The sequence below is a fragment of the Gymnoscopelus microlampas genome (genome assembly GCF_963454915.1).
Source record: "Gymnoscopelus microlampas genome assembly, chromosome: 2".
Lineage (NCBI taxonomy): Eukaryota > Metazoa > Chordata > Actinopteri > Myctophiformes > Myctophidae > Gymnoscopelus > Gymnoscopelus microlampas.
In genome coordinates this window covers 22,824,584-22,890,789 of record NC_139939.1, presented here as the reverse complement: position 1 = coordinate 22,890,789, position 66,206 = coordinate 22,824,584, and the positions used below count along the sequence as shown (strand labels likewise).

Here is a 66,206-nt window from a genome sequence, read left to right as displayed (position 1 = left end):
GATTATCAATACAGTATTATGGTGCTAGTAAAGAGTGTGTGGGAGAGTGTGCTGGGAGAGTGTGTTGTTACTGTTGTTTTATGGTTGTTTGAATTATATTTTATATTTGGGAATCAGCGGGACCGCTGTGAAATCGTGACACCTGTCAATCTCAAAGACACCTGATTTAATCTTTTGAGGAAACTGAAGGCAAAAATAAGAAATAATTAATTAAAACATTTTGTTTGGCCTACAGCCATAAAACTTGCTTACACATGTGCCTTGCCTCATGAGGAACACAACACATCTGTCACTTTGCCCTTAGATTTTCCGCCATTTCGAGTAGAAAAACACTTAAATCCGTACTTCTCCTGGGATTTTTTAGCAATCTGTGTGAAACGTTCTACACCAAATCTATGGACCATTATCTAAAATCCCAGTTGAATAAAAGTTTGCATGTGAACACAATTAAGCCTCCATGAGCCAATAAATATTGTAGAGGGCATGGCTTCATAAAAAAACTGCTGTGCATGGGCTCCTTGCTCTCACTGGCAATTCAGGGGTAGCAGTAGCTTAGTGAGTAGAGTGTCTACCTGTCAGAAGGTCCCTGGTTTAAACCCTGACTTATCCAGGCTTGATTTAAATTGCTGCACAGAAATCATGACGTTGTTAATTAATGCACGTCCGCTTTTTAAAGACAACATGAAATGGCGTTTGACAGTATTTATTTTCAATTTCTGACGTATGTCTACTGAAACAGGGGCATAGAGCATGACAGAAGGTACAACTTTTAGCTTTTCAGCAAATTTAAACAGGGCTGTTGTAGCTGAATGAGTAGAGCGGATGCCTGGGGTACAGAAGTACACAGGTTCGATTCCAGGCCCTAGCTTTTGGATTTTGCATTGATTGGCCCCTGTATTGCTGCTTGCAGCTATACTTTTATTGTATTTTATTTCATTTGCAGGTGTTTTTATTATATATTTTCTAGATGGACACACATTGCTGAACCAACTGTAACTCCTTTAAACTATTTAGAATTGTAAAAGATTTTGTACCAATTGTACCGATTGTATCAAATGAGGTAAGCTTTTCTGCCAAGGAAATACAGCCTGACCCCATATTGTACTCATATTTGTATTATTCATCGTGTGTAATAACGATTTTTGTACTAACCTTTGGTCGGTGGCTGGTTGAATTCCAATTAAACATTTGAGAAGAGATCAAGAGAAGCAAAGAAAAGCGAAGAGAAGGGAAGAGAAGAGAGACCTTTATTGTTCTCCATTGGGACATTTAGGTGTTGTAGCAGCAACAGCAGTTCAGTCAGATATTCTCAGGAATAGATTGAACCAATATTTTATTATAGAATGTGAATACAAGTGTGGATATAAGATTTTATCTTGCCGTTCAGGCTCTGCTACATTTTTCTCCCTGCTCAGCACAATTAGACAACCATCATTAAGTATTAAGAACAGGGAGTTATATACAACAACACCCCCATGGGGAACAGAACTAATAGCAGAGCAAGGGTTAGTAGGGTGAGGGTTCAAACAATTCCCTACAACACTGCAACAAAAAAAAGGGGGGGGGACTGCAGTTGCCTCCAACTCAGTCTGGTTAAAGGTAGCTTTCCACCATACAGACTACTGGTTTAAACTACTCAAAAATGACCCTAACACAATGGAAGGGTTAAAACAAAAACAAAAAAAATCTATCGATTAGTCACCCCTTGGAGACATGAATTCATGGATATTTTTTGTTTTTGTCACATTCCTAAACCAATAATTTGATGACCAGTGGACCGGTAAGCAGCGGTTCCGGTAGGAGACACAAAGAAGACTGTTTGTGTCTCCTACCAGAACTGCTGCCGGTCATCAAATTATTGGCTTAGGAATGTGACAAAAACAAAAAAATATCCATGAATTCAAGTCTCCATGCATGGGTGACTAATCGATAGGAAAAAAATGTTATGGCCAGGCTTTATCCACAAGTTTACTAGGGAGCTTACTGTGGAAAAGAAACCTGGAAGGCTGGGATCAATACCATTTTTGGTTTTCTGATTCGATCTGGAGCGGAATTAACTTTACGTCATCAGGCGGTCGGAACCCACAATGGGCACCCCCAGCGCTGTGCACCTCCAAAATGATTCCCCTGATTTAAAATTGGTTTAGTTTGGTATAATCGTTTTGTTTCTTTTGGTATAATAATCGTTTGGTATGTCCATATTTTATTCTAACTCGTAGCACGACTAGCAAGACTAAACTAATTGATTCACATTAAGTGGGGAACAAAAACTATGCGACACCAACCAGAACCCACCACCGGAACAAATCATTCTTTCTAAACCGGATCACACGGCTCAGTTTAGAATGAATACTACCAGGCTTTCCTCCAAGGTGGAAAGCCTGGTGACGCGAGGTTAGGGGAAAAGGGTGTGTGTGTGTGTGTGTGTGTGTGTGTGTGTGTGTGTGTGTGTGTGTGTGTGTGTGTGTGTGTGTGTGTGTGTGTGTGTGTGTGTGTGTGAATTATGGGCATCACTGATCCATGTCAGTCAACAATAATGTGGGAACACAACCTGACAGAAACCAAAAAGGGGCCACTCACACATGGGCGTGCAACAACGGATTTCAACCCGTTGTCGCATGCCCATGTGTGAGCGGCCAATCGCACGCAAATTCATTCTCATGCGCCTTAGGGGGCCACTCACACTCACACTCGACAATGTGGCAAAATCGCGGGGGGAGGCGGAGGGTCGCAACCATTTCAATTAATTTCCTATGGGAGTCATGTGATTATCAAGTGTCTGACGTGATTGTAAACCTACAGTATATGGCTAGATTCTGTCACAAAGTGAAAAGGAAAAACACAGGGAGAGACCCAATCGCAGGAATGCAGACACAGGAGCAGATAAGGTACTTTACGGTACTTTACTTGGAGTTAACCAGGAACAAAGAACACCTCAAACACAAGGGAAATAAAGCAAGCAGGCACAACACGGTGAGGAGATACAGACTCAAAATGCATCCGCGTCGTGGCACAAAACTATAACATCGCAAGGAACAGCAAAACACAAGCACTTATAAAGCAGAGTCATTAAGCCGAACCAGTGTGCAGCTGGGCACTCAGCTGGAAAAAGTTTCAAAATCAGAGAAGACCAGTGTGACCAGTGAAGACCCACCTCATGCTCTTTTTGACAGAAGAGCATGAGGTGGGAATTTGCTGTTGACTCATAGACCCTGCTGGTGTGTGCCAGGGCAATGAACAATCCAATGGAAAACACGTCGGTTCGTTTGGGCTTGCCACAGTGTGGTTTTGCCCACAAAACGAACACCTCCTCAAATTCAGTCCTCGCAAGGTAGAGCGTGCACAGGTCAAACGCTCTGTGCATGTGCCAACTGCCCGCACTGAGGCGGTATATAGGCCTGTCTCGACACCGCAGGTTCATATTCATGGGGTTATTATAAATATTGTTTTTTAGCTTTTTTCTTTTCTTTGTTCTGTTTTGCCCACGCCCTGGGTGACATGCCTGGCTGTGACGCCGTGTGACGGGTTCACATATTTTTTTTAATTTGGGGGGGGGGGGGGGGGTCTTTGGGGCAGCAGCTACGGTAGCACAATCATTGTGAACATAATAATGGCTGTCTCTTATCCTCTTGGGCAGGCTGCAGGGAAGCCTAGGGCCCCCTGTAGTCGCTGGTCACACCTGGAGTTGAGGCCTGTGGAGCGGGGCGCTGCACTGGCCTCTTCTGGCCTCATCTGGAGCCGCTGCTGTTTGGGCAAAGGATCAGTGAGGCTGTGGAGGGCTCCCTCTTGGGGATGCACATTGCTAATGCCTCTGCCTTCTTCCTCTATTCGCTGCAACTTTATGCACCATGTCAGAGACCAGTAGGGCTCACTCACTGCCACATCAAGGATCATCCTCCTCTCAGCTTCAGAGAGCATAGATAAGTTCAGTCATCTTGCTCTCTCCTGTATGGACGTCTACAAAGGTTGCATGGAACAGGAGGATACAACCTGACATTCATGTTTTTATTTTGTATGATGTTTTTACGGTGTGGCAGCAAAGGGGCTAGCCCTGTGTGTGTGTGTGTGTGTGTGTGTGTGTGTGTGTGTGTGTGTGTGTGTGTGTGTGTGTGTGCATGCATGCACGTTATTTCCAAAGCACGATTGGCAGAGTTGTTGGCCGGGTCTTGTCTGGGGCACTACAGTACATCTACCTCCTCGTTTTTTTGGAGTGCGTTCTCACATAGTCACTTCGCGCCTCACGCCGCCCATGACGCACACAACGACCTTCATGTAACTCTCGCGAGAACCTCCTCCATGTACTGCCGACTACGCCAGATGTAGTGAAGCGCACAGAGCGGGAATCCAACCCCAGTCTCTCACTCGGTAATCCGACGCAAAACCCACCGTACCAACAGAGCTATTGGCAGATTGGCAGAGTTGTTGTGGCCGGTTCTTGTCTGTCTGGGGCACTACACATGTACTGCATAGTCTTACCCAAACATTTCGTATCACCTACTATGGCAGTCATTTTGAGTGGAATAAACCACTCAAAATTCAATGGAAATGGGTATAAGCAATTTTATATGTTGCCTATTGGGGAGGAAATCATAAGGTCTTGAGGCAATCAGATAATTATACTTCGGGAAAATTGTAAGGAGTGTTTAGAGAAGTTGTCAAAAAGCACATTTACGTGGAATGGTTATTGTGAAAAATCTACCTTTGAACATCTACAGCCTGTTTTCTTGAAATGCATTAAACATATAGACCAATTAATTGTTTACTAACATTGAGACTGGATGCGCAGGTGATTGTTTCACGCAATCAATTTCCAACCTGTTGTTTCGGGGTGCGCTATAGTTTCAGCACACCCCAACCCCCTCTTGTGTGTTGGCTAGTGTGGCACGTCCTGGCGAGACCTGATAGAATGGGTTTCATTTAGCGCATACTGGTTGCACGCATACTGGTTCTTATCAGTGTGACGTCGTCTGTTAAAGGACAACTTTGTTTTTTTACAACCAAGGTTTATATTTTAGCTTGTAATTAAAGTAAATAAATGATGAGTGTAATTTTTTTTTCATTTACTGCTTTCTATAGTTTTAGCATTTTTTGCGATATTTTTTACAGTGGGCGGGGGCATTCTGTCCGGTGGCTAAATATGCCTTTTTTACACAATAAAAAAGGTCCGGCTGTCTGAGTTGGCCAGATGTGAGTTATTGGGGGCTAGAAGAGCTACTGTAAATAATAATAAAGAAAACGCCGGGTTAATGTGTTAAAAAAATACATATTTAGCCACCGGACAGAATGCCCCCGCCCACTGTGAAAACACTGTAAAAAAGATTGTGAAAATTGCTAAAACTATAGAAAGCAGTAAATGTATTTTTTTTAACACTCATCTTTTATTTACTTTAATTACAATCTAAAACATAAACATTGGTTGTAAAAAAACAAAGTTGTCCTTTAAGGGGTCTATAGAGCTGGGAGACAGTATAGTCACAATGCAGAGGAGGGGTTCGGGTCAGAATGTCTAAGAAATGTGGTGACAACATGCAACATGAGACCAAAAGTACTCTTCAAGAAAAGCATGGAAAACTTCCTTTATTAAATAAAGAATAAATTACAATAAATAATACATATATAAACAATAAAACACTGAATTCACATCCCAATGTATCACAACAACTTTGAGAAAGCTGGGTATTAAATAAAAAGAAAATTCACATTGTGAAATACTACTGATAGTGTCTGAAAGAGATGAGCAATACCTATGTGAACAGTGGGTTTATGAGTTTGGTAGCAGGAGTTAATTTATTCATATGCTGTTCACATATCACACATTCAGAAATAGTTGAATGAGTTGATTAAATAGCGTATTTATACCTGAATTGATTGGCTGTCTGGAGCAAACAGGTATCATGTGGCTAGTAGCATGCACACTAAGAAACATTGATTAGAAACAATGAGTTTCTGTAATCTTGTTTTAATTGCTCATTGAAAAAAATAAATGACTGCACTAAAACCACACTACAACTACACTTATTTACCCCCAAAATGTTAATGTTAAAACATGTTTTGGGGGGTCACGGACACCCATGAAAGATTTATAACAAACAGTTGATAAATATTGAGGGGAAAAAATATTTTAAATCATTGTGCATGATTTCTTCAAGAAACCTTGGTAAACATGTCATGAGCAAGTGAAAACTGGTTCATTTTGGAATGACTGCTCTGTTATTTTTGATCTGCATGAAGTCCTTCGACTTATTGTAAACCTTCTTGTATCGATACACTCTAGTATATGGCACAGTGCTGCCCCCAAGTGGTGGTGAGACGAAAGTTGGTCTCAATTTTATATTGGCACAAAATACTGGTCCCCAAACAGTTCAGAGTCACACCTGTCAAATGTTCACAGATTATCTGGATGGCACAGGACATGAAAAACAATATGTGTTTTCAGTTAAACTCAGCAAATTTTCATACTAATAAGTAATAGTGGTGTGCATTCTGACTAAACCACAACCATTCATGATTCATATGGGTTTGAGGTCAGAAAACAACCTTTCGATGACTGGCAGGTGCATTGAATGACATGAAAATGTATCCGATCAGTGATTCCCAACCTGTGGGCTGGGGCCCTCTGGTGGGCTGTGAGGGTATTGCAAGTGGGCTCTCAAATAATTGGCAAAACACTAAGATTTAAATGATAATATAACGTTCATATTTTTAAATAATTATGTAAAAAATGACATGCTATTTGTTTGGATCAGATGGGCGGCAGCAACCACTTTCTAGATTTTTAAGTGGGCCATGATCCAAAGGCTGGGAACCACTGTATTAGATAATCGTAGTCTAAAGAATAATTACACGTGGTTCAAGTTGGTGGGGGGATTACACTTAACCTCTTTGTTATTCCCTTAGTAGCAGCTAATGCTTTTAATTTGTCAAATTAACTTTGTATATGAGCAAATAACAGGTTATAGTTTGCTGTCATGCACAGCTGGCCATAAAGTTAAAAATACACTGTTACAGCCTATCCGTTTTAGAGACGTTCTATTGAGGTCAGTTAATGTGTAGTCAGCCAAAGGGGATTAGCATAACAATATACTTTGATTCCACAAGATTCCTTTTCCATGCCTCACGGTCTGATGAACTATGTATTATACTGCTGCAAGCACTTGCGTTCATTGAGGAAATATATTTATGGCATTTAGGACAAACATAGAAGAATCTCCATGGAATCTCTGTAGCATGTGTACGCAGTAAAATCCTCAGGGTTAATTCAATTTAAGGGTCCATTTGGTTAAATTTGGTCTCTCTCAGTGTTACATATGGATAAATTAACGCTGAGGATTTTACTTAACACATCCTGTAAACAACGGACAGAGCTACTTTTCATGTTAAATTAAATAGAGAGAAATATTAATAGGGGAATTTGTTTTATATGAGATATAAAACAAGACATAAAGCATGCCTCAGTGCTTTTTTTTTGACGGGTAGCTGCGTTTGAGGGGATAATGCAGTAACCTACACAGTGGTTCTCAAAGTGGGTCCCAGGGACCCTCAGGGTTCCTGGAACACTTCAGCAATTTCAGTTGTCCGAATGAATCCCTGTTTTCCTGAGTTGAGACACCAGGTGTGTTACAAATACTAATATGGATTTAATGATCTTATGAAATATTTTTCATGAAGAAAAAAAACTAACTAACTAATTTCTTAAGGCCTCTACACACCAAGACTCCCGACTAACTCTGCTACTATGTCAGGTGCTCAAATCGGGTGATGTCAGGTATTTACAGTAACCACTTAAATCCTATACTTAAGTTGACCGGGTCCCTCAGGGTTCTATACTTGGTCCGCTCCTTTTTTTTCCCACTTTTCTTTCCTACACCAAATGTCTGTCCCTTCCTGGCAATCCCTGCCACAGATTCAACATACTTGGTTGGGTGATCGGACCCTGCTAATGCCTGACTACAATGAACAGTGCAAGACACACTGCAGAAACTGATTATTGGCCATAGGCGCTCCACGATGGCCCGATGACACCTTGGTGTGTAGAGGACTTTAAGCATGATGTGGCATGCTCCAGATGGGATTGCCCTCTCATCTCAATACTCTTGTGCAGAACTTTAAAAACTGCTGGAATGCTGGAATTGACAATTTAGGCATTTAGCAGACACTCTTATCCAGAGTGACTTACAAGTGCAAAATCTGAGTAAAGGGTTTAAGATGCAAATGTGGAGATGGACTTGAGGATGGCAGTTGGGAAACGAGATGGTAACGGTTAGGACTTAAATTAGATTGTAATGATATACACAGCTACAACTATTATCCAAGCATGCAGTGATGCCATGTCATCAAAATACAGAATCATCTATTAGCCTCATTGCACTGTTTTGGTTCTTGATCTCTCTTTCCCCCCCCCCCCCCATGACTAATTACAGGTTGCTTTCTATGGTATCATTGGAGGATATGGGGTGCAGACCTCCATTCGCGTTGAGTCTCTTGGCACGATACGTTTCATAATGAATGTTGTGGGTGACCTCCTTCAAGTCCTGGAGGTGAGACCTGAAAGAGGGATGGAGAGAATGTCAATCAGTTATTGTGATAATACAGCTTTAATGTTACCATATTGTGGGATACAATTAAAGGGGGTGTAAGAGATATCTTTTTTATTTTCAGAACAGGGGTCTCCCCAGTGGTGTGTTCTACCGTCAGATGCTGTGTACGGCGTATACCTTGAGATTTTTTTTCGTCGCTACCGTATACCTTCAAAAACTGTTTCATCCATTGAAAACGCGAGAGCGTATACCCACGACCACGCACATCGTATCGTAGCGTATACCTTCCGAAAAAAACTAGAACACAACACTGGGTCTCCCCATTGCTCCAGCTCTTTAGTAAACAGAAAATACATTTTCAGGTAAGGGAACCAATTTTATCCAACCAGACTAGAGAACTCCACAGTCATCATTTATCAGCTTCAATTTTATAGTGTTCCAGTTCCAATTTTGCCTGCTCTTTTTTTTTCTCATCACTTCCAATTTCACCCATCTATCCTGTATCCTATATGAGTTCTCTCTCTTGATTGGATGAAATGTGTAACCCAACCTGAAAATGCTGTTGAGGAAAAATATCACTTACATGTATATCACCTAAACTATTGTTTTACCTGATCAGGAAATCTCTCAGTTGAGAAAATTCACAATGGTTGGGGTTCTCAACTGCAAAGATAAAACATAAACAAATCAGGACAAGAAACTGGCCAAGACACTAGATAGGGGACCTACGGTATCTTGCACGCTGCCTTACCCCGTATAAAAGTTTTTGGCATTTTTTCTATTTTGAAAAAATTATAATAATTAGAATATAGCTGATCTACATCGACACGTTGTGAGCAAGATAGGGCCCAAAAGGCATACATATTTTACACCCTTTAACAAACAATCCAAAAATGTCTGCGGTGAAGGGAGAGGACCGTCACTACTAACAGAAGCCAGGAACCTACCTTCTACAACTCCCCATGGTGTCTTCCTGCCCAGAACTCGTTTGCTGTTCACTTGATACTCTTTGTCACTGCCCACCACAGCAAAGGGCATCGCCTCCTAGGAACATTTAAGCAAGGTTTGATATACCGTGGAAAACAGTACAATATTTATGGGGTGCAACGTACATGAGGAACACATTGTACTGCAAAGCATACACATATTGCATTACAGTAAACAACTGTACACCCCTGGACCATTTTATTCGCTCAGGGAAAAACATTACAGAACATTTAAAATGTCAAAAATCTGAGGCGGTGCATCATTTGTTTCAATCAAACCCAGTTTCATTCCTGCATTTTCTTGGATGTGTAAAAAACTGATTGACCAATGAAAGATTGCATCGGATGTGCAAAGATCATGTGTGCATAGGGCAGAATTCTTTAACCTCTTAAGCCCTATTTTATACTTTATCTTACAACGGTGTCTTGCATAAATAGTGAAAATAGCCAATCTACTGTACAACCTCACAACACAACGCATAGTCAGCTTGTAGATCGGCTATTTTTGTGCTTTTTTTTATTATTGTATAAATTGTTTGCCTGATGACATGCCTAAAATTTGGACGCCAGACTGAAAGTGGTTAATATATGAGTAATGAGTGTGTTCATGTTAGGTGAATAGCATTACGAATATCATACTGTATAATTCAAGACTGTATATAATGTAAGGCAATGCATGGAGAAAATACAATCCCTTACCCTGATCTTGTCATTTTCACTCTTATCTTCCATGTCTTCGTCAAACTCTTTCTGTGGATAATATTCAATACCACCCATTTCCAGCTCCTTCCTTACCTATAAGGCAACACAAAGAAAGTGAGAATACAAAAAATATATCATATAATGTTTTTTTAGGAGAGCATTTTTACTACTTTGCAACTTTGACGATTATCTTGGAGTCTTGTCCTTGAAGTTATCTCTATAATTAGTGCATATAATCTAGAGGTGTTTGCAGTTACTTGTAGGGTTGTCCCCTCATAGTTTGGCCATAGTTGACCAAGACTTTGTTTGTTGATTAGTTGTTTTCATATTGTTGTTTTTCCCATGCACATCAATTGTAAACTCTAGATATAACCCTATAATTCTACCAATCTATAACTTCAATAAATAATTGTCAGTAGCTATTGAAATCAACATTAGAATGTTAATTTCTCAACCTCACCGACCTGAAAATATTGGTTTCTGCACGATTGTATGCAGCAAACATAATATCACAGATTTGCTGATTACATCAACAAATGGATTAGTCGACAAATTCTAGACTATTAATCGACTAATAATTCCTTTAGTTGTGGACAGCCCGAGTGACTTTGATGAATTTAAACAGAAACTCTCTAACCCTCTGTTTGAAATCCTGCCTCTCCTCAATGGTCATTGTGTCAGCCTTGGCAATGACGGGGATGATGTTGACTGAGTGACTCAAGCGTTTCATGAACTCAATGTCTAGCTGCCGAAGACTGGAAGAGCATGAGCGGGAAACAGAGAGAGAGGAAAAAGAAAGAGCATAAAACAGTGAAAGTACAATCAAGATAATGTCCCACTTTAAGTCTTTGGGGATGGTGACATGCCAGCAGACAAAATATTCTTCTGATACAATGGTCCTTACAAAAATATATTGGGTACCTAAGCTGGAAAGCACAAAAGTCTGTATCCGTTAATCTGTTCAAATGCAATTTCACAGTTGTCTTGAGCCAGAATGGAGCTGTTCAAAGCAGTCTTTATTCTGTCTTGAAACACACATTGGCACACCATGGCTCAGTGATGCTGACAATCTGTTTCAAATTCCAATCGGTTTTCTGGATGTGAATTAATGAGACTGTGTGTGCGGGTACGTGTGTGCATCAATGTTTTTGTAAATGGCAGATTATGCTGGATTCGTTTGAATGCCATTTACAATGGATTGCTAAAAACAAGCGCTCCTCTGATCAGGCACTTAAGAATCCTCAGTGTGATTGATTACTTTACTAATCTCCTATGACAAGACAGTTTAACTCACGAGTGTCCAGTCGGTGAGATGAAATAGAGACAGCAGTGCACTCTGGTATCAGGGATGCGCTTCTTTCTTGTTATGTTGACCTCCTCCTTAAGGAACTTCTCGTACTGCTCATTGATGTATTTGGCAATGGGCTCCCAGCTGTGGGAGTATTTCAAAAATAGGATTGAAATAAAATTACAAAATAAATACATACATAAATAAATAAATAAATAAATGAATAAATAAAGTAAACTAAAATAAAACCGGTATAGGTTAGACTAGAGCAGGGTTTGATTTGCAAAGGGGATGGGGTAAATCCATGCATCTGCTTTTGATATCCCCCCTATAGTTATCTTAAATGCATTTGCTCTTGGGAAATGTAGACTGTCTAATATGTTTCGAATTCATGTTTAATAATATCACGATTTAACAAATGTCAACAAGTATTATAACTACATTAACCCCGGTGTCCCTATTTTGGCAAATTTTCTAAATGAAAAACGTTAATTTTTTTCCTTCTTTTTTTTTTTTTTACAAAATGAATCCTGGTTGTTTAAAACTAATAAGTAGGATTGATTTGTAATAATTTTAAGTTATATTTTTCAAGTTTTGCTAGACAAGGGAGGTATAGCTCTTGACAAGATAAGATTGATGACATTTATATGGATATCACTACACATGCAATGTATCACATAGCCCACCAGTTGTCATTGTTGATCAGGTCCCCAAAGCCTGGAGTATCAATTACTGTCAGCTTCATCTTCACACCACCCTCTTCAATGTCTGAAACAAAGCCAGAGTAATTGATCAAATCACAACACAAAATGTTGCTTTTGGTTGCCGTGTGTAGCAATACCATATATCTATATATTAGATCTGTTCAACTGATGTACATGCAACCAGTGGCCACTGCCACAAAATTCATGTTTACTGCTTTTAGTTTACTGAGGAATCTCTACTTACCAGAAGGGCCGTGTTAACTTCAGAATGGGCCCTATATGCAACCCCCACTACACAATTAAGATATGCGTCAACCGTCAAGTTATTTTCTTTATCTCAGTATAAAATTTAGAGACAGCAGGTGTCAGAGGCTACTCTTTCTTTACCATCTAAAACCAAACAAACTCAGCTGATTGACATCAGAGGCCTCGCTGCCTCGCCCACACCCCCATCCATAGCCTTCTCAAGGCACAGCAAGTTGAGCATAAACAAACAGAGATTGAACCACTGAGCAGTAAGCATTACTACTAGGGGTGTCACGATTCACTTACCTCACGATTCGATTCAAAATCGATTCCTAGGGTGCCGATTCGATTAAAATTGCGATTCTGCGATTAATTGATATTCGATTCGATTCTGCGATTTATTGCGATTTTCTAGGGTGCCGATTCGATTAAAATTGCGATTCTGCGATTAATTGATATTCGATTCTGCGATTTTCTACCCCAAATCGCTTTGCTTTAATTATACTAGAACATTTTAATATAATATAAACCATGAAAAGTTGAATCATACACTTCAATGCAGCCTGATCATGTCAGGCAGTCTTTATGACATTGATTTCAGACAAATTGCCAGTGAAAAAGGTACTAACTTTTTTTTCCCCCAAAAAAATCGATTTTAATATTTTGAATCGATTTTTAAAATCGTGGCATTAAGAATCGCGATTTATTCATGAATCGATTTTTTTTGACAGGCCTAATTACTACGATACAGCCCGAAAATATTTTTTTAATTTAATAAAAGTTTGATTTCCCAGTAGGTTTGTATTGTCCTTACCCAAAAAGAGAAAGGAAAAGTAAAAAAAAAAAAAAAAAAGCGGTTGCATTGCCCACGCCTGTCGAATTCCACAGACCTTCCATTTGATTAGTTAGTCAGTCTACTTTTCACAGTCAGTTTGCACTCTTTAGACATTCTCCACAGACGTTTTGGTTACAACGGGTACTCTGACAACGGGTCTAACAGGTATTCCATAACAGGGTGGGGCATGCATTCCCTATTTTCATTGTTCCCAACTTGATCGTTCCCGAGTGGGCCGGTACCCAATGGGGGATAACAAGTCTAATGTAACAGAAAGAGCGGAATATTACTCACTACCATGTAAAGCTGCACAATCAAAAGTAATCGTGAAACAATTAATTCAAACATCTTATTTGGGCAGGTGTTGCACCTCCACCTTGTCCTCTCATCGCATTACACATAGGTTAATGACCAGAACACTGTACAACGCACATCTCCATGTCCAAAAGGCTCACAGAGGCACAATAAATTCCCAGAGGTCATTACAGTACATACAGTACCATTTGTCCTCTGCATTTAACCATCCTAATTATTTGGAGCAGTGGGCAGTGCCTGGGGAGCAGTTCGGGAGTTTCGTACAATATCTTGTTGAAAAACACTTCAACATGATGCCAGGGGGAGCAGGGGTCTAACCAGGAACGTTTCAAATGGGGCCGCACTACCGCCTGAGCCACTGCCACCCTTATAGTAGGAGAACAAATATACTACACAGTACACACAACAGCCAGAATATGACTGGCTTTTGACAAGCAACATTATAAAGTACATTGACATTGTGTGCATGAAATGTAACTGCCTTTGGAAATATCTGGAATTTGTCCTCTGCATTTACCCACAGGAGCAGTGGGTGCTATTAATACAGGGCCGTCTTGCTCAGGAAGACTTTAACACATAGACTGGGCGGGTGGAGGGTCGAACTTGCGACCTTCTGATCCCCAGACAGCCTCTACCCACTCAGCTACGGCCGCCCCAAACAATCACTGCTCTCAACTGAAGGATTTGCTGTGTCATGTAAATGAACACAGAACCACTGGAAACTAAGACTGTACTCAATACATGGGTTTTACACTACTTATATAGCCCACATATTATACTGTATATAGCATGAATAAAATGAATATATCCAGTTTAAATTAAAGCAATGCAGAAAGGTCAAAATGAGATGTCATGTCAGTATTGATTTATGAATTCTGCTCTCGACTGGAATCCTAGGGAGATTTTAAAGACAAGAGTCGTGGCCTTTAAAACATAATTATCACTCTGGGGAAGGTTAATATGCTAAGACAGTTATTCTTTCCAATGTCGTTACAACATCCCTTGTGTGTGGGTGAGTGAAAAAGAGAGAGCTTTTGAAAGAGAATCTCTCGTATTCATTTATCCATTTGTAACTCAGAGAGTGTACAAATGGAATCAAATGGATCCATGAGTTAAATGGAGTCTGCTGGACACTCAGGATTTTCCTGTGTATACTCACAGTGGGCCACTGATTTGATCTCCACAGTCTTAGGGATCTTCTCGTCGCGAGCCCACCCACCACTCCTCCTGCTGATCTGGGACTTGAACAGTGTGTTCACCAAAGTCGACTTCCCCAGTCCACTATTACCTGCGAGGGAGAGAGTGTTAGAAAGGGAATGATGGTGCATAGAGGAGAGAAGAGCGAGAGAGAGCGAGAGAGAGAGAGAGAGAGAGAGAGAGAGAGAGAGAGAGAGAGAGAGAGAGAGAGAGAGAGAGAGAGAGAGAGAGAACAATATTGTTCCTTGTTAACATAATTCACACATCAAGTAGATCACTTGGGACTTACCCACTACCATGATATTGAAGTCAAATCCAGTCTTCACGGTCTTCTTTCTCATCTGCTCGATGATGGTGTCTATACCAATATATCCCAGCAGTGTGGATCCACCACTACTAGTGTTGTGAGAGCCCCCCTGGCTGAGCACTGCATTATGAACCCCACTTTGGACTGTGGCATGAGTCCCACCATGGCCACCATGACCCCCGATCAGAACTGGAATGGCACTGGGAGGAGGGGCGGGGGCAGGGGCCGCACCACCGATCCCTGGCCCCTGGGGTGGAAAGGGGCTTGATGGAGAAGGAGCCCCCACATGGGGGGGCTTGGCAGGGACGGCTGGTTTGGGTTTTACCTCAGGGGGAACAATATCTGACATGTCTATATAGGGGAGGAAGGGAAAATAATTACTTGACAGAACTCTCAAAACAAATCTGCATTGCTTGGTTGCTGAAGACTAACTACAGTGTGACAATGTATCATCATATCTAACAAGATCAACTTTTTCCCTCGACACCAGATGATCTCTTTGCTGAAATGAGCAGATCTACAAGCTTGCCTATTTTCGCTGAACTAATGCCTATTATAGCAGAATAGGGATACTAGGGTTTATGTGGGTCTTTTTCCAGTGTGAGGCATTTTATGTTCTGCTATTGTTCTACATTCAAGAATTAGGATACAGCTAAAGGTTTAGAAGATGGTAACATAGCATCCATAAGGCTGCATCATGATAGGCATGCTGTAGACCCTTTAGGTTAATGTATACACAATTACACATGGGTCAAATCATCATTACAGATCACGGATCTTACAGGGCACTGTGGCAGTCAATGCATCAGCTTGATTCACAATGACAGTAATTGTGGCCATACAGCCTTGCTCTATCTGTTCTAACAGCATGTGCACGCACGCACGCACGCACGCACGCACACACACACTCACTACTCTTTCTCTCTCTCTCTCTCTCTCTCTCTCTCTCTCTCACACACACACACACACACACACACACACACACACACACACACACACACACACACACACACACACACACACACACACACACACACACACACACACACAGACAGACAGACAGACAGACAGACAGACAGACAGACAGACAGACAGACAGACAGACAGACAGACAGACAGACAGACAGACACACACACACACACACACACACACACACACACACACACACACACACACACACACACACACACACACACACACACACACACACACACACACACTCTCACAAATATGCTTTCACCCAAAGAGCATAAATCGCCATATTAAGTAAACCTCTATTGTAATAGCCTAAACATCCAAATTCTCAAACATGGAGTTTCTCTGGCCGAATCCCAGCAGACCACTCATCGCCCTTGATTGGATAATAGCTGGCGATCCTGTGGCCATTGGCACTGATGAGAAGCTTGTTTCCCAAAGGGTGTCAAGTTAAAATAAGCCTCATATACTCCTGTCTAGGTCGCCATAATGACTACAGCATGTGAGACAGAAAGAAAACCGTATATCTTCAACATCCATGCGTCATCTTGAAATACACCAGGACTAGTTAATTAGACCTCAGAACGGCAGAACCTATTAAGCAACCCCCATTGTCTCTCTCCATCCATCCATGCCGTTATAAACTAGCCATCGTTAGCTAGCGGTAGCGGGCTAGCGCGCTACGCGGCCGCCCGTACAGACAGACTGCAGGGAGGATGTGAAACAGCACTAGTCGACTTACCAATGAATTGAACTATCAATCGTTCGGAGCAGAAACGCGTTGTTTCAGGGCTGATCAATCTATAATGCACCTTTCAGATGATAGCGACGGATGTCCAGCACGGTGAGGTAATAAGATGTAGACACGGGTCATGTGATGTCTCTCTGGTACCTCTTCTTCACTCTCTCCCTCTCTGCTCGAGATGAACCCCCCCTTTCCGTTACCAAGGCAACAAGAGGAGAGGGAGCGGGGGGATGCAGCGCGCATGCTCAATTAAGACTTGCTCAAAGGGACATGGTGGCATCTTATTTTATACTATATGGGTGGCATCTTGGCTTCTATATTAGCGCATGACTATTTTAGGAAACGTTTGCGATTTAAATCATGGTTTGCCAGCAAATTTACTAAACTAAACGTATAGCTAACTCACAAAAATATCTGTCCAGTGTCAGTAGTCTATATAAATGCACCATTTACCATATGTCTTTAATTTAATCTACAATTTATTCTACAACTATCATGATGATTTAAGAACTAATGATTTAATATGTACAGTGACTATGGGTTCAGTTGATAGTATAAGCAGAAATAAGTCTTAATTTATATAGCCCAGTTAAAAAGGTGAAGCAACTGAATAACACTGGTTGGTGATACAGCACTCACATGTTATCTCCTTGTAGTTTCTCTTGTATTCTTCTCTCGTTTTCTTCGGTACATGTTTTCTTTGTATTTGTTTTTCTCTGCAGAGCGCCGTTGTTTCGTTGTTTACCCGTACAAGTCACTTTTACAGACAGACTGTACCAACGCATGTTGTTTTATCTCTTTTCAGCATGTCTGTTACTCTGCTGATATGGAGCTAGTACATCTCAAATCCCTCCTCTGTGACGAGGCCCCCTCTCTGAGTACCTCTCTTTCACTCATATTACTTTCCCTGCGGAGTAAACGAGTCAAAAAGAAGAAGAAATGACCCCCAACATGTAGGCAGCCTATGTTTTCAAGTGTTAGTGATCACTGTGAAATAGCGTAGCAGATCTACAAGCTCACAATGTGTCCCATCACGGCATGTTATGAGCTTGTAGAGTGTCTATCTTTGCTGCATGACACCATCATACAACAAAGTAAAATAGAGCTTAAGTGGTTAATTTTTGCAGCTATTCTTGTACTCACCCATTGACACATATACTGATCCAGGGTGATACATGGTGACATAATATGGATCCTCTGGGTCCTCTGCGATATATACCCTGCCTGGCAAAGGGTGATGTGGTGTCTGTGATGGAAAGGTAACTGTTGTCACCTCATTTGGTTTCTGGCAGTCCATGCCCTTTGGTTGGAACGGCAATTCAAAGACCCCCTTTGAACCAGTGCCAGCTCCTGTTGTGTTGAACGAGTTGTGCCCCACCATGGATGGTGGCCAGCTTACAGTGCATTTTTCTAAGGAATATTCTCGTGGCTTTGTGGATCCCTTGTGGTCAGGTGGTGCAGACATAGCTGTTTGATTCAGTTCCAGGTCACTGGGATTCACACCTTTGAGGTTTATGTTTTGCACAGATTGCTCGTAATCAAACAGGTGTTTCTTTGGTACACTGCAAAGTTTCGAAACTTGTCCATGTACTGATGTGTCAGGAGCAGAAGTCTGTGACTTAAAAGTTTGTGAAGCCTCCTGTATTTGATGTACCACAAGGCCTGTTTTACATTTATTCAATCTGGGTAACCCATACCGAGGAGCTTCAGGTTTCTGATCACTGTTTTTTGACTGGCTGCCGTTATCCAATGAAATGCAGTCTGAATGGCTGACTCCGATCTGTGGGTCCATCTGTGAATTTTGACACTGAGCTTTAGACCAGAATCTAGGTTTCTGGATGGCCGTAGTGTTTCTTGATGTGCAAGTCTGTTGAAAGTGTTGGTAAGAGGATTCTGCTGACACAGTATTTGCGAACTCTTCCAGCTGGCATGTCTTCTGGTGATCACTCTTTGAGAATGTTGATGCCCTACTTTCAGTGTATAAGTCATAATGCCTTCTCCTGGCTTCTTTAGAGGGTGGAAGATTTGTACTTCTGTTCGGCAGAACAGTGTCAGTACAAGACTGGTGGTAGGTTACACTTGCGGGCTGGGGCTGAGTGTAGTATTTAGGAAGATAGTCTGCAGTCGTTTTTGAGGATCTACGGTTTGACTGAGCAGCCAGTTCATCACTCGCTGACTGGGATTCTCTCTCAGCATTTGTGACTGTAATCCCAACAGACACACAATTACTTTGTCTACCTGTCACTCCATCGGACAGACTTCCACTTCCTTGTCGCTCTTTGATATTTGACTTAGCTTTAGACATTGTGCCAAGTTCTCCTTTTCCAAGAGGAGGCATTGGTAAAGGTTTTGTTTTCCTTAAACTAAGCTTGTCTTGTAACAGGCTGGAAGTCTGATACATCTCTCTATTCAGTATATCCTTTGAAGATCTTCTCAATTCAGAACGAGTAAAGTCCAATAAAACATTTTGATCAAGAACGTCACACTTTGATTCCTTGGAGAACCTTGGTATACCAGACTCGGGCTGAGTCTTTGAATTAGAGATGGGAATTGATTTAGCCCTTCTTTCTTGGGCTACTGGAGAGCTCTGTTTGGCTTCCTGGCTGTCAAAAGGCATCATCTGGGACATAGCTGTTGGAGATGGACTTAATCTTGGTGTGAGGCGAGTTGGCGATATACTTGTCTTATGCTGTAACAATGAGGATGAGACATTTGACTGTGAGACAGGGAGATTTAGATAATTGCTTGGCTTTAGTTTCTGAGTGGGGAGAGTGGGAGAAGAATTTGGCTTTGGGGCAATAGGAATAAAGGACTTGTTGGGCTTTGTGGAGAGAGCTGGAGAGACGGGGTATGTTTTAGGTTTGGTCCGGGGGAGAGTTGCTGCTCTCTCTCCATCGTTTATCTGTGAAAGCTGGTAACGTTCACTTATAGATGCCTGGCTTGGTGTCTTGATTGAAACACATGCAGTAGGTTTAGAAGGACAAATTGGAGCAAAAGATCTGGAGCTAAAGGGGAAATTAAGAAAACTTAGCAATATATTCTATTAGCCTATGCAATTAATAATTATTGTTTTTCAGGAACACACTACTGCTCTCTCTCTCTCTCTCTCTCTCTCTCTCTCTCTCTCTCTCTCATATACGCACACACTCAACACAAAAAGAGACATTGTTGAACTTACCTCTCAGCAGCTAACTGCTTTGAATAGTTTTTCTCAAAAACAAGTCCTTGACAATCAAAGGATGGTATTTGAATGACTTTCTTTTTGATGACAGGAGAAGAGAGGGAGTTGGGAAGTGGCAAAGGGACGGTTAAATGTTTCTTGGGTTGTGGTGAGGATACAGATACTTGAGGGCTCAGAGGTGTAAGATGGTCAGAAACACTCATTGTGTTTTAGTAAGGAAGAAAGACAGCGGAAGACAATGGCTGGTGATTACATTGAGGGAGAGAAAACATGAAGAGAAATCAAATTGTTAGTTGCCAATGTCAAAATATCACCTATATAACCTTTCTTTTTTCTTCACATGTCCACAACCTGGCACATTACTTTAATGCATAATTCATTCTAATGGATTACAGATTTGTTTTTAAAAGATTAACTTAAATGCAAGATCATTTCGAAATACTAAAAAAGTCAATCTACAAAGCTTGATGCGTTGTGAGCTTGTGGATCTGCTATTTTCTCTATTTTAGAAAACGTTTAAAAATGTTTGAAAACTTTTTGAATTTATTACATGCCCAAAATAGGGACGGCAGGTTGAAAGTGGTAAAACAAAATAAACAAAAACAAAAAAACCTTTCCAAATTATGAAAACGAGTACTGACCTGAGATTCCCTGCTTTCTCTAGACTGGACCACTGGTAAACTGAGCAAGAGAAGGACAAAGAGCAAGGCACAGGGACGGGAACAGTTGGAGCTAGTGGGTACAGAAGCTACATTCTCTTCATTCCTGTGTACTATGGTAGCACTGTTTCACTCACCCACTCGCATCTTTTGTTATCTTATCTTCATGGGAATCTCTGTCTGTAAACATTAATCACATGAACCCTAGTGTCCCTATTCTGGCCATGGCATAATAAGCAAACATATTTTGTGAAAATTGCAGATGCACAAGCTCAAAACGTGTCGTGAGCTTGTGAATCTGCTATTTTTGGTGAGGAGATTTGTACAGACCCCTGGGGGAACCCCGGTTAAGATACTATAGGGTTTAAGTATAGCTAAATGTTATGCAGATCATTTCTAATGCTTCTATGTGAAATATTTGGTTGTATTTAATATTGGATGGTGAATTATTAAGCTTCAGTTATGACTGTTGGCCTGAAATAAGGTGCAGAAAGCAATTCATAAAACAGCAAACTTAATTTTTTTATATACAGTATTTGTATGAATATGAAAATGGATTGGTCATTAAGAGTATGATGCATATGCAATTTTTTCACAACTATCCAGTAAAAACAGTAACAAGAACAAAAAAATGAAAAAAACAAAAATCTTGATCCATCTAGAGTAAGCCTTGGCACCTTGAAGAAATGAATTAATTGGCACAAATCTTAACTCAGCAGTCACAGTATCTAAAAATCCAACAATCCACATACTTGACAGCAGATGCTCTCTTGCCGTTGCCAGTATGAGGTTGCCCCGCCCCGCCCCCCACCCCCACGAATATGCTACCATTGCAGTTGTAATTTCATTGTACTCACTCACACACTATACACGTAAACACCACAGTGAAGTGATTGTCAAGTTACAAAACATCTGTAAAAATTGGCACATGTGCAAGATGGCATGAAATTTACATCAAATGTTTGTGCATATAACAAAATTACTACATATTTCTAATGCATGACATCTCCTCCGTGCACCTTACATGTTCTTTTGCGTACTGTACATTTCTCTCCATCTAGCCGGTGATTTCATTCAAATTCCTTAAAACAATGGTTCTCAACATCGCGCTCAGGGACCATCAGGGGGTTGAAATGGACCCTTACAGGTCTGTAACTCTGTGAATGTATTGTACCCTTAGGGTCCATTTGTACATTCTCAGAGTTAAATTAACAATGTTCTGTATGTGGTCATGTAGGCTATGTTATGTTATATTTTAAAATGGAACAAAAGCATATAAAAATGTATAAGAAAAATAAATAAGCAAAAAAAACAATGAGTCCCAAACATTGTTCCATTTGTATGTATAACAGACCTGTAAGGATCCATTTGTACCACTGGTGGGCCCCAAACTAGAAGTTGAGAAATGGTGTCTCCCCCGTCACTTCATTAACCTCTATCATAAACACCAATGAGGCAAGTCAAAGAAAAGTTATGATGGAAGGGCAGAACTCCAGTCAGTCAAAATCAGTCACATCAAAACAGTCTTTCTTTCTCCTCTCTCTCTCAAGGTGCTGGCTTCTGTCCCACAGGTGTCCTGGCAACAGAGCCAACCAGATGGCCTTTTATGCACTCCTCATCCTAGTGGTCATATGAGGGCATTGCTATCGTCATCTGTGCAGTTCACACTGGCCACCAGTGGATGGTGCCGAACCGCCTTGTTGCTCCATTTCGGGGTGTCCTGGTGCCCAGGCTCTAGGAAGTAGAGGCAAGCTCCAAATCCTGTCAGCACCAAAACGGACACCAGCAAATAGAGGGGGACGAACCAATCCAAGAACAACCAAGACATGCTGTCGTCAAAAAAAGGAAAGCAGCTAGTTAGAACAGGGGCGGGGGGAGAGAGAAAAAGAAGAAAGGGATAAAGGATGAGTATGTTGGAGGGTGGCTGAGATTTTGAATGGAGTTAACTTATTATTTGTTCAAGGCCATTTAAAAGTCTTCTTCACACTCACTACGAAGTCAGATGAGACTTATACTGCTGTATCACAATGTCACATTATCTCAACAATATATATTCATATGGCATTGATCTTATTGAACCTTTACTCAAAACAATGTGAAGAGGATTATTTTTCTCTTTTTTTACCCCCTTTTCTCCCCAATTTAGTCGTGCCAATTGATTCCATATGAAGAGGATTTTAGATTAAGATTAATCACACATTAAACAAGCAGCAAGAAGAGAATATAACTTAGCCTACTTTCTATATTTGTCAGACTGAAATGGACCATTGGTAATTTTACAATATGCATATTAGCAGATTAGTCATGCTACAAATAGCAACAAATAGCAAATAATGTGTGTGTGTGTGTGTGTGTGTGTGTGTGTGTGTGTGTGTACACACACACACACACACACACACACACACACACACACACACACACACACACACACACACACGTAGGCTATATACGTACAACAATTTATATACATATGTAATACATACCTGTAGTCGGTATAGTCGTTCAGTTGGTCTCAAGATGTGGTTAATCTTACGTAATAAGGAGCAGCAGGGGCTTAAATCAATAATTAGACCAAGTCCAGGTTCTACCGCTGTCCTGATGCCGCTGACTGTTGCACACGAGATGGTAAAATCACAGGTGCTCTCCCAGAGGCAGTAAGAGACTCAAGCTGCATGCGGGTTCATCATCCAGCTCTCGGTTCTGACGTTCAAAGGAGGGGGTGGGGGTTGCTATGGAAACATCCCTGCTGATGGGAGAGAGGGAGGGAAACTTATATAACTATTATCTTTTTGGGGGGCTAGGGAGGGCAAGCCCTTCAGATGTCTCTGGATGCTTGCTGCCTTGCTGCGTAAAATCAATTCCACCCCATTTAACACGGAGGCCATCACACAGTTTATGACATTGAGAGAGGGGGCCATGTTTTTGTGAGAAGTACCTCTCATATCAACTTGCCATACAGCTGCAACATTTTATGGAGTAACTCCCATCAGTAAAATAAGATATTTTATCTCACAGTTTCCAAGACAAGGACTGCATGCAGAATTAAAACAAAAATGATTGGGTGGCTTGCAAGTTACATGAGGACGCTATCTTTTTCAGTGAATGCTATTTTAGCTATTGGTCAATGAGCATTAAATGAATAAAAGCACCTGAATGTAAACCAGCATTTCTATTATCTGCCTTGTTGTCTGTTTCTGTGTAAGTTTTGCCTCTCAATCTCTCCCTTCACAATCTTGGTGTTATATTTGATAACAAGCTTAGCTTGGACAAACATAGTAGGTCTGTTATCCAGTCTTCAACTTTCCAAAATTATATATATATTTCTGAACAATCTGGAAACCACCATACATGCTTTCACATCATCTTGTCTCAACTACTGTAACTGAACATTTAATCGTTTAAAAATGCAGTAGCCAGAGTTCACATGCTGAGGAAGGCTGTGTATAATTGCTGCCCGTGCCTTGTAATAAAAGATTTTGAAGTGAGTGCTGGTGATCTTGTAGAACATGTTCTGAGCCATTCACCCAGTAAAGGACTCTTTTTAATAATTGTAGACTTCTAAGTGGAACACATTACCACAATGTTCTCTTCACTTAACCTATAAAGTGTATTCAGGGCAGTACCTTTTTTCCTGGGCTTTTAACGCCATGTGAATTTGATTACAACCTTACATACTCTGTGAGGGCCTGTCTGGCCATTCCACAGACTAGACTGAAGACTTGAACCCTAGCATCCCAATTCAAGAGCGAACATTTGGCAAAAATTGCCAGTCTACAAGCTCACAAGAGCTAAGATCCAATCGATGGATAACCCCATCCCCATTAAAAATACAATTCTGTGATGTTTCTTGATATGTTCTCCTTTTTATAATTTTTCAAGAGAGTGGGCCACTTACACATTATCAACTTTAATAGTGAATGGGTATTTGTTTTTCACCTCAACTGTTCATATTAATGTTTGAAAGTGACTCATATCCAACACTAGAATGACCAGACCTCTGCCCTGAAACAACCCATTTGTCCAAGTAACCCTTTCTTTTAGGTGAGTGAGAACGCCACACACACAAGTTCCTGGGTTCAGCCACAGCCCTTATAGTAGCACCTGTCAATTAACAAAACAGACAGTTGGCACACAAGTGGTCTATCGAGTATCGACAGCTACAGCTCACGTCAGTCTCTAGTCTGACAGGATGTTGACATGAACTTAACCCTTCTCCTATCACACTGGCCCACAAGGCGCTGTCAGATATTTAAAAAAAATCTATATCAATTTGAAAGAACAAAATTCAATACGAAAGCTCTTTTATCTCTTCTCAGTAGACAATCACAAGAACAATGTTGGTGGCATGCATAAGACAATGCAACTTTCATGAGTTGGCAATTCCTGTTTTTACACAAACAAGATGCCAGGTCAGCAGGGAAATCAACTATGGACAGACAGATATAGGGGGTGAATGTAAGGATCTCCTGGCGGAGATTTAAAACCTCATATTTACTGTATGAGTCTACTGTCTGTTCATTGACTTTCATTGTTGTTGCAAGTGTTTTCGGTATAGCAGAGGCGCCGGAATGGAATATGACGTGGGGGGACACATCAGTGACACATGCACGCGCGCGAGGCGTGCGTGCATGTGGACCGTGCGCGCGCGGACCGCGCACGCGTGAAAATATTCGGGTTATTTTGGGTGGGTTTGTTGATTTTTGAGGGGGATAATTCGGTTATTTCGGTTAATTCGGTTCGCCTCGCGCTCGCGATGGTCGCGAGGTGCGGGGGACTGGACTGATTTTATTATTTATAAAAATTAAAAACAAAAATTAACTTTTTTCTTTTTTCAATTTATTTTTTTTGTTGGCTGGACTGAATAGTGGGGGGACACAGTGTCCTTTAATTAAATAGGCGCCGGCGCCACTGCGGTATATTCTGTCTGTGTGTCCTCTCAAAGGGGTGCCTGTGAAGGGACTTTCTGCAGGAACTCGGAAATGAAGGGGGCAACACGTTCAGGCCTATTCAGGTGGATGTGATGATCGCCTTGTACTGTCATTACAGAGTCCTGAGAGAGGGGGAGAAGGAAAGAAAGAGAGGGGGGGTCGTTAGACTGAACCTGTGATAAGAGTTTCAGTTTGAATGTATTTCGGCTAGCTGGTGTGAGAAACAGTATAAATAGAAACATTTACTCTACATCCCCTATTCCTTCCCTGATCAGCTGCATTCAACCAGTGCCAGTATGTAGGTAGGTCACTGATGCAGTTTAGAGCTGTAAATATTTTTTGCTGCCTGTGCTGTTGAGCCTTATGGGGGTAGGTTTGCTTAGCTGCCATCGATGGAGTAAGTAGTAAGTAAACCTTTTTTTAAGCAAGCAAACGGACACACACACACACACACACACACACACGATAGACTTGGATGAATTAGTATTTGAAAAAATATTTTCATTCCACATTTTATCCTACTTCCTATGTGACAAATAGTCAGGGATTGTCACATAGCACTGCGAGCGCCATATAGTTTAGACAAATTGCATACTCACATTCCGATTCCTAAAGCACTGGAGTAGTTCTGAGGCAAATTTCCTTTGCTCTGGCTCACTGAATATTCTGTTGAAGCCTTCATCTGCACTGGAAAGTCGAAGAGATTTTGAACAACTCTAAATATGACAGTATATCAGCATGACATTGTAGCATACAGTATGCTATGAAACAGTATTGGGTCGCAGAGGCGGTGCTAATAAAAAGCAGGAAATATATTCTCATGTTAGTAGATTCTTAGCCATAGTAGAATGTCTTAAATAGTTGATGAGCATTTTGTATTTTTATTAGTCATATTATTTATGTTGTATTTGTCTGTGCCCTTTTAAAATTGATTTTAAATTGTAATAATTGCAGGTATTGCAATGCAAACAGTTATGACAAGAGACTGGTAGTAATTCTAGTCACATGGCTCTACACTCTAAGTACTGTAAATGTGTACAGCATCTATGGTGAAGATGTGTAGATGTGTGATCTAAGGCATGAAATGTCTTACAGAATGACTAGAATTCTGGCTTTTATCTTTGACTGCATCTCCAGACTTTGTTCCATAGTGATGCGTACAATATTTTTCTGAAAGGACAGAAAAAAGAAAGAAAACAAGAAACACAAAAATAAAACATGCATCCATTACATAACCTGCTGATAGAATATGCAGTACTTGTGGAGAAAGTATTTGGAAGACAACATAGATTGTTTCAACAGTGACTTACAGCATTGACAAGTAAGTCTCGGGAGAATACGACACCTGCCAAATAAACCACATTTTATGAGTAAACTTTAAGTATGTACTTTTTCATATTTTTGTTTGTTCTTTAGGGAGCACTGAGATCAGCAAATACAGGAAAGAAACAAAAACAGAGAAAATAAATGGAACCTCCTTCAACTTGAGAGAGGCCTCGCTCTAACAGGATGTGTGCAGACAGTTCTGAGAGAGCTGGGTTTGCGGCCATTATCCTGAAATAAATGTAATACTTTCTTCAACAAGTAGCTATTAGTCAGTAATTTAAAACTGTTTGAAATAGTGAAACACAATGGTACTTTACCTCTCCAAAGCCTTCTCATAAGTGTAAACCCTCCCCTTCATCTCTTCTTTCTTTTTTTCAAGCTGCATCATCTCTTCTATTCCTTTTCTCATCACTTGGGGCAATTCTTTCTACAGGTTACAAGACAAACAATATTATCAAATCATAGTGGAGGGAATAAGGAATTACCACACAATTTCCTACATGACAGGGCAAAATGTTGCAGCTCTTGACATTTTTGATTAACATTGTGATTTATTCAGTGGCTTGCAAAACTATGCAAATGAGGAATTTACAACAAATGCCTCATTTTGTGAAAGTACAGAATGAGGCATATACAGCCCTGGCCATGACTATTTTGTCACACTTGCATTTTATGTATATATTGTACAAAATGTTCTGATGTTCTTCATGGACATTTTGACCTTAACACATTAATCTGTTTGACAGTATATACAATATACAAAAATCTAAATGTTTATTGGCATACATATGATGAATTGACATTATACATAAAATACAAGCATTCGAATCATTTTGTCCAGAGCTGTAACTTTAATTATATATTTTATTCAAAACCTGAATAATCAAATTGGTTGTTTCCAAGAGTATAATGCACACACACAAAAATCCTGTTCTTCAGTGGTTCTTTGGGATAGTTGAGGTGCTATATAGCAGGTGTTATAAGAACCTGTTCAGCCCCTGTATGGTGTTTTAGATGCTTTCAACTACAAGTACATTTCGCTGCTTGTACTTGTATGCGTTAGTGACAAATAAAACCTTCTTGATTCTTGAGTGGAGTGGCGCTTTAACAGATTAAGTTTATTAATTGGTAAAGCACAATGTACATAGAATTTTGGTCTCTTTATACTTGTATAATGGGGATATTTTGATATTATCCTGTTATCTGACTTTTTCCTGTTTCTTCTCTATTCTTATGACTATATCTAAATTGTGTGTACACACAAGGACAGAAATATGCAGACGCATTATTTTTGCCAGATTTATAAAGCAGAATTTTTACCTGATTCTGGTTTTATACATCTCAATCATTGTGGAACTGGCCACACCTGCAACATTCCGCTGTCTTTACATGTACGACCCAACCATTGTGAATATTGATAGGTTCTGTACCATTCATCACATGCACAAATCTGCGGGGTCCGCTCATAACTCCGACATCCCATTATTCCGACCGTTAGGTTAGTGTGAGGCTAGGGTTAGTTATAATGGGGCCAGACAACGTTATTCATGTTTGGTGTAAGTTTGTGCTTGAGCAGTGCTGTCCATTTTATTGTGTCAGGATATCTTGTCACAGATCTGTCTCACCTGTGGCAAAAGGGTTGTCAACTATCGTCTATTGTTAAGTCATAAGTACCCACAACGCAGCAGTTGGTGAGAGACAGCAGGCCTGCCGCCTGAGAGTGGCTATCCCACAGATGGGGCTTACATAATTTTTCATGTGGACCAGCATCGCGGACCACTAGCGAATGGTCCGTGGAACACGGGTGGGGGACACCTGCTCAACTGGTTCTTCAGCTTAGTTTAGGCACCTCTAAATCAGTGGTGTGTTCTACGTTTTTTCAGAGGGATACGATAATCATTCCCTGCACAACATGCGCGTGGTCATGGAGATACGCTACCGCGTTTTCAATGGATGAAATGGTTAGTAGAGGGCTACCCTTGGCTACGAAAATGTTCTGCAGGTCACACTACGTATATAGCGTAACACGGTAGAACACACCACTGCCTCTAATGGTTCTATATAGCACCATTTGACAAAATGCCTAAAGAAGTTCCCCTATGATTATAGCCAAATAACCACTTTTAGTGCTATTTACCATCATTTTTCTTTATTGTGTAAGGTACAATAAATGAATAAATAAATAAACTAGTGTGGAAACTGTTCTGGTACCGGATCTGTAGGTAAGAATCCATAGCAGTCCAGTAGTATGAGGTCATCCACCATGTCAGGATACAGAGCACAGAACTGGAGAAAACACAAAATGGACCATATCATAAATAATGCAACATAAAAACATAACAAAAAGAAAATCCTGTGTACAATACATTGATGTAGATTGGAACATATATGATTCACACAAGGGGCTGTTGTAACAATATGAATTACCATTCCAGCTATGTCACCACCTGCAACAAAAGATAAAAATAAATACATTAAAATGCTAATATTTGTGCCCACAGGAAGAACAAGAAAAAGCAGAAGACACTTTTGATTCATTGACGCTTAGCTTAGCTTCCAAAACCAAATGTTGTGTAACTTTGTGTAATATTTGATAACCATTTTCATTATGATATAAAAAGACCCACACCCACACACATTTTACCAATTTATTTATTTCCACATAAGGAGAGCATACAAGGACACAAATATTAAAGGTACAGTTAAGGTTACATTCACAAAATCATGGCATATGTCTTCATGATACAATAAATGTCACTCAGTACGCGATGTCTATGGGTATAAGTAACAGCGTCTCCGACATATGTGGAAGCTGCCAATACAGCACAATACTTTGGCAGCCTTTTTGCCTCCTTTTTGGGCATCACAAGTTGTTGAAACCCTCTAACAACCAGTCTGTAGGTATGTCCTAGGGAGGCTGCCAAATAGAAAAACAAAAAGTCTGCACCTATAGCCCAGCTCTGAGATGGTATATAGAAGTGGTTGGTATTTAATGACCATGGTCATAAAAGCTTCCTCTAGGCTAGGGTCAACGGTGCAGGCTATCTCTAATACAGACACTTCTCTGGACTCTTCATTAACTACTACAACAACATCTGGTGTATTAGCTGTCAAAAATGTAAAGATGTCTGGGTTATCACAGAGATGAAACATGGATGGAATGATACGGGAATGTTTGTACAGTCTCACTGAGGATGCATGATATTTTGATATGTCCTTTGCTATGAGTTCCACTATTCTATCATGGCGTGCTATGTACATCCCTTTGTATGCATAACAGCCATTCAAGACACACACACATTACTGTAAAGATAAATCAGTCACTCACCCATACTGTGTCCTATCATGGAAAACCTGGTCCAATTGAGGGCTGTGAATGCCCCCCGCACGCACGCACGCACGCACGCACACACACACACACACACACACACACACACACACACACACACACACACACACACACACACACACACACACACACACACACACACACACACACACACACACACACACACACACACACACACACACACACACACACACACACACACACACACACACACACACACACACACCAGCATTGATGCATCACAAAACACCTTTGCTTGAATATTTTGGTCGGGTTGAAGGTAGCAATACCGTCTGCTATGGGTTCATCTCCCATTGGCAAGACTTCACAGAAAGTCCATGATATATAAAGGATAATCCTTTATTAAAATTATGCATTAGTCCTGTGGACTTTTGAATTCACACACCATCAACGACTCGCCGTACATCAGCCACATATGCAGGAAGGGAGTAAAGAGCTCCAGAAGGACGATGGGATGATTTACCATGACCTGACAAGTCCACTGCTACATATCTATGCTCTGTATGCACAGACAGGAGAAAACATTGTGATAGGCAAATCATTTTTCGGTTACTTTTTTACCTCTTTATTAATTCCATTACTTGAATGTAAAGTAAGATTGGATTAACTGCAAAAGTGACAGAGAAAGAACATATTCAGAGGAATTACTATTAAACGTTAAATTACCTTCTGGCAGGAGGGGAATAAGAGTGTTGAATGAGCCACAGTTGTCAGCCCAGCCATGCAGGCATAGCACAGGACGGCCATTGTCAGGACCCCAGACCTTGCCTCTTATCTCTCCCCATGGTACTGGCGTAATGAACTCTGAAACTGACCAAATTATACAATCTAAAATTACCTTAAGTTTACAGGTCATCAACAACTGACACACAAAATACAATAATAATAATATTATTAATAATAAAGTTATTGCATCCAGAGGCATTATTTTCACAGGTTGTCTATCCGTCTGTCTGTCTGTCTGTCTGTACCTTGTGAATGAGATATCTCAGAGAATTTCATGACATTTGGCATAAATGTCCACTTGGACTTCAGGAGGAACTGGTTGTAAGTAGGTGGTCAAAGGTTAAGGTCAATAACCTCATGTCTGTCCCAACCTTGTGAATGTAATATTATCTCAGGAAGCCTTGAGGGAAATCCATAACATTTGGCACAAATGTCCAATTGGAATCGAGGATGAACTGGTGATTAGTAGTAGGTGTCACAGATCAAAAGGTCAAGGTAACAGTGACATCATATTAAAAGTAAAGTCTGCACACTGGTTCTCAGCTTCACTTTTATAATTGCTGCTTAATTATTCAACATTTCCATCGCAGTAGATCTTCATTCGTTTATTTATAATGTTGATCTACCGTTTGCCCAGCACCTGGACTAGAGATGGATGTGCATGCACTATCTCAACTGTGACATCACAAACACGTTCATTAAATTCCTGCAAGTCTTCATTCACTGGCAACTGGTTGGCAGAGGCACACAACCATGATACTGTATTACTAGTGCCATGTCAATACAGCCAGAATCATAAATAAGTATGAAAGGCAGATGAAAAAAATCTTCCGTTCATACTTATTTATGATTCTGGCTGTTATTATTCAGTTGTTTGAAGTTTTGCCTACGCTGACATCATGCGTTACACCACCATGGTGGAAATGTTTTACTGTGTCCTGAAATCATTGACAGCCACAGCCTTGCTTCCACCAAAACTAAACTAACATCTGCAAAGTGAAAAGCTCCTTGGAGAAATGAAGAAAGAGTAGGTCTAATAATTAAAAGGCTGGAATTGCAAAAGAAGCTGCAAGTTGATTATAAAACCTATAATAACAGCTTAATGTGTATAACAAAGACATACAACAGCATCTCATTGGCTCCCATTCCAATCAATTTCAAAGTGTTTGTTTACAAGGCTCTAAATGGTTTAGCTCCTGAATATAGGCCTAGGACTAGGTCATCATCACTGCCCATCACACACAGATGGTCTCCTCTGTGTGTGTGTGTGTGTGTGTGTGTGTGTGTGTGTGTGTGTGTGTGTGTGTGTGTGTGTGTGTGTGTGTGTGTGTGTGTGTGTGTGTGTGTGTGTGTGTGTGTGTGTGTAGGTGGGAGAACTATGGGCCCATTCACCCAAACTGCATAGTATATCTTGTTAAATACATGTTATTGACAAACATATTAGGCTCTATTCAAAGTGAAGCAAATTATCTCGACTCTCGAGCTAATTCCCTCTTCCCCTGAAACCGCAGGCTGTATCTAAAGTTAAGCTTATATTTTGTTGACAACAGGTCTACTATTCACATCAAACATTACAGCACCTGTAACTCTAAGCACATTGAGATTTCTTGTAAATGTAAAGTGCGTTATAAATAAAATCCATTATTATTATTATTACATGTAGACTACTACCAGTGATGTAAAGTAACTAAGTACATTTACTCAAGTACTGACTTAAGTGCAATTTTAAGGTACTTTACTGGAATATTTCCAATTTTCGATATTTTACTTCTACTCCACTACATAGGCAAATATTGTAGTTGTTACTGGACTACAATAATTTGTAAACTTTAGTTACTAAACTTTGTAGATTTTGATTATTATTACAAAACATAATACATACAATAACCACTTCAGCCCTATTTAAACTTTGGCTGTTTGAAAATAGCTGATCTACAAGCGCAGGCGTTGAAGCAACTTGTGAGCTTGTAGATCTGCTATTTTCAAAGCATTTTTTATTTGGAAACTTGTGAAATGGGACATTCTGCAAAATTAGTGCTTTTACTTTCAGTACTTAAGTATATTTTAATGCAAATACTTTTGCACTTTTACTAAAGTAAATTTTGAATACCGGACTTTTATTTGTAACACAGTATTTCTACATTGTGGTACTGGTACTTTTACTTCAAAATGTGAGTAGCCTACTTGTTCCACCACTGACTACTACGTATAATAAATACCTTAATCAGGGCAAATAATAGGTATCAAGAAGACTCACCCCAAAACCAACTCACCCCAGAGGTAGGAAAACTCACCCCGGAAGACTCACCCCAGAGGTAGGAAAACTCACCCCCAAGATTTTCGGGGGTAGGAACACTCACCCCAGGACCTGAGAAAACTCACCCCGGAAGACTCACCCCAACTTTGTGGGAAAAAAAGTTACCTACTACTTTGCTGGTATAAATGATAACATTATAGAACATTGCATAGCACACATGCATTGTTTGAGAACTTTAGTTTTTAGAAATTGTAAAACTTGCATTAAACACTTTTCCCTATTTTTACCTAGGATATTTAGTTACCTACTACTTTGCTGGTATAAATGATAACAGTATAGAACATTGCATTGCACACATGCATTGTTTGAGAACCTTAGTTTTTAGAAATATTACTTTTGGTACATTTTGATGCCTTACTCTTTGTGTGTGTGTGTGTGTGTGTGTGTGTGTGTGTGTGTGTGTGTGTGTGTGTGTGTGTGTGTGTGTGTGTGTGTGTGTGTGTGTGTGTGTGTGTGTGTGTGTGTGTGTGTGTGTGTGTGTGTGTGTGTGTGTGTGTGTGTCTGTCTGTCTGTCTGTGTATTTAGCTAATTAAAGTGCTTTAAATACAAGGTAGATTTCATCAGAAAAGTGAACAAGGAATGCAAATAGCAAATAGCATGGTCATATGCTATGTGTCTCCAGCTCCACACCTTGCCCCATCCACCTATTAGATATCAAACAATGAATCATTAAGTGGAATGGGATATTAGTGTTAAGTGGTCAACCCCCCTCCTCCCCTTCACTCCTGTGCCCCCCATCAAACAAATTTCAGTGCGTGTATGGCCAGGTAGGAACCCAGAGAAGTAACCCAGAAAGACAGAATTTAATCCAGTATGGATTAAACGTGTCTCATTATGAAAGCATTCTGTGAAAAAGGAAAGCTCACAAGCCGGTAGATGTGCCTTTTTTAAACATACAGACTTGGTGTAGAGGGGAAAGGTTAAACCCACCCACAAAACAAAAACTCACTGTACTTTACACCATTGAGTTTTTCTGGGGTGAGTTTTCCTACCCCCGGGGTGAGTGTTCCGGGGTGAGTTTTCTCAGGTCCTGGGGTGAGTTTACCCACCCCCCGGGGTGAGTGTTCCTACCCCCGGGGTGAGTTTTCCTTTTTCAGTTGGGGTGAGTTTGTCTTGGGGTGAGTCTTCTTGTATTCAAATAATATACCTAATAATAAATATCCATTAACATACAGCTGCCATCCCTTCTCAATTTGACAGTGATGATTGCTCTCAATAAAGATCACAGGCGCTGATTTGCAGTGGTGGAAAAAGTACTCAAATGTTTTACTTAAGTAAAAGTATCAATACTGCAATGTAGAAGTACTCAGAAGAAGTTAAATTCCGGAATACAACATTTACTTGAGTAAAAGTACAAAAGTATTGGTATAAAAATGTACTTAAAGTACCAAAAGTAAAAGTACTAAATGTTTTGGAAATAGAAGATCTACAAGCTCACAACGTGTCACGATGCAATGCGTTGTGAGCTTGTAGATCGGCTATTTTCAAATAGCCTAGGTATAAAATTGGGCTAAGAGGTTAATGCATGTTTTATATGTAATCATTTATATCTGCAAAACTGGTAGTAGTAACTAAAGTTTTCAAATTGTCATGGAGTAGCTAAAAGTATAATATTGCCTCTGAGATGTAGTGGAGTAGAAGTAAAAGTATTGACAATTGGAAATACTCCAGTAAAGTACCTCAAAATTGTACTTAAGTAAATGTACTTAGACTTCGTTACTTTCCACCACTGTTGTTCACTGACAGAACGAGGACGGGACAGGGTGCCGACTGCGGACCATTAAAGTTTAAACTCCTCAGAATCTCCTCATGGATCTGGATCACCCATAGCTGTAGAATACAACTCTCGTAGACGTATTTATGATTCTGACGTTTTCAATCTAGGAGAGTTGTAGGGTTCACCGCCCATGGATACAGGGACTTTCAGCACTATGCCCGGCGTAGACACTCCAAACATGTACAAATTGAAAATAAAGGTGCTTACCCCCACGCCGCAAATGTTAATATAATAATCCATATCTTTCAATAAAGAAGTGTTTTAATGCCGTCTGTGGCCGAACGCCATTTTTTCACCCTCGTTTACTTCCTGTTTACATTGAGTGTAATTCTGGGTTTCACCAGATGGGCGCGTCACTACCACCCATTGGGAACTTCCGACAGAATCGGCCACAGACGGCATTAAAACACTTCGTTATAGAAAGATATGGATTATTACATTAAACTACTAACCCGTAGCGAGAGTTAACATTTGGAGCGTGGGGGTAAGCACCTTTATTTTCAATTTGTACATGTTTGGAGTGTCTACGGGGTATAGTGCTGAATAGTCCCTGTGTCCATGGGGGGTGAACCCTACAACTCTCGTAGATTGAAAACGTCAGAATCATAAATACGTCTACGAGAGTTGTATTCTACAGCTAGATCAGCCAAACATGTGTTGAAGGGGAAACATAAATACCTGCTTGTTTCACAGCTGTTGATGTCGCCATGTGTCTGGCTGCTTTCAGAGTTTGCATTTATGCTGCAAGAAAGACACGATGGACCCGAACTACTGCCAGCATTTAAAGACAACGCAAAGAAGGAATATTCAGATACGTCATTGGAAGTCCGCGACCTCTCCTTCGCTCCTCGGAATAAACCCACCTTGACCCGATTTCACCGAGTAAACTGTGATCTAATTAAGATGGGAATTACGATTCATATTTGTATTCGTTCGTTGCGAGTCCTGAGATATTGAGCCACGACTCACGAGCGCCATTCAACTTCAGACTGCTTTCGTTGTTTAGTGTCAGTCTGTTGCTGTCCTTTCAGTTCACTCCAGAGTCCACTGTAGTACGGCACCCTGGCTGACCCTCTAGTTCCCAATCCCTACACTATTATTTCCACTAGGTTGCTAAACTGCAACTGGTTTCACTCATACAATAATCATAATGTAGAATGCATTGTACAATACAAGAATGAAGTATGATCGGATTATCCAATATATGTTTTTATCATGTCCTCCTGAGAATCTTTTTTACTCATTTGAGTAATTAAAGTAAATCCTAATATGAAGAGGACATCACGTGTGTGTGATGATGATAGGACTATGCTGACAAACATCATTTTATGGCTGACAACTTTCCGATTTTTCTAAAGACTACACTGACCCCCAGAGGTCAGTGTTCTCAGTCCTTCCACCACTACAATACATTACACAATGCTGTGCATGTGTGCCCTTACAAAATAGAATCACACAAGAAACCCAAATTGGAACATACAAATTGTGAGGATATGGTACATCTATGCTTCGGTAGATGCACAGACGTTTCATTCTACTTTGAAGGGCACTGTACGACACACGGAACTCTAGTCTGGTGCTGACCCAGCCAGTATGGATGTATGTGAGAAGATAAAGCCTATTTTGACCAAAACAGATTTCACACTGATCCACTCATCAGAGTAAGGTTATGAATGATTTATGATGAATGACATCTCATTAAAAAAATGCATTACACAATTTCATTCCATTTCACATTGAAGCCTCATTTATCTGCTCAGCTCCTCCTGTGTTTGCCCTTCTCCACTCTCTCTCTTTCTTGATCTTATCAATCTCTGTACCCAGAGATTGTTCCCCAAGTCCGAAGGTATCTCTCTGGATTACCTGGCATTGTGTTACAGTAAATACTTACAATTATGAACAGGTGCATTAATACCAAAACAGCTGATTTATTACAGTTAGAGCACACAGAGAGAGAGAGAGAGAGAGAGAGAGAGAGAGAGAGAGAGAGAGAGAACAGAAGGAGAGAATAAACAGAAGACAGACTTGAATGTTTAACTTAGACAAGGTGATATACTTGTACAATAAAATAACTCAAAGCTTAGGAGTGTGTGTGTGTGTGTGTGTGTGTGTGTGTGTGTGTGTGTGTGTGTGTGTGTGTGTGCGTATGTGCACGTGTGTGTTATAACTTTGCTATAGGCGTGTCCCCTGCAGGGCTGTGTGACTGTGACAGGACAGTCTGCAGGAACTCAGAGACGAAGGAGGCAACACATTCAGGTCTATTTAGGTGGATGTGATGATCGCCTTGTACTGTTATCACAGTATCCTGAGAGAGAGAGAGAGAGAGAGCGAGAGAGAGAGAGAAAGAAAAATATACAACTGTGACATTTTCCTTGAGAAAACTAAAGGAAAACCAGCCCAAGTATTTGTTTTGCCATGAACTAATAAGGGGTGAGTAACGAGCAACATATAGAACCAACCACTCTATAGTAGATTAAGTATATTCCTTCGATTCACAGGTTTTGACTATGTGGCAATATGTAGGTCAATGATGAGGATCACAGCAATAAATATTTCTACTGCCATTGTGATGTTGAGGTTGCTTAGCTGACATCTACTGTATGTCATAGTCTGTCTACAATGCACAACTAAACACTTTACTGTGATCCAAAAATACCCTACACAACTAAACTAAAACTAGTAAAGGTGTACACAGTAGGAGGCAGGCCCTAATAATAGTGATGAATGCCACTCTCCATCCTACTCTCAGATTTCATTCATATGGTTAAGTCCTTGTGACGATAAACTTTTTGTTACCACCGCGCTCTGACTCTGGTGAGCTATCCTCTTAGAACAATTATATTTAAACAATGATATTTAAACAAGTGACAGGTCGCACTCAGAGTGACAAGAGTGATTTAACTTTATTTTATTTCTCTATGTCTTTACAAGAAATGACAAAGGTTTTGGCTATTCAGCATTCGTCAGTGTGACACACTGTTTAAATGTTTCTATCACCAGTCAAAGGCAGTGATTCGAAATTTAAGGGTCAGGTTTTTGCTTCCCAGCAGTCGATTTGTGAATCCTTTACGAGATGGTGAAGAGCTCACCATCTCGTAAAGGATTTACAAATTGATATGACACTGACATTACAGTTACACATTGACTGACAGTCAATTGTACCTAAAATAGACAAATAATGGCATATACAGGATTATATCTAAAAGGTAGTAGACCATGCAAGCATAGTCTCAGGAAAGAGAACTCAGACCTGTGTGTCCGCATGAGATGGAGAAAGAGAAAAGAGAGAGACCCATATCAAATTCTGTAGGGATGTCCCAATCAAATCACCCAAAACATGTGGATTTCAAATCCACCATTATATTAGTTTTGGTGCAAGCATTGCAATCTACACTCTGTCAAAAGGGCTAAAGACTGACTAACTGTAAGACAGCTCAGTCTGAGTTGAAAGTGTGCAGGGTTTGGGTGTATCTTGTTATTAATCTAATGTCAGCATGTGCCAGCGAATTGCATGCCTGCAATTGGTTAGTAACTATAGCCCATAAGCTGGAGGAATGCACAGGAGTGTTGTAATTGGCGTATTAGTAGTATACTGTAGATCCCATGAGTTAGAAAGACAGGTGCCTGATTGGCTAGTTCCGGTCCATAGGTTCACAGGACAAGTATCATATAGCTTGGAGGGATAAAAAAAATAATTATACGATTTTTTTATTTTTAAAAATAATTATTATTATTGTTGTTGTTATTATTATTATTATTATACTCCTTGGGGTGTGCTTTGCTTTGTCACTGTATATTTGCCAATATGTGGAATTTGTCCTCTGCATTTACCCATCGGCCTATAACTAGGAGCAGTAAACGCCATTAGTATGGGGCTCGGGGAGCGGTTAGGGGTTAAGTGTCTTGCTCACAGACCATTCGACACATTGCCTGCTGCTCCCCAGGCGGGCTGTATGCCCATTCAGCTATGGTCGCCCCCAGGGATGATTGCTCAGCGACTATTCATTGACAAAAATTAGATAGTCGTCATTGACCGATTTGATCTTGGAGGAAATGAGGTCCTGGCTTGGCCTGCTGGCAGTATGCACAAGAAATATGATGCTGTTCGGCCTACTAGTCTGCAAAATTAGCTGCAGCAAGGCACACAGACAGGGGCAAATGCATAATCTGTTGGTGTACATAATAAAGACACACACAGATACAAGTGCTCATGCTGACACATGACAAACATACACATAATGACTACAGGATCATACTCACATTTCGTTCCCTATAACGCTGGAGTAGTGTTGAGATATATTTCTTTAGCTCTGGTCCAGCAAATATTTTCTCAAAGCCTTCATCAGCTCTAAAGACACAGTAAGAGATTGTGAACACGCCTAGCATGGTATAAATTGGTAAGATATGATTCTGTGTATAATAAATGGTGTAGTAGTAGGTCATAGTAAAGGTGAGGAGTGTCTTACAGAATGACAAAAAAAGGGGCTTGTAGCTGTGATTGCATCTCCAGACACTGTTCCAGGCTAACATGCATAACGTTTTTCTGAAAACATTAAGAAACATGAATAATACTATATATATACACTGTATATATATATATATATACTGTTTATATACACACACACACACACACACACACACTAGCATAGCATGAACTGAAAACAGATCATTATAAATTAATGAGGAAGACCTGATGGTGGGTTAATAGTTACTTACTACGTGTAGATTGATTCGAAAATCTCGAGTGAATACAACTCCTACAAATGAAAATCATGTTAAATCCAGCAGCATTACAGAACATAAAAAAATACCCAACTGAGTAATAGCTTTTTCAAGAGCAGTAAAAATAAAAAAGTAAAAGCACTGCACCTCCTTCAACTTGAGAGATGCCTCGTTCTAAAAGGATGTGTACTGACTGTTCAGAGAGAGCTGGATTTGCAGCTAATACCCTGAAATAAATCCAATACACAAATACATGTAGCACTTAATCAATGCTATAAAACAGTAAGATGATGAATTAATGCCAGCCAGAACAAGTTGTCAATGAATACAAGGGTACTATACCTCTCAAATGCCTTCTCATAAGTGTAGACCTTCTCTTTCTTCTCTTGCTGTTTTTCAAATGTGATCATTTGGTCCATTCCTTGTTTCATTACTTTGGTCAATTCTTTCTAGAAGTAAAGAGAAATAATCAGAGGAACTTGTCAAAGTGTTGAGGCTCGAATTAGCAGAGATGCCCCTATACAACCTCATAAAATACAATAATATTATATCTGCCACTGAAGCAAAGTGTATTTTAGTAGTAAAATACAGAATATCAAGCATTCTTTCAAAACCAACTCTTGAAAATGATCTACCTTGACATTAACTTTGCAAAGATGTCAGAATCTGAAATATTCTAGCTATGTCAAATACGTACATATATACATGTCAAATATCAGAATCTGATATTTGACTTTATATATCATTTGTTACAATCTCACTGTGAAAGTAAATTAAAGTATTGCAGTACTGGGTCTGTAGGTAAGAATCCATACGAGTCCAAAAGTACAACTGCATCCACCATCTCAGGATATAATGCACTGATCTGTGTAACACACAAGGACAACACAAAATGGAGCATACTATAATAGACAACACAGGTAATAAGGTGTACAACTTGTACATTGTTGACAATTAGTTTAAACAAGCAAGGCTGATGTGACAATGCTACTTACCATTCCAGCGATGTTACCACCTATTAAGATACAGGATATATTAATAAACAAAATGCAAATACAGTCATTGATCTTTCTAATGTTGTAGTTAACCACATCAACCCTAGCAGCCCGGGCATGTCATAGATGAACATTCAGTGAAAATAGCCAATAGCAAAGGAGGGGACCAAGTATAGACCCCTGGGGGACCTGGGTCAATGGTGCATACAAGTGGTTAAAATACATAATCTGACACTCACCCATGCTGTGTCCTATAATGGTAAATCTTGTCCACTGCAGTGCTAAAAAAAGGAAAAGGGGTTGAAAACAAAGGTTCAGGTCCCACTGTGGCCATGATACAGAAATTATATTATTTTTGACTGAGAAGCTGTACTTTGAACTGAACTAAAACGTAAGTCTGAGGTTTCTTGGTTTCACACACCTTCAATGACTCGTCGTACATCAGCTAAATATGCAGGAAAGGAATAGAAAACCCCTGGAGGACGATGGGACGACTGACCATGACCTGGAAGGTCCACTGCTACATATCTATACTCTGTATGCAAAGAAATATAAAGAGAGATAAAGAGAGACAGGGTTCAGACATGCACAATATCATACAGTACTTAGTTTTATTCAAATTGTTACCTTCATTAAATAAATAAAATAAACTATCCTGTTTTAAATTACCTTTTGGCAGAAGGGGAATAAGGGTGTTGAATGTGCCACAGTTGTCAGCCCAACCATGCAGGCATAACACAGGACGACCGTGGTCAGGACCCCAAACCTTGCCTCTCATCTCTCCCCAAGGCACTGGCATAATGAAATCTGAAACTGACCAGATACACTCATCCTTAAAAGTCAGCAGATTAAAAAGATTTTTCATAATTTAAAACATTTTAAAATTGTGAAAATAGCCAATCTACAAGCTCACAACGCCTTGCATCGCGAGGTGTTGATAACACACTTAATGTGTATAAGACATACAACAGCATCTCGTTGGCTACCCATTCCAATCAATTTCAAAGTGTTTGTTTACAAGGCTCTAAATGGTTTAGCTCCTGAATATAGGCCTAGGTCATCATCACTGCCCATCACAGATGGTCTACTCTGTGTGTGTGTGTGTGTGTGTGTGTGTGTGTGTGTGTGTGTGTGTGTGTGTGTGTGTGTGTGTGTGTGTGTGTGTGTGTGTGTGTGTGTGTGTGTGTGTGTGTGTGTGTGTGTGTGTGTGTGTGTGTGTGTGTGCACCCAAACTGCATAGTATTTCTTGTTAAATACATGTTATTGACAAACATATTAGGCTACTATTCAAAGTGAAGCAAATTATCTCGACTGTAAAACTGAATCCATCTGATAGGTATAAAACTATGTATTTTGTCGACAATATTGATATATATGCCATTATATCCTATTTTAGTGTGCCATCTCTGCATAACTCAAGTTTGCCTACCAATGCTATGATTTTATTAAGTTCAAGGTGGTCTGGAACTAATCCTAGTATTAGTTATCTCCTTTCCTCTAGAGACTGCATGTGTTTTGAGTTGCACAGCACACAGGCCCAGCCGAGGTCACTGATTATCTCTGGAGGAATACAATAACAGCTCATTGGAGTTAACTTGACCATAAATGACAAAGCCACAACACCTCCAGCGACACCGGTCAGAGCCAAGGTCTCGCCAAAGTCTCAACCTACGAGCAAGGCTCCTCATGGCCAGATGTCATCGTCAGAGCTGATAACAACTTACTTTGTGTATAACTGTTGTGATCATTGACTGTTTAGTCAGAGAGATATTTTTGCTGTACGGTGCCTCGTGGATTGATTCTTTCTCTTAATACAATGTCAACCTTTTTAATTTGAGAACCGGCCTGTGTCTGTCTTTGATTTCGTCTCATCCTTTTTACACTGGGTTTTCAGCTGTTTAACTACAAATCCTACTATAATTCTAGTAACCTCTGTCTGTAGTGGTGAATACGTAAGTGAAGATACCCGGTTCTCCTCACTGGCTGGACCAATTGCTCTGATTTTGCACACAGCCATTGACCATTACCATCTGAACGCAACTGTGAAGCCCGTTTTTTCAATTTCATCAAATCTCAGCTTCTTATTAGCGTTTTGTGTCAAACACTGTCGCCATGGTTACGGGGCTGCCCAGCTATGGGACGAACTGCCTCCCGGGTTGCCAGATTATGTGCGCATATCCCCCCACGGATGCGTCGACCGGGTATGGTCTAGTAGTTTTAATTAACATAGAGCAGGATTTACAACCCTTATCAGCTCTTTTATCTACTTTATCACCATCCTCTTTGGGTCCAGTCCTAACCTTAGCAAGGCTGAGAGTTTCACGATCAAAGTGGGTGATGATGTTATCACAAGAAAGGAGGAAATTACCTACCTGGGTTCTATCTTGGAGGCAAACCTCTCCGGTAACAAAAACGCCGAAAAAGTAATCAAAAAGGTCATCCAAACAATACGCTATTTGTGGAGGATTGATCGTCTAGTGAGTAAGAATACTCTGAAGATTCTTGCAGGGGCCCTCATACAAGGTCATTATGATTATGCATGCACTTCATGGTATCACAACACCTCCAAGGCCTTAAAAACAAGGCTCCAAACATCCCAAAACAAACTTGTAAGGCTACTTCTTGGCCTCAATCACAAAACCCATCTAACCCCTGCTCATTTTGCTAGGATTGGATGGCTTAGGGTTGAGGACAGAGTACAGCAACTTGCTATGGGCCTGGTCTTCAAGATACGCCACAACATTGGGATCCCCCTGTATTTGTCAAAATACTTCCAAAATGTGAACACCAGAGGCAGCTCCACAAATCATGTTCAACACAGATTTGGCTCAACAAAGGGAATGAACTCGTTCTCATGCTATTCATCAAAAATGTGGAATGCCCTACCAAAAGGAGTAAAGGAGTGTAAAACCCTACTCACTTTCAAAACTGCCCTAAAGATACACCTTCAGGAGGCTGCAATTGAAAAATGGCCCCTGTCCAAGTCCTAACCTACCCCACCCCCCTCTCTCTTTCTTCTTTTGTACATATGACATTCTGTATAGTAGCGTGTATATCTGTCTGTCTCTTATATGTCATCATGATTTGTGTGCATGGGGATCTCATCTTAAACAAGCTTAGTGCTTAATGAGCTTTCCAGTTTAGTAGACCTTGTATTGTGAATTTGCACTTCCATGTACTGTTATGTACTGTCATGTACTGTTCTCATGTCTTACTAAATAAAGTACATCAATCAATCAATCAAAGACTCTCAAGCTAATTCCCTCTTCTCCTGAAACCGCAGGCTGTATCTAAAGTAAAGCTTATATTTTGTTAACAACAGGTCTACTATTCACATCAAACATTACATGTTTACTCATGTAAAAGTATCAATAGGGCATAGCAGTTGCGGCAACTTCCTGGTTCCACTGCAAAATACTCAATGCATTTTTCCCATTGACATTTCCAAAAATATTTATATCAATTATTTTAAGCCTACAATAAAGCCATCCAGGGTCCTGGTGAATCATGACCATAAAACGTTTAATTCTGTGAAAAAACTTTTTTGAAAACGGCAAAACAAAGGGTGTTTATTAAATATAGTATAATTAAATATAAAATAAAAAACATCACAGAAAAAAATGTTTAATGGTCATGATTCACCAGGACCCTGGATGGCTTGATTCTAGGCTTAAATTAATTGATATGAATATTTTTGGAAATGTCAATGGGAAATATGCATTTGAGTATTTTGAAGTGGAACCAGGAAGTGGCCGCAACTGCTATGCCCTATACTGCAATGTAGAAGTACTCTGAATAAGTTAAATTCCGGAATACAAAATGTACTTGAGTAAAAGTACAAAAGTATTGGTATCAAAATGTACTTAAAGTACCAAAAGTAAAAGTACTAAATGTTTTGAAAATAGAATATCTACAAGCTCACAACGTGTCGCGATATCAACTGAACGCTGCATACACGGATTGCGATGCAACCCGTTGTGAGCTTGTAGATCGGCTAATTTCAAACAGCCTAGGTATAAAATAGGGCTAAAGTGGTTAATGTATGTTTTATATGTAATAATTCATATCTGCAAAGAAACTAAGTCAAGTTTTCAAAAAAATGTCGTGGAGTAGCTAAAGCCTCTGAGATGTAGTGAAGTAGAAGTAAAAGTATTGACAATTGGAAATACTCCAGTAAAGTACCTCAAAATTGTACTTAAGTAAATGTACTTAGTTACTTTCCACCACTGTTGTTCACTGACAGAACGAGGACGGGACAGGGTGCCGACTACCGACCATTAAAGTTTAAACTCCTCAGAATCTCCTCATGGATCAGCCAAACGTCATCTCATGAAGGGGAAACATAAATACCTGCTTGTTTCACAGCTGTTGGTGTCGCCATGTGTCTGGCAGCTTTCAGAGTTTGCATTTATGCTGCAAGAAAGACACGATGGACCCGAACTACTGCCAGCATTTAAAGACAACGCAAAGAAGGAATATTCAGATACGTCATTGGAAGTGTCTGTAGTGTGGACCGCGACCTCTCCTTCGCTCCTCGATCCTCGGAATAAACCCACCTCGACCCGATTTCACTGAATAAACGATTCATATTTGTATTCGTTCATTGCGAGCCCAGAGATATTGAGCCACGACTCACGAGCGTCATTCAACTTCAGACTGCTTTCGTTGTTGTTTAGTATCAATGGTCTGTTGCTGTCCTTTCAGTTCACTGTAGTACGTCACCCTGGCTGACCCTCTAGTTCCCAATCCCTACACTATTATTGCCACTAGGTTGCTAAACTGCAACTGGTTTCACTCAACTCGAAAATAAAAGAATCATAATGTAGAATACTAGTACAATACGAGAATGAACTATGATCGCATTATCCAATATATTTTTTATCATGTCCTCCTGAGAACCTATCTTTATATCTTTTAACTCATTTGAGTAATTACAGTAAATCCTGTCATATGAAGAGGACATCACGTGTGTGATGATGATAGGACTATGCTGACAAACATCGTTTTATGGCTGACAACTTTCAGATTTTTCTAAAGACTACACTGACCCCCAGAGGTCAGTGTTCTCAATCCTTCCACCACTACAATACATAACACAATGCTGTGCATGTGTGCCCTTACAAAATAGAATCACACAATAAACCCAAATTGGAACATACAAAGTGTGAGGTTATGGTACATCTATGCTTCTGTAGATGCTTAGACGTTTTATTCTACTTTGAAGGGCACTGTACGACACACGGAACTCTAGTCTGGTGCTGACCCAGTATGGATGTATGTGAGAAGATAAAGCCTATTTTCACCAAAACAGATTTCACACTGATCCACTCATCTGAGTAAGGCTGGTTATGAATGATTTCTGATGGATGACATCTCATTAAAAAAATGTATTACACAATTTCATTCCATTTCACATTGCAGCCTCATTTATCTGCTCAGCTCCTCCTGTGTTTGCCCTTCTCCACTCTCTCTCTTTCTTGACCTTATCAATCTCTGTTCACAGAGCACCCACATACTGTACTCAGAGATTGTTCCCCAAGTCTGAAGGTATCTCTCTGGATTACCTGGCATTGTGTTACAGTAAATACTTACAATTATGAACAGGTGCACAAACAATAAAAAACATCTTGCTAATGCCAAAACAGCTGATTTATTACAGTTAGAGCACACTTTAGCATGTATGAAGTCTAGTATAAATACAAAGGTTCAAGATTTTGCATATTTTGTTATTCAAAATCAATAGCAATACCATCTCTTCAAAGAACTAATTAATGTAATGTGAAACGTAATCACATTATGTAAAATCAGTGTTTAAAATACAATTTTATTTAATTAGTAGATTTGTAGGGGCACAAGCACCCTGGTGGCTCTGCTGGCTGACCACAAAATCATCCTGGGTTCGATTGTTGGCTTGACCTGTGATGCATATGGTCTCTCCTCTACCCCCACCTAGTCGCTCTTCATTTTATCTGAATAAAAGCAAAGATTCCACAAAAGGAGGCAAGGAGACACTGTCAAGTGGATTTATGTGTACAGAGGTGTGTGTGTGTGTGTGTGTGTGTGTGTGTGTGTGTGTGTGTGTGTGTGTGTGTGTGTGTGTGTGTGTGTTTTTTACCAGTGCCAACATGCTGACACCACCAAAACAAAATACCACACACTGTATACATGACTCTGATCAAAAGTACAGTTTAGTAGTATAATTTTCAAACTAGAGAGTGGAGGGCAAGAGAGAGAGAGAGAACAGAAGGAGAGAATAAACAGAAGACAGACTTGAATGTTTAACTTAGACAAGGTGATACACTTGTACAATAAAATAACTCAAAGCTTAGGTGTGTGTGTATGTGTATGTGTATGTGTATGTGTGTGTGTGTGTGTGTGTGTGTGTGTGTGTGTGTGTGTGTGTGTGTGTGTGTGTGTGTGTGTGTGTTATAACTTTGCTATAGGCGTGTCCCCTGCAGGGCTGTGTGACTGTGACAGGACAGTCTGCAGGAACTCAGAGACGAAGGAGGCAACACATTCAGGTCTATTTAGGTGGATGTGATGATCGCCTTGTACTGTTATCACAGTATCCTGAGAGAGAGAGAGAGAGAGCGAGAGAGCGAGAGAGATATGAGAGAGAAATATACAACTGTGACATTTTCCTTGAGAAAACAAAAGGAAAAACAGCCCAAGTATTTGTTTTGCCATGAACTAATAGTTCATGTCATGGTCTGTCTACAATGCACAACTAAACACTTTACTGTGATCCAAAAATACCCTACACAACTAAACTAAAACTAGTAAAGGTGTACACAGTAGGAGGCAGGCCCTAATAATAGTGATGAATGCAGTGACATTTCTACCTACAGCCAGTTGTACATCGTCGCTACTCTCTTCCTCACTCTCTCTCATACACATTCATTTTCTACCACTCTCCGTCTTACTCTCAGATTTCTGTCATTCATATGGTTATGTCCTTGTGACGATAAACTTTTTGTTACCACCGCGCTCTGACTCTGGTGAGCTATCCTCTTAGAACAATGATATTTAAACAAGTGACAAGTCGCACTCAGAGTGACAAGAGTGATTTAACTTTCTTTTATTTCTCCATGTCTTTACAAGAAATGACAAAGGTTTTGGCTATTCAGCATTCGTCAGTGTGACACACTGTTTAAACGTTTCTATCACCAGTCAAAGGCAGTGATTTGAAATTTAAGGGTCAGGTTTTTGCTTCCCAGCAGTCAATTTGTGAATCCTTTACGAGATGGTGAAGAGCTCACCATCTCGTAAAGGATTCACAAATTGATATGACACTGACATTACAGTTACACATTGGCTGACAGTCAATTGTACCTAAAACGGACAAATAATGGCATTTACAGGATTATATCTGAAAGGTAGTAGACCATGCCGGCATAGTCTCAGGAAAGAGAACTCAGACCTGTGTGTCCGCATGAGATGGAGAAAGAGAAAAGAGAGAGACCCATATCAAATTCTGTAGGGATGTATGGATTTCAAATCCACCATTATATTAGTTTTGGTGCAAGCATTGCAATCTACACTCTGTCAAAAGGGCTAAAGACTGACTAACTGTAAGACAGCTCAGTCTGAGTTGAAAGTGTGCAGGGTTTTGGTGTATCTTGTCACGTTTATAAATCAATAGTGTTATTAATCTAATGTCAGCATGTGCCAGCGAATTGCATGCGTGCAATTGGCTAGTAACTATAGCCCATAAGCTGGAGGAACACACAGGAGTGTTGTAATTGGCGTATTAGTAGTACTAGACCATACCCGGTGAAGGGCGCCCTTCACCATACCCGGTGAAGGGCGCGCGTCCCCTCGTATATATATAAAAATTTGCTATATAAAAGAGCAAAATAGGCTTGCTATTTTCTGTTGCCCTGCAGCAGGCTTGAGTATATTTTTGATGGCATTTTACACCACTAACAACATTAATCAGAGAATCACACGTCTTTGTCACAACTCGTGTTTTGTCTTTTTTAACCAACACAGTACAAAGTACTGGACACACAGATGACACACAGGTCATAGATGACTCAGGTCATAAACCTGGAAATACAGGAAAATAAACATTGTATTACCATATATTCATAGCATATATGATTCACAATTAAACAGCAGGTAATGTAGCACAGTCTATCACAGTAGAACCGAAATAGCAGAAAATGACTACAATACCCATGAGGCATTCTGAACCATGAGCCAACAACGCGTCGCCCCAGCTACCATTAAGTTACAGTGTCCAAGTTACAATACACAAAATACACCAAAATAATACTTTTCAATGGACTACTTGGGTAGCACTGATAATATTAACCACAGTAAGGTTCATAAAGTGTGTTGATGAAACGTTTACATTGTTGATTAAGTCACGATGACGACGTTAGCATTAGCGTTAGCCGCATGCTAGCGCCAAACGTCCGTTAGCTTAGCATCACGCTAACGGCTCATAGTAACTTGGTTTGGCTAATAAACATTAATCCCAACTAACGCCAACACAGTAATGGATGTAAACATACACAGACATGCTTTGGACATTATTATCAGGTTGCATGTTGGTGGTATGGGGTTCGTTTGGTTTGGCCTCGTTTTCATAGACCTCGTTGCTTGTTTCTCTCGCGAAACCTGTGGCCATGTTTCCCATTGAACCCGGAAAAAAACCCTACGTCCGCTGCCACTACAGCTCCCGGTTTGGCTACAATGGGAAACATGGCCACAGGCTGACTAAATAAGCGATTTAAACGGGTAGTTTCGCTGGCGACCTAAAATATTATGCAGCCGACCAAACCTTAAACATCCGTGCGGTTTAGAATCTACCATTAGTTTTGGGATACGATGTATACAAAAGGGTAAACAGCGGAGCCTTGGCGGACGTTCGCCCGATCCTGGAAGAGAACGACATAGAACCGTTCTTTATGGAGCTAATGTGCATCGTGTGTGGGGAAACAAATCTGGAGTGTTTACTTTCCACAGCAGAGAGTGGGCGGGGTCTATGGTGTAGAGTCGGTGTTGCCATGTCCGCCGATTGTAAGCGCTTTAGGGCCAATGTTGGTGTTATAGGGTTCGTTTGGTTTGGCCTCGTTTTCATAGACCTCGCTGCTTGTTTCTCTCGCGAAACCTGGCACACAACGACGCATGCGCAGTTTGATCGGAGACCCAAGACCCCATCCACCCACCGTCAGCTTACTAGAATTATAGTAGGATACTGTAGATCCCATGAGTTGGAAAGACAGGTGCCTGATTGGCTAGTTCCGGTCCATAGGTTCACAGGACAAGTATCCTATAGCTTGGAGGGATAATAATAAAAATAATAATTATTATTGTTGTTATTATTATTATTATACTCCTTGGGGTGTGCTTTGTCACTGTATATTTGCCAATATGTGAAATCTGTCCTCTGCATTTACCCATCGGCCTATAACTAGGAGCAGTAAACGCCATTAGTATGGCGCTCGGGGAGCGGTTAGGGGTTAAGTGTCTTGCTCACAGACCATTCGACACATTGCCTGCTGCTCCCCAGGCGGGCTGTCTGCCCATTCAGCTATGGTCGCCCCAGGGATGATTGCTCAGCGACTATTCATTGACAAAAATGAGATAGTCGTCATTGACCGATTTGAAAAATCTTAGAGAGGAAATGAGGTCCTGGATTGGCCTGCTGGCAGTATGCACAAGAAATATGATGCTGTTCGGCCTACTAGTCTGCGAAATTAGCTGCAGCAAGGCACACAGACAGGGGCAAATGCATAATCTGTTGGCGTACATACTAAAGACACACACAGATACAAGTGCTCATGCTGACACATGACACACACATACAGTACTGTACATAATGACTACAGGATCATACTCACATTTCGTTCCCTATAACGCTGGAGTAGTGTTGAGATATATTTCTTTTGCTCTGGTTCAGCAAATATTTTCTCAAAGCCTTCATCAGCTCTAAAGACACATTAAGAGATTGTGAACACGCCTAGCATGGTATAAATTGGTAAGATATGATTCTGTGTATAATAAATGGTGTAGTAGTAGGTCATAGTAAAGGTGAGGAGTGTCTTACAGAATGACAAAAAAAGGTGCTTGTAACTGTGATTGCATCTCCAGACACTGTTCCAGGCTAACACGCACAACGTTTTTCTGAAAACATTAAGAAACATGAATAATACTATATATATACTGTATATATATACTGTATATATACACACACACTAGCATAGCATGAACTGAAAAAAGATCATTATAGATTAATGAGGAAGACCTGATGGTGGGTTAATAGTTACTTACTAGATTGATTCGAAAATCTCGAGTGAATACAACTCCTACAAATGAAAATCATGTTAAATCCAGCAGCATTACAGAACATAAAAAAATACCAAACTGAGATCACTGTATTAAGTCAGTATGCTCTCTGAGTAATAGCTTTTTCAAGAGCAGTACAAATAAAAAAGTAAAAGCACTGCACCTCCTTCAACTTGAGAGATGCCTCGTTCTAAAAGGATGTGTACTGACTGTTCAGAGAGAGCTGGATTTGCAGCTAATAACCTGAAATAAATCCAATACACAAATACATGTAGCACTTAATCAATGCTATAAAACAGTAAGATGATGAATTAATGCCAGCCAGAACAAGTTGTCAATGAATACAAGGGTACTATACCTCTCAACTGCCTTCTCATAAGTGTAGACCTTCTCTTTCTTCTCTTGCTGTTTTTCAAATGTGATCATTTGGTCCATTCCTTGTTTCATTACTTTGGTCAATTCTTTCTAGAAGTAAAGAGAAATAATCAGAGGAACTTGTCAAAGTGTTGTGGCTCGAATTAGCAGAGATGCCCCTATACAACCTCATAAAATACAATAATATTATATCTGCCACTGAAGCAAAGTGTATTTTAGTAGTAAAATACAGAATATCAAGCATTCTTTCAAAACCAACTCTTGAAAATGATCTACCTTGACATTAACTTTGCAAAGATGTCAGAATCTGAAATATTCTAGCTATGTCAAATACGTACATATATACATGTCAAATATCAGAATCTGATATTTGACTTTATATATCATTTATTACAATCTCACTGTGAAAGTAAATTAAAGTATTGCAGTACTGGGTCTGTAGGTAAGAATCCATACGAGTCCAAAAGTACAACTGCATCCACCATCTCAGGATATAATGCACTGATCTGTGTAACACACAAGGACAACACAAAATGGAGCATACTATAATAGACAACACAGGTAATAAGGTGTACAACTTGTACATTGTTGACAATTAGTTTAAACCAGCAAGGCTGATGTAACAATGCTACTTACCATTCCAGCGATGTTACCACCTATTAAGATACAGGATATATTAATAAACAAAATGCAAATACAGTCATTGATCTTTCTAATGTTGTAGTTAACCACATCAACCCTAGCAGCCCGATTCTGGGCATGTCATAGATGAACATTCAGTGAAAATAGCCAATAGCAAAGGAGGGGACCAAGTATAGACCCCTGGGGGACCTGGGTCAATGGTGCATACAAGTGGTTAAAATACATAATCTGACACTCACCCATGCTGTGTCCTATAATGGTAAATCTTGTCCACTGCAGTGCTAAAAAAAGGAAAAGGGGTTGAAAACAAAGGTTCAGGTCCCACTGTGGCCATGATACAGAAATGATATTATTATTTTGACTGAGAAGCTGTACTTTGAACTGAACTAAAACGTAAGTCTGAGGTTTCTTGGTTTCACACACCTTCAATGACTCGTCGTACATCAGCTAAATATGCAGGAAAGGAATAGAAGACCCCTGGAGGACGATGGGACGACTGACCATGACCTGGGAGGTCCACTGCTACATATCTATACTCTGTATGCACAGAAAGATAAAGAGAGATAAAGAGAGACAGGGTTCAGACATGCACAATATCATACAGTACTTAGTTTTATTCCTTATAAATCAAAATTGTATTAATTGAAATTGTTACATTCATTAAATAAATAAAATAAACTATCCTGATTTAAATTACCTTTTGGCAGAAGGGGAATAAGGGTGTTGAATGTGCCACAGTTGTCAGCCCAACCATGCAGGCATAACACAGGACGACCGTGGTCAGGACCCCAAACCTTGCCTCTCATCTCTCCCCAAGGCACTGGCATAATGAAATCTGAAACTGACCAGATACACTCATCCAGATTTTTCATAATTATTTTTTAAAACATTTTAAAATTGTGAAAATAGGCGATCTACAAGCTCACAACGCCTTGCATCGCAAGGTGTTGAGCTTGTAGATGGGAGTTGTCAGCTTGTAGATGTGCTATTTCACTACTTTTGTGCGACACTCTAGTACGATGAAGTAGGGCATTCATTTACAAAAGAAAACATAAAATGTTGACATATGGAGATACACGGTTTCTGCTCAAACAGCAAAGATATGTAGAATATACAGAAGTAGTATACAGTAGGCTACACACAGCAGCCTCAAGCACCTCAAACTGTGTTATGATTAAAGTACATACTTAGCTATTTCTTAACTTAGTAACTGTTGTTATTCTTAATTATTTATTGTTGTTATTGCTGCTATATAGAGGAACCATAACCATAATATTGTACTCTTGTGTACTTGTATGAGATGTAACAAATAAGAAATGTCTTGAATTTATATCACCTGTCACAACAAATGCAATTCCCTTTCATTCCCTCTTCCTTCCTACAGCCTTCCAGGTGGTCATAACACTAGTAGTAAATGCATAGTAATAACAATGTGGGAGAAAGAGAGGGTGGGAGACAGAACAGAAGGGGCTGAGGGAGAAATACCTGCTTGTTTCACACAAGTTGATGTTACGAGGTTTCGTACGCCTTTCAACGTGTGCATCATTCTGGAAGATATTTCAGCTCCTTAAAAGCTGCACAATTACATAAAAAAAGCCTACAAGAATACCTATGTTGACCAAAAATATAAAAGCAAGGTTTAAACTAGGCTAACCTTTGTTTAGAGACCATGGAGAGAGTCAACTTTTCTTTTTCCGGGTGTCACTAAACCACGTGCTTCAACCTTTGGACTGTCATTTGCTGGTTGCTGATCCGGTGTTGTTCTACAACGGATACGGAAACGGTCCCTGTATTTGTGTGTTTACAAATGACCGGATACAGTAGGCGGGCTCTAGAAGACTAGACCGGATCAACACACTGAGAAACAAATAAAAACGAGGCTCTCTCCACACAGTTGCAACTGCGGTAGTTATAGCCTCGTCCTCAGTCTTTACTCATCTGCGAAGAGATGAGTAAAGGAAGGTTAAGACAGACTTCATTGGACAACATCATATTGGCCAATAAGAATAACTACCAGTCGAACTTCGAAACCTCCAAGTTGGCCTACTGTCGCAAAGAATGTGTTTCGCCACTGGGGGTCACCAAGCCACTCCTCCGCGCAGACAGCAGTGGTGGAAGAAGTACTCACATCATGTTTTACTTTTGTAAAAAGTATCAATACTGCATTGTAGCTATAGAGCTCTGTTACAAGTAGAAGTCCCGAATTCAAAGTAAGTTCAGAGTAAAAGTACGAAAGTATTGGCATCAAAATATACTTAAAGTAACAGTAAAGTAAAGTAATTGAGCTTGTAGATCGGTTATTTTCAAATGGCCAAAATGTTTGTAATAATTATCAAAATCCACAAAATAGCTAGTAACTACCTTTTTCAAATAATTGTAGTGGAGTAAAAGTAAAGTATAACAAATTGAAAGTACTCCACTAAAGTAAGTAGGCCTACAGTAGCCTACTTAAGTAAATGTACCTAAGTTACTTTACACCACTGGCTGACAGAGGTCAGACTGAGGGCAACGTTGCAAGATTCCACCTGATACCTCCCCAAGACAATACTAACACACCGCAGTGGTGGTGGTGTAGCTCTGTTTACAAGCTCACAGTGCATCGAAATTACATGTGTTATGAGCTTGTAGATCTGCTATTTTCGCTATGTTTTTATAATGGCTTAAATGGTTAATTCATAATGTACTTTTTCCCTTCCTAGAAAAGTAGTGGAGTTAAAATGTTTCACCTCTGTTTTCTGGACTGGTTGTTAGATGTCAGAGCTATACATCAGGAGCAACTACAAAAGCTTCCACCAATGGTGATTGTATTATTCCCATGTGCAAGAAGTAAGAACTCATTTGGTCTGCCTTCTCATTAAAGGGGGAAAAACTCTCTGCACATAGATGTGTTTAACACAGGTTAAAATCAAATCAACAGTGCTCACATGAATAGATTCTGACTGATTATGCTGCTTTTGTTTCACAGTTAAAGTGTTGGGTCTTATTTTGATTATAATTCCTTGTATTTGCACATTAGCATTTGTGCTATAACACTCAAACAATGCATCTGGTTTGTCCAATGTAATTGTGATGTCAAATAAAATAAACATAACATAACATAAAAGTACAATATTTGTCTTTGAAAGGTAGTGGAGTGAAAGTCAAAAGTATAAAAAATACAATTGCACAAGTATGCCACAGATACTCAAGAAATGTACTTAATGACATTACTGTCCATCACTGCAACAACACACTCATGATTCTAACTGCACACGCCCTCCTCGCATTATAGACACATGGGCTCACAGAGTTCAACACAGTTCATTGTGCCATGACACTGGCAAAATAAACCCTAAAACGGTCAGAGTAGAGTTGTATTATACAACATTTTATTAGCCTATATCTTTTATGAAAATATATCATGTAAAAGTTTGGACATTTTTGATCATATCTCTATTGTTACTATAGTGGCATTGTATATTTTCTCATTGGAAAGCCTTCCATCTCTTTTCACAAAGATATCCCATTTAATTCTCATTTGTGGCATGAGCAGGACAGCTGATGTGTTGGGGCGGGGGAGGGGGGGGGCTTGCCCTGTATTGACTCGATTGGCACCTGATTGGCGACTCAGTACGTGCTGGCCTACCATATGTAGGCCTACCGTAGCCCTGTTGGCTGACCTGCATGAATCCTTGTGGAGGAATGGAATGCATCCCACAGCATCTTGTGACCAGGCGTTGTGGTCTGGCCTGGTGACGAGCATGAGGAGGAGGTGCGTATGGCTCTTCACCCCCTCTACTGGGGCTCCTGGTAGTTGTTTATATCCTGTTTATTCTTTGTGACTGATAGGGAGTTGGTTGCTCTGTGGAGCACAGAGATTATGGCAATTTTGGACTTCATACATGATGATGTCAGTCATCTATCAGTACGCAAGTGGTTCTCAAACCTTTTAATTTCAAGGACCTCCTCCAATTTGATATAGATTAGGCCATGGACCTCCATAACTCTGAGAGGGTACAAATGGAACCAAATGGACTCTTACAGGTCCATTTGGTTCCATTTCAGTCAGAGTTTCAGATCTGTTAAGGTCCATTTGGTTCCCATGACTATCAACAATTTAGCTGGGGACCCCCTGAAGGACCCCTGGGGGTCCCCAGACCCCACTTTGAGAACCAATGCAGTGCGCTCCCATGACGTCAGTCATGACCACATTGGGGAAACGTTACAGCCCAATCTGACCTGCATTGACTTCCATTATAAAACTAAAGTTAGATTTAAAGTATAAAAGTATAAACATAATACTGTAGCCTATGTGCTGGCAGTGTGCACAAGAAATGTGGCGCTGATCGGTCCAGTGGTTTGTGAGATTAGCCCCGGAGAGTCACACACACACACCCCCACACAAATGAGAACAAATCTTTCAAAGTTTTGTATTGGTAGGTAACTGTCAGTAAGATAACTGAGAAATGTATATAAACTTCTCATATCGTTTTTGTGAAAGTGACAACTTAGGAGGAAAGTGACTCTTCTGAAGAAAATGTCTTCAGAATAGTAGGCATTAGCCTACAGTGATGCTTGTGTGCCAATACCAAATCTGTGTGAAGTTGAACTACTGAAGACATAATTACATTTATTTCATCATTTTGTTAATTGGTCTAGTATAAAATAAAAAATGAAACACAAAAAAACAAGACCTGAGGTCAGAACTGGCTGGCCAGAGGGGCAAATGCCCCCCCTATAAAATTGCCACTGTGCATGGGCGTTCTCTCATTCTCACACACACACACACACACACACACACACACACACACACACACACACACACACACACACACACACACACACACACACACACACACACACACACACACACACACACAAAGGTCACATTTCCCTGGTAAGTATGGTCCAAAAACATTTTAAAGGTACAGCAAAACAAAAGCCTCTTATTAGATGTATTTGGTTGGAAAACTAAGAAACAAAAAAAATAAAGACATGTGAATGGCATAACTGTGAGGTAATGGTTTGCTTTAAATGTATCGAAAAGTCCAATCTCTTATAAAAGGGAATGGATGAGCTAAAAGTAGATGTATGGTGTGATTGAAATTTTAATGTGTCACGAACTTGATTGATGGGTTGGAGTGAAAGTAGAACATGATGAGATAAGGGTATAAAAAGGCAGGGTTGGGGAGGTTGAGGTCGTTAATCGAGTAGTTTGGACTTTGATATTTTCACACAGGATATTTTACTCATTTGCTGGTACGTACTGATTAACAGATCATTTTATAGCTTTAGAAATGTTGTCTTGTACAGCACATAGTTTCCATCAACAGGTTATTTTTGTCATCACTGACTGAACGTAAATAGCCTACTGAAAGACGCACAGAGAAATGTATAGCCATCTATTAGCTATTTAGGTATTCTAAAATAATGATGAAAATAATAATAATAATACAAATAGTAGTAATGATCAACATCCACATTCCACCTATAAGGTGAATTTAAATTATGGTTTTGATGAGTGACAGACAGGAAAAGATTACATCTTAGCAAGGTGAATTTCAGTTGATTCCAGTGTGGTGGTTGGCCATTTAGGATGCAGAGATAATTAAATGCTTATAATAGGCTATAAAATGTTAGGTTGAATACAGGTTAAATATATAAAGCCAAAACATCACCATGATAGAATAATTCTATCAATTGCAAATGGAAAAGTTAGAAGCAAAGCCAGGGTAAAGTTACAAATGCTTTTTAGTGTCGAGATCATTCCACAACGGCCCACTTTTGTTATAATTTATTATAAGACAGATATCTATTTATTTGGACTGCTTGGAGAACATGATAAGATAAGAGTTTTAAAGGGCACAATTGGAGGTCACTAATCAAGTGGTCTGGACTTCGATATTTTCACACAGGATATTTACTCACTTGCTGGTATGTACTGATTAACTGATATTTTATAGTTTCCATCAACAGGTTATTTTTGACAGTGTCATCACTGACTGAATTTGAAACATACATATGACATACTGTATAATGTGCTTTTAAGTTATTCTGAAATAATAACAATACAATTAATTCATTATAACAAATATTAGTAGCCTAATGATCAAATTCCACATAATAAGGTCTAATTAAATTTCAAATACTGTCAGCCAGTTTTGATGAGTGACAGGAACAAACCACATCTTAGCAAGGGGATCCCAGTTGCCCATTTAAGGATGCAAAAATAATTAAAGCTGCACTATGAAACTTTCCGCTTCTACCCCAGATTTGAACCCGGTTTCCTGTGCAAGTGCTGAATTTTTACCATTGAGCTTATAGAGCCTGCCTGCTTGCTCGGGGTATACATTTTATCTTGACCATCAGGTAAAAATTTGTGTCATGGGTGTGACACCTTTGACACAATCTAAATGTCTCAATAGAAGAGCTGGGAGACTTAATACAATTAACCACCTCAATTGTATTATTATATTGAATTAACATAATCTACCATACAGATTGGACAGAATTACATTTTATTCATAAAAGAAAAGTGACATAGTGCAGCTTTAAGTTCTTACGGTACAAAATGTTAGGTTGAATACAGCTAAATCTAGAAAGCCATAGCATCACCTTGACAGAAATGAATAATTCTATTCTTTGCTAGTGGAAAAGGTTAGAATCAACGGTAACGGTAAAAAAGATTTTCAGTGTCAAGGTCATTACACATTACAATGAGCCATTTGTTTTTGTTATCATAGATGATAGATCAATTTATTTGGACTGCTTTTCAATTCTTCATCTATCAATAGCATTTAGCAATATCACAATGGTTGAGAGCATTGAAGAGAGCACAACACATATTCTGGTTGGGGAAAAACACAATGGACACAGTTCTCATTAACATTCAACAGTCATTATAGGCAAAAAAAATCTCAAAAATATCCTAGGCCTAATGGTCGTAGAATGGGGTCAGCACAGCGAAAATAGACTAAGCTAGAAGCCATTCATAAGCTCTGTGAGCTTGTAGATCGGCTATTTTCGTCGTACAATGGTGTCAGGATTAAGGTTAATTATGCAACACTACCTTGAAATCTGTCCTCTTTATTATGAATAATATAAGAATGACGACGGCTAATGTAATCTAATATGTCCTGGTGCCTCTTTCTAGGAATGAATATTTCTAGCCTGGTCCTTAGCTGCTCTGTTATTGCTGTCCTCAGCTGCCCTGCCCTCTACTTCCCTCGCAGCCCTTATCTCCTCCCTGACATGACATGCAGTCACTTAAAATGCTCATATGGGATGATAACATTTATACATATATGTTATTACAAAATATGTAATGACATAATTGATATAACTGCACACTCTTTGCTGATTTTATGTTAATTTTCTATTGTATAGTGTTATACTTAATCCCACCCTCACAAAAAGTTATTATTATTCCAGCCATTCAAATAAGTAATTAATTTAGTCCCTGCTCCTTTGGGGTATTATTTTGTCACTGTATTTGTCACATATGTCACATTTTGTCCTGTGCATTTACCCATCTCAAGTATTAGGAGCAGTGGGCACTATTAATACAGTACCCACTACCCGGGGAGCAGTTAGGGGTTAAGTGTCTCTCTCAGGGACACTTCAACACATGGGCGACCCAGGGGACGAACCAGGAACCTTCTGATTCCCGGATGGGGAATCAGCTATGGCCACCCCATAATAATAATACTGTTTTCTTTTTATGTAATCTTCCATATTTATCACTATTATTCATCCTCTCTCCTCAGCTCATGGCTGACTTTGACGCAGTTCTGAAGTGCTGGGGCGATGTGGAGGCAGACTATACGACATTTGGAGGCCTAGTGCTGGCAGGGTTAGTAAATAAGAGATTATAACACTACTTGAACAACCTTACTATGAAATACATCTGTTGAATGAAGCCTATCCATGGATGTTGGAAAAACAGACAGAATACTAATCTTTGTCTCTCATTATTGTTTTCTCTGTTCCTTAGTCTGTTCGCAGAGCACCCAGATACCCTGAAATTGTTCCCCAAGTTTGCAGACATCGCCCCGGGTGACCTAGCAGGCAGTGCAGCTGTTTCTGCCCATGGTGCCACTGTGCTGAAGAAGCTTGGGGATCTGCTCAAGGCCAAAGGCAGCCATGCTGATCTCCTCAAACCCCTTGCCACCACACATGCTAATAACCATAAGATTCCGCTAAATAACTTCAAGGTGAGTTTATACTTCTTGCTATACGTCTTGGTTGATAATTAATAATAATAATTAGACCTATTTCATTCCACGGGAGAAATTCTATTTTAATCTTCACCCAGCTGAGTGCTTCTCAAGTGTGTGGTGGGAGGGGGGCTTCAAAAGCTTTTGAGCTCTTTTGCTACTTCAGTCAGACAACTCTTGGATTGAATAAATATATTTATCAAGCATAAATCTTTATAAGCAAGTCTCATTTCATTCCCTCTAAGCATGAATTACAATAAATGATTTGCCGACTGAAATAGACCCCCATAAGGAAATCCTAGAAACAGAGCCCACAGGTGTATGCTGGGGTGGTGGTGGGAGCACAAAAAGAAAACTTCATAGAGCAGAGCACAAAGCAGCAGCAGAGCAGCAGCACTGCAGCAGCATAGCAGAGCAGCAAGACGGCAGAGCAGCAGCAAGAAGAATAGCCCGCCCCAATCAGATGGAGTGAGCATGTGACTGATCAGCTGAGGAATTGGCCTTTTATTTGAGTTGTCTGCCTGAACCAGCTCCGCAGGCTTCGCATCATTTTTAAATTTGAATCCTGAAAAGTAACAGTTTTGGACATACTGTATGAGGTTTCCACCCGACAGAGACGGCAAAATACAGTATATACACACACACATACAGTAGGCATATACACATATAGTATATACAGTACATAGTATAGTATATATTCAACATGGTGTAACATCAGTTTAAGTTATCCTGATTCCCTGATTTCTCTTTTCAGTTGATCACTGAGATCATTGCTAAGGTGATGGGTGAGAAGGTAGGACTGGACGCAGCTGGGCAGACTGCCCTCAGAAACGTGATGGATATAGTCATTGCTGACATTGATGTTACCTACAAAGAGCTGGGCTATGCTGGCTAAACCTCTGACCATGATAGCCAAAGAGTCTAATAGAACCAAGTTGATGAGGAAAGACAAAAGCTGGAAGAGATATCATCCACTGCAAGTGCAGCTATGAGAATGTAAGGGTTATAAAGGGGAGATTTAACTGAACTAAATCCCATACTAAATACATTGGCATCTTGGTAGCGTTGAATTAAAGTAATTATTACAATAAACTTCAGTGCGGTGCCTTGTTCTTCAGTTTTCTTTTATGTCTAATCAAAAGGGCATATGATTTAATCAATGTGTACCAGAGTTACATATAACCAATTAATATTTGTATCTGTTGCAGTGCTCTGCTGAGTATTCATTACATTTTTAAATCATGATCTATCTAAGTTGAGTTTGTATAACGTAAAAGAACTACATGATCCATAATAACGTTCCCACATGATTTAATGAATATACAGTAATACTAATGTTTGACTCAATCGTAATATGATTGAGTCATTGAGTCAGTGCTTGTGTGCATGTATGTGTTTCTGTATTTATATTATTATCACATTAAGCACATTCATAAACACACAATTACACTAAAGAAAGTCTGTTTTGGTATAATCTAATTTGTCTCTGTGTTAAGTATTATAGGGTTATACATCAGTGCTGCTGGGCTGACTGATGGTCATTGGAAATTAATAAAAGACAAAACAGAAAAAGGAATCCTGCAGTAAAATGTTGTGAAGGCTTGGAAGTCCAAGAATTCTCCAACTCTCAAATACATACACCATTATACCCACTTTTACAATCCTGTGTCGTCATAAAAAAATGTTCCTTGCCATGTCAGTTATCTGAATTTGTAATGAAGTGAAGTTTATTCTCATAACTAGCTCTGATATTTTCATATGGGACATTTCTCTGGCGCTGGCCCTTCTTTCCTCCATTCCTGCCAGCTTATCTAAATTTGACTGTGGACGTGACCCTCTGCAGCTGCAGTAAGCATCTCTGGCAGGGCAGTAACTGTTCCTTCCCATACCTCACAGTAAAATCAGTGTTCATTTAACTCTCGATATATCACTGTGTACAGTACATAGCCTCAATGGTGTTGTCATTGTCTGATGATTATTACTTGATTTTGCTAATAGTCACCATAAAAAGAAAGAATACAGGAGCCTATTTGGGCAATAAGGCCCCTTGAATAATATATTTTCCATTTCCCTCAGCCAGAACACTAGAGAATGCCCACCCATTACCACACGTTACACAAGCTCATTGAGTTAATTTCAAAAGTTTGGACATCCAAATAAAAAGTGGTACTTAAAAAGGGTGGATACCAGTAATTGTTTGGACGATAACATAACTATTATTAGGGTGTTGCTTTGTGTCTGTCTGTACCTGAAATGATGCCAGACATGCTGGGATTAGTCACCTTCTTGGCAGAGCATGAGAGCATTTATAACCCTCTAGCTTATTTTTCCTTCTCCCTCAAGCCAAGCACGGACGGTCACATTTTCAAATGGTCACTGCTCACTGATGTCTGGTCTCACCAGTCATATTACTGTAGGCATTGTTCAGGTATGACAGAGTATGGCACTAGGAAAACAATTGTATTAGGCTTTTTTTTTTTTTTGTAGAGACCATCTATTTTAATTAGAATTAGATAGATGCAGTGGCTATCAAGCATCAAGGGTTAAACAAAAAGAAGGTTGTCCCATATGAAGGCATACTTATACAGTATGTGATTTCTCAAACTCTAGTGCATCGTTCTGGTAATCCACTCTAGTATTCAAGGGCATACACAAGTTATAGTCATTTCTGGGAATACGTTGATCTAGGTATGGCAGTATGGCTCACTGCTTTCAGGCAATAGCAAACCACCAAGCTACACGATTCACACATACAATAAAACATTCACCTATAGGGGAGAATGGTGTAAGATGAGCCAGTGGGTAAGTTGAACCACCCCCTTTATCTAGAAAACTGTGTTGTCATGTGGCCTTTAATCTAGTAAACAGCTGCCACCATTTACACCTGGGCTGTGAAATTGGGAAGCACATGGGGAAGGTAGGAAAAAGAATGTTGCTGGTCAAAGTAAGCTTCCTACACATCAGGTAGAGTGACTGTTATATCAAAGCAAATGTACCCAGGTATAACATTTTATCACTGATCTTATCATTGATCACTTTTTAGAAGTAATATTTGTATGAGCCTTTGTCAGAGATGCTTACTCATAATTTCAATTGATAGAAGACATCGTGAAATAAGGGTAATGTTTAGATTTTATTGCTGTTATTTTGCCTTGCTTCCAGGACAACTTAAGTGAAAAGTGGCTCATCTTACCCCGTTCTCCCCTACAGTACATTCACAAACACACACACACACACACACACACACACACATTTCACATTATGATTTTGTCATCTGTAGCAGGACCATTTGAATTCATCCTATTTATGAGTTTAGTTAATTTAATGTATTTATTTTTTTGTCTTTTGGAATGAATAATTCAATTCAACTGTCTGCGATTTTCAACATTTTAAATGCATTTTATTTACACTGGGATGCAAACACATGTAAAGTGAAATATAGTGGGACCCAAATGAACAAGTAAAAAAAGAACATCTTGGAAGGAAGCAGAGAAAGGGCAGATGGTGGACTGGTCTGAGATGCACATATAAATTATAAGGTCTACTTTGACAAGAAACCACTTCAAACATGTAGGCTTTATGAAAATTCGTCTGGGTCGTTGTCTGAGGGCACTTTGCAGCAGGACAAGTGAGAGAGGTAGAGTGCAGTCGTCATTGGAACCACGCCGGCTGCCACATTCAGAATAGTGAGCAGCCTAGCCGCTGCATTGGTGATACCGTCTGGTGTCGGCTGGAAAGGAAAACAAATTTGAAGTTTTCTTTTCACCATTCAGTGGATAAAACATAGCACAACACTGTCAAGGTCCATATTAAAAATGTGTGGACTGCACTCGTACTTTTGACAGCGTTGACTAATGTGCTTGTGTTTTGATCACATCTAGTACCTCTGCATACAGTAGGGGACAATGGTGTGAAGCAGCCAATTTTCTGACATCCTCCAGGCGCTCTGGGGGGACTGAACCATTTCGAGCTAGTGGGAAGTGAGTGGAAGGCACATTGTCAGACAATAAACACAAAAGCTGAGTCAAGGATTAATCAATTGCTTCCATTTTATCCCAGTCACTGACTACTTTTGCTGCCCACCAGCAAAACTATGGACAAAGTCAGCAAGAATTTGGGATTTACATTATTTACCGTTAGTAACCATGAAACAGACTTTCCCAAGGAAATATCCAGGATCCAAGTAATTCAGGGAATCTTCTGCTGACAGGCAACTATGAAAAAAAAAAAAGTATGGTCATGAATGATCATCAATTACCAACAAAAGAGTACCCTGATCTAGAAAATGACTGACTTATATCAGTACCATATCAATATACAGTATGTGTGGGAAAGTTTCTTACGGATATTTGAAAGCATCTGTGTCATTTTAGATTGAGCTAAAAAGCATTATTTTATACTTTGGCTATTCAAAAATAGCAGATCTACAAGCTCATATCGCGTCACTTCGTGCCATGCTACGATCTGCTATTTTAGAAAAATCGTCACAATTTGTGCAAATCTTTGAATTTATTTTTAACTCCAATCTTTGCTTCTGGGGGTCCATGGAGATGGGTGGGTCGGCGGCCGAATACATATAATTTTGGGGGTCCTTGACATGAAAAGGTTTGAGCACCACTGATATAATAACATAAGTTTTTCAGAAAACTGTTAAGATTTGAAGACATTTGTAGAATCGGCCTCAGGTCTTAATGGGTTCAAGACTAGAAATAGATTTGTAGATGATTGGCAACAGACAACAAAGGTATAATACAGTGTGGACAGATCAAACATTTGGATGGGGACACTGCCCTGACAACTGCTCTTACCTGAGCTCTGAGGTCAGGTTGATGATAAACACCACCAGGTCAATCCTTGGTTTGCCATTACTCTCATCATGCTTAATGTGTAATGGCAGCTTCATTGCCAGTCTCCTGGTTGGCATAACAAACAGAGCATGAGGATTATTTAGCAGCAAATCATTATAGTGGGATTGTGTTGTACTGTGTTATGTCCCTCATATATTCACTTAAAATAATGGTTCTCAACTAGACAGTGGGAGCCCAATGAGCATCATGACAGTGACATGTCACTGATCCTGATATGGAAAGGCAATACAAACAATTGAGGTCCAAGATTAAAGACAGTCGAGAGGACCACTGGCTTAACTGAAGAGTTTAAGATGTCATTGTAGTGTTTGTCACAAAAAACAACAACAAAATAACTTTATTCCATGGCAAGAGAACTTTACTTCTGAAGGCTCTGTTGGCACAGAGGTGGCATCAATTCATTGATGCAATGGTTAACTCACATACCATCATCATGGTTAACATGGTAGGTTAATTAAAAGGTAGGGTAAGTGATCTTTTTTTTTGGTTGAAACAAAACGTGTTTTTACATTCACTTGTTTAATCTGTATCCTAAGTGAGTTCTCTCCTGATTGGATAACATTGTTATCCCGACCTGAAAATACAAATGCATCATCTCTATAGATTACTAATAATACTCACACATTCAAGCAGACATGCTGCGCACTCTCCACCATTGAGACAGCCAGATCCTCCTGCAGCAACTCTTCATATTCTACCAGCTGTGAACAGTGGTGGAAAAAGTCCAGTAATCAAAATTTACTTGAGTAAAAGTTAAAAAGTATTGGCATCAAAATTTTGCACTTAAAATGACCAAAAGTACATAGTCATTATGCATGCCATTATGTCCCATTTCACAACTTTTCAAATTTATAAAATGTATAAAGATCGTTTGAAAGCAGATCTACAAGCTCACAATGTGATCGTCTATTTAAGTGGTTAATGTATGTTTTGTAATAATAATCAAAATCTACAAAGTTACTAGTAACTAAAGTTTACTAAATAATTGCAG

General features: G+C 39.9%; 5 protein-coding genes across 10 annotated transcripts in view; 1 reads left to right on the top strand and 4 right to left on the bottom strand.

The window, feature by feature from the left end:
• Window positions 1-5,546: 5,546 nt before the first annotated feature.
• septin3 (septin 3) lies at window positions 5,547-18,843 on the bottom strand. 4 transcript variants are annotated; one of them, XM_084041198.1, is made up of 11 exons: window positions 17,478-17,580; window positions 16,836-17,027; window positions 15,100-15,468; window positions 14,773-14,901; window positions 12,200-12,281; window positions 11,520-11,657; window positions 10,863-10,980; window positions 10,223-10,318; window positions 9,485-9,581; window positions 9,149-9,200; window positions 5,547-8,544 (listed from the first exon to the last, which is right to left on the bottom strand). In XM_084041198.1, the coding sequence occupies exons 3-11, from the start codon at window positions 15,464-15,466 to the stop codon at window positions 8,415-8,417; spliced, it is 1,209 nt and encodes a 402-aa protein (XP_083897324.1). In that variant the 5' UTR covers window positions 15,467-15,468; window positions 16,836-17,027; window positions 17,478-17,580; the 3' UTR covers window positions 5,547-8,414. The 4 variants fall into 4 exon arrangements, with proteins under 4 accessions (XP_083897324.1, XP_083897325.1, XP_083897322.1 ...); XM_084041199.1 differs by having other exon boundaries at window positions 16,906-17,027; XM_084041196.1 differs by lacking the exons at window positions 16,836-17,027; window positions 17,478-17,580 and adding an exon at window positions 17,982-18,843.
• A 6,746-nt stretch (window positions 18,844-25,589) lies between these two features.
• Window positions 25,590-41,638, bottom strand: LOC311054448 (uncharacterized protein; the record flags this gene model as incomplete). The annotated part of the gene is made up of 23 exons (XM_084070422.1): window positions 25,590-25,728; window positions 26,206-26,293; window positions 26,700-26,776; window positions 26,917-26,951; window positions 27,081-27,160; window positions 27,250-27,359; window positions 29,144-29,218; window positions 29,360-29,379; window positions 30,261-30,302; window positions 30,688-30,801; window positions 30,969-31,112; window positions 36,661-36,740; window positions 37,291-37,427; window positions 39,383-39,470; window positions 39,589-39,665; window positions 39,839-39,879; window positions 39,992-40,071; window positions 40,187-40,293; window positions 40,635-40,709; window positions 40,840-40,859; window positions 41,079-41,120; window positions 41,261-41,374; window positions 41,509-41,638. 23 exons carry the CDS (start codon window positions 41,636-41,638, stop codon window positions 25,615-25,617), a joined length of 1,890 nt encoding a protein of 629 aa, XP_083926548.1. The 3' UTR covers window positions 25,590-25,614.
• Window positions 41,639-46,424: 4,786 nt separating this feature from the next.
• LOC311034301 (serine hydrolase-like protein) lies at window positions 46,425-53,856 on the bottom strand. Of its 2 annotated transcripts, XM_084042166.1 has the most exons (13): window positions 53,638-53,856; window positions 52,850-52,993; window positions 52,576-52,689; window positions 52,392-52,433; window positions 52,147-52,166; window positions 51,942-52,016; window positions 51,494-51,600; window positions 51,299-51,378; window positions 51,121-51,155; window positions 50,897-50,973; window positions 50,691-50,778; window positions 47,273-47,409; window positions 46,428-46,808 (listed from the first exon to the last, which is right to left on the bottom strand). In XM_084042166.1, the coding sequence occupies exons 1-13, from the start codon at window positions 53,696-53,698 to the stop codon at window positions 46,805-46,807; spliced, it is 984 nt and encodes a 327-aa protein (XP_083898292.1). In that variant the 5' UTR covers window positions 53,699-53,856; the 3' UTR covers window positions 46,428-46,804. The 2 variants fall into 2 exon arrangements, with proteins under 2 accessions (XP_083898291.1, XP_083898292.1); XM_084042165.1 differs by having other exon boundaries at window positions 46,425-47,409.
• Window positions 53,857-57,348: 3,492 nt separating this feature from the next.
• On the top strand, window positions 57,349-61,359 carry mb (myoglobin). 2 transcript variants are annotated; one of them, XM_084077288.1, is made up of 4 exons: window positions 57,349-57,390; window positions 59,898-59,983; window positions 60,125-60,344; window positions 61,102-61,359. In XM_084077288.1, exons 2-4 carry the CDS (start codon window positions 59,901-59,903, stop codon window positions 61,240-61,242), a joined length of 444 nt encoding a protein of 147 aa, XP_083933414.1. In that variant the 5' UTR covers window positions 57,349-57,390; window positions 59,898-59,900; the 3' UTR covers window positions 61,243-61,359. The 2 variants fall into 2 exon arrangements, with proteins under 2 accessions (XP_083933414.1, XP_083933415.1); XM_084077289.1 differs by lacking the exon at window positions 57,349-57,390 and adding an exon at window positions 58,436-58,500.
• Window positions 61,360-63,624: 2,265 nt separating this feature from the next.
• Window positions 63,625-66,206, bottom strand: part of pane1 (proliferation associated nuclear element) — a 3,083-nt gene continuing 501 nt past the window's right edge. The window contains exons 2-6 of the mRNA XM_084079643.1: window positions 65,837-65,916; window positions 65,156-65,260; window positions 64,482-64,561; window positions 64,232-64,317; window positions 63,625-64,077 (exon numbers count right to left, since the gene is read on the bottom strand). Coding sequence (XP_083935769.1) covers window positions 63,925-64,077; window positions 64,232-64,317; window positions 64,482-64,561; window positions 65,156-65,260; window positions 65,837-65,916 — 504 coding nt within the window. The 3' untranslated portion in view covers window positions 63,625-63,924. The remainder of the gene's footprint in view (window positions 64,078-64,231; window positions 64,318-64,481; window positions 64,562-65,155; window positions 65,261-65,836; window positions 65,917-66,206) is intronic.

Bases quoted from the DNA above. Each gene is read 5' to 3' on its own strand.
- LOC311034301 (XM_084042165.1), bottom strand. From the start codon at position 53,698: ATGATGCACACGTTGAAAGGCGTACGAAACCTCGTAACATCAACTTGT. The intron at 52,690-52,849 runs GTAATTTAAATC...CTGTGCATACAG, and splicing joins TATTCCCCTTCTGCCAAAAG to AGTATAGATATGTAGCAGTG. The intron at 47,410-50,690 runs GTGAGTATGATC...TCTCTCTCTCAG, and splicing joins AGCGTTATAGGGAACGAAAT to GATACTGTGATAACAGTACA.
- mb (XM_084077288.1), top strand. From the start codon at position 59,901: ATGGCTGACTTTGACGCAGTTCTGAAGTGCTGGGGCGATGTGGAGGCA. The intron at 59,984-60,124 runs GTTAGTAAATAA...TCTGTTCCTTAG, and splicing joins GGAGGCCTAGTGCTGGCAGG to TCTGTTCGCAGAGCACCCAG. The intron at 60,345-61,101 runs GTGAGTTTATAC...TTCTCTTTTCAG, and splicing joins TTCCGCTAAATAACTTCAAG to TTGATCACTGAGATCATTGC.
- septin3 (XM_084041196.1), bottom strand. From the start codon at position 18,630: ATGGACCCACAGATCGGAGTCAGCCATTCAGACTGCATTTCATTGGAT. The intron at 14,902-15,099 runs GTAAGTCCCAAG...TCTCCCTCGCAG, and splicing joins CTTCAATATCATGGTAGTGG to GTAATAGTGGACTGGGGAAG. The intron at 9,582-10,222 runs GTAAGGGATTGT...AAATGTTCCTAG, and splicing joins GTGAAAATGACAAGATCAGG to GAGGCGATGCCCTTTGCTGT.